Source organism: Ranitomeya variabilis, chromosome 6 (assembly GCF_051348905.1).
Source record: "Ranitomeya variabilis isolate aRanVar5 chromosome 6, aRanVar5.hap1, whole genome shotgun sequence".
NCBI lineage: Eukaryota > Metazoa > Chordata > Amphibia > Anura > Dendrobatidae > Ranitomeya > Ranitomeya variabilis.
This window is the reverse complement of record NC_135237.1, coordinates 570,865,664-570,926,611: the sequence shown is the minus strand read 5'-3', so window position 1 is coordinate 570,926,611 and position 60,948 is coordinate 570,865,664. Positions and strand designations below refer to the sequence as shown.

Genomic DNA, 60,948 nt, shown 5'->3' with positions numbered 1-60,948 from the left:
CTGATTCTCCTGGATCTATCTGCCGCATTTGATACTGTGGATCACCAGCTCCTTCTCACTATGCTCCGCTCCATAGGCCTCAAGGACACAGCCCTCTCCTGGTCCTCCTACCTCTCTGACCGTTCCTTCACTGTATCTTTCGCCGGCTCCTCTTCCTCTCCTCGTCCCCTTACTATCGGGGTACCGCAGGGCTCAGTCCTAGACCCCCTCCTCTTCTCTCTATACACGGCCCCTATTGGGCAAACAATCAGCAGATTTGGGTTCCAGTATCATCTCTATGCTGACGACACCCAATTATACACTTCTTCCCCCGACATCACCCCTACCCTAATTCAAAATACCAAGGATTGTCTGTCTGCTGTCTCTAACATCAGGTCCTCCCTCTATCTGAAACTAAATCTCTCCAAAACGGAACTTCTTGTGTTTCTCCCTTCTACTAACCTCACTCTACCCAACATCGACATTACCCTGGAGGGTTCAACCATAACTCCCAAGCAGCATGCCGGCTGTCTTGGGTCATATTTGACTCCGAACTTTCCTTTACTCCCTATATCCGATCACCCACTCCTCTTGTCACCTGAATCTTAAAAACATCTCCAGAATCCGACCTTTTCTCACTGTTGAAACTGCTAAGACTCTTACTGTCGCTCTTATTCATTCCCGTCTGGACTACTGCAACTCTCTTCTGATCGGTCTCCCTCTTACCAAACTTTCTCCTCTCCAATCCATCTTGAATGCGGCAGCCAGGGTCATATTTCTGTCCAACCGCTTCACCGATGCCTCCATCTTGTGCCAGTCATTACGCTGGCTACCCATTCTCTACAGTGTCCAGTATAAACTCATCTCTCAACCACAAAGCTCTCCACAGTTCTGCACCGCCTTATATCCCCTCTCTCATCTCTGTCTATCGCCCTACACGTGCCCTCCGTTCTACAAATGACCTAAGGCTAACATCCCCCGTAATCCGAACCTCGCACCTCCGTCTCCAAGACTTCTCTCGTGCTGCGCCAGCTCTCTGGAATGCACTTCCCCAGACGATCAGGCTGATACCTAGCCCCGACCTATTCATCATCTCTTCAAACAAGCCTACCACACAGACTACTCAGTAAACTAATTTTGCCCTGTTCCCTCCCTCCAAATATTACTCTGAATCTGCCCCCTACTATTCATCTGTCTCCACACCCTCCATGCACACGATAACTGCACTGGATACTGGACTATTGCACTTAAACACACGGGCTGATGACCGGATCATGCAGCTTTGTATGAAAATCCCTATGTATTATAATTGCCAGACCTGAAATAACAAGCACTGTTCACCTATTGTGTCCCCCCATTGTAGATTGTAAGCTTGCGAGCAGGGACCTCACCCCTAATGTCACTGTTTAAATTGTCTTAACTCGCACTGAATTTATTGTTTGTACATGTCCCCGCTTAATTGTAAAGTGCTGAGGTATATGTTGGCGCTATATAAATAAAGATTATTATTATTATAAAAACAAGTACAATAATCCTAAACACTATAGGTCAGGACTGGTACAGGAGGAGAGAGGACCCTGCCCGCGAGGGCTCACAGTCTACAAATATCACTATTCCGACTCCGGTCAGTCCTCACCACACAAAGAGGATAGAACAGCGGAGCGATCACTGAAGGAGGGCACCAGGGGGATGAGTGGGGGACAATAAGCGAAAACTACAAGTGTCAGCATGTTCAGGCCGTGACATCAGAGGAAATAATGGGCAAAAAACACGAGAACTATAACTCCCAGCATGCCCTCAGTCTCCATGTCTGCGCTATCCATCCATCTGCACAGCACAAGAGCCCCGCCCCCTGGAGTCACATGACATAATCACAGGTCCTTCAGGCACCACTTATTCTTTCCTCAAGTAAACTCCGCCCTCCCATCCTAATCACATGACCGTGACATCATCACAGGTCCTTCACCACTGCACTCTGCCAGATACAGAGTGTGGACTGGACAGCTGCCCGGCGCCCCGGCTCTTCTACTTCACTGCTCTTCTGCTTCTCAGCTCTTCTGCTTCTCTGCTCTTCTGCTTCTCTGCTCTTCTGCACCCCGGCTCTTCTTCTCAGCTCTTCTGCTCTTCTGCTTCTCTGCTCTTCTTCTTCTCAGCTCTTCTGCTTCTCTGCTCTTCTGTGCCCCGGCTCTTCTACTTCACTGCTCTTCTGCTTCTCTGCTCTTCTGCTCTCTGCTCTTCTTCTCAGCTCTTCTGCTTCTCAGCTCTTCTGCTTCTCAGCTCTTCTGCTTCTCTGCTCTTCTGCTTCTCTGCTCTTCTGCTTCTCTGCTCTTCTGCACCCCGGCTCTTCTTCTCAGCTCTTCTGCTCTTCTGCTTCTCTGCTCTTCTTCTTCTCAGCTCTTCTGCTTCTCTGCTCTTCTGTGCCCCGGCTCTTCTACTTCACTGCTCTTCGGCTTCTCAGCTCTTCTGCTCCCTGCTCTTCTGCTTCTCTGCTCTTCTGCTTCTCTGCTCTTCTGCTTCTCTGCTCTTCTGCTTCTCTGCTCTTCTGCACCCCGGCTCTTCTTCTCAGCTCTTCTGCTCTCTGCTCTTCTGCTTCTCTGCTCTTCTGCTTCTCTGCTCTTCTGCGCCCCGGCTCTTCTTCTCAGCTCTTCTGCTTCTCAACTCTTCTGCTTCTCTGCTCTTCTGCTTCTCTGCTCTTCTGCGCCCTGGCTCTTCTTCTCAGCTCTTCTGCTCTCTGCTCTTCTGCTTCTCAGCTCTTCTGCTTCTCTGCTCTTCTGCTTCTCTGCTCTTCTGCTTCTCAGCTCTTCTTCTCAGCTCTTCTGCTCTCTGCTCTTCTGCTTCTCAGCTCTTCTGCTTCTCTGCTCTTCTGCTCCCTGCTCTTCTGCTATTCTGCTCCCCAGCTCTTCTGCTTCTCTGCTCCCCAGCTTTTCTGCTTCTCTGCTCCCCAGCTCTTCTGCTCCCTGCTCTTCTGCTTCTCTGCTCCCCAGCTCTTCTGCTTCTCAGCTCTTCTGCTCCCTGCTCTTCTGCTTCTTTGCGCTCCAGCTCTTCTGCTTCTCTGATCTTCTGCTCCCCGGCTCTTCTGCTTCTCTGATCTTCTGCTCCCCGGCTCTTGTGCTTCTCTGATCTTCTGCTCCCCCAGCTCTTCTGTTCTCCCAGCCCTTCTGCTTCTCTGATCTTCTGCTTCTCTGCTCTTCTGCTCTCCCGGTTCTTCTGCACCCCGGCTCTTCTGTTCCCCAGACCTTCTGCTTCTCTGATCTTCTGCTCGCCCGACTCTTCTGCCCTTCTGCTCCCCCAGCTCTTCTGCTCCCCCAACTCTGATTTGCTTTTGTTTCTTCTTCTGGGAAATTTGAGAAAAACAGTAGGAAAAAGTAACAAAACGCCTCGTGTGAATCCATCCATAAGGTAAGATTACACAAGGGTTTGTTTTCGGGAAATTTTGCTGCATTTTTGCCGCAGCTTCTGTAAATGACAAATTATTATTAAGATACAAGGACATTTATAATAAGTACCAAAAACCTGTGGAAGGGAACGGCTTTACTACCTATCAGGGAACAGACAGCTTAAAGGGTAATTTCCAAAATATGAAGTTACTCCCTCCCCGTAAAACTGTGCACTGATCATTAGGAGACTGATCACCAGGACCGCCATCGATCCCAAGAATGGGGCCTTGTATAACACGTCCACTCTAGTGATGAGTATACTCGTTGCTCGGGTTTTCCAGAGCACGCTCAGGTGGTCTCCGAGTATTAGTGTTCAGAGATTTAGTTTTCATATCCTTAGCTGAATGATTTACAGCTATTAGCCAGGCTGAGTACATATGGGGGGTTGCCTGGATGCTAGGGAATCCCCACATGTAATCAAGCAGTCTAGTAGCTGTAAATCATGCAGCTGAGGCAAAGAAAACTAAATCTCCAAGCACTAAAAAATACTCTGAGGACCCCTGAGCAATGAGTATACTCGCTCATCACTAGTCCACTCTATTCACCGTCCCTCAGGCTATGGACATAGATTAGTACAGCGAAACATACAAGCTCACTCCACACATCAGGATTACAAAAGCTGAAAATCATTACAGACAGAATAACACAGCATCCCCCATTCACAATAGGTGATGTCACAGCTCACCTCCTCCTCCTGTACAATGACTGATAACACCTCTATATACAGTAGATAACACGGGATCCACCATTCACAATAGGTGATATCACAGCTCACCTCCTCCTCCTGCACAATGACTGATAACACCTCTATATACAGTAGATAACACAGGATCCACTATTCACAATAGGTGATGTCACAGCTCACCTCCTCCTCCTGTACAATGACTGATAACACCTCTATATACACTAAATAACACAGGATCCACCATTCACAATAGGTGATGACACAGCTCACCTCCTCCTCCTGTACAATGACTGATAACACCTCTATATACACTAAATAACACAGGATCCACCATTCACAATAGGTGATGACACAGCTCACCTCCTCCTCCTGTACAATGACTGATAACACCTCTATATACAGTAGATAACACAGGATCCACCATTCACAATAGGTGATATCACAGCTCACCTCCTCTTCCTCCTGTACAATGACTGATAACACCTCTATATACAGTAGATAACACAGGATCCACCATTCACAATAGATGGTCACAGCTCACCTCTCCTCCTCCTGTACAATGACTGATAACACCTCTATATACAGTAGATAACACAGGATCCACCATTCACAATAGGTGATGTCACAGCTTACCTCCTCCTCCTCCTCCTCCTGTACAATGACTGATAACTCCTCTATATACAGTAGATAACACGGGATCCACCATTCACAATAGGTGATATCACAGCTCACCTCCTCCTCCTGCACAATGACTGATAGCACCTCTATGCACAGTAGATAACACGGGATCCACCATTCACAATAGATGATGTCACAGCTCACCTCCTCCTCCTGTACAATGACTGATAACACCTCTATATACAGTAGATAACACGGGATCCACCATTCACAATAGGTGATATCACAGCTCACCTCCTCCTCCTGTACAATGATCGATAACACCACTATATACAGTAGATAACACAGGATCCACCATTCACAATAGGTGATGTCACAGCTCACCTCCTCCTGTACAATGACTGATAACTCCTCTATATGCAGTAGATAACAGAGGATCCACCATTCACAATAGGTGATGTCACAGCTCACCCCCCCCTCCTGTACAATGACTGATAACTCCTCTATATACAGTAGATAACACGGGATCCACCATTCACAATAGGTGATGTCACAGCTCACCTCCTCCTCCTCCTGTACAATGACTGATAACTCTACTATATACAGTAGATAACACAGGATCCACCATTCACAATAGGTGATGTCACAGCTCACCTCCTCGTCCTCCTGTATAATGACTGATAACACCTCTATATGCAGTAGATAACACAGGATCCACCATTCACAATAGGTGATGTCACAGCTCACCTACTCCTCCTCCTGTACAATGACTGATAACTCCTCTATATACAGTAGATAACACTGGATCCACCATTCACAATAGGTGATGTCACAGCTCACCTCCTCCTCCTCCTGTACAATGACTGATAACACCTCTATATACAGTAGATAACACAGGATCCACCATTCACAATAGGTGATGTCACAGCTCACCTACTCCTCCTCCTGTACAATGACTGATAACTCCTCTATATACAGTAGATAACACTGGATCCACCATTCACAATAGGTGATGTCACAGCTCACCTCCTCCTCCTGTACAATGACTGATAACACCTCTATATACAGTAGATAACACAGGATCCACCATTCACAATAGGTGATGTCACAGCTCACCTCCTCCTCCTGTACAATGACTGATAACACCTCTATATACGGGTCATTCCATGTCAAGTGAACCAATGATTTTTACCACTATATTTTTAATTCTTTTGAGATTTTGTTATTTGGTAATAGTGTGTCAGAGAATGCAAAATGTGAAGAAAAAAAAAATTCTAGATTTTTTTTTAAATTTTTTATTGATTTTCAAAGTTCGGAAAAAGTGCGAATTTCTGTGTTGCCTGCCTTTACATTTCTCCCCATAACTCAGGCTAGAAAAGAGATAGAGAAACAAAATAAACACCATTCTACTCAGAACTGTACAGGCTTTCACCAGATATGTCACAAGAGTATCTTTGATAATATTTTACCTATGCGAACGCAAGCGCAAAATTTTAAAACGCATTTCCGAAAAAAACGTTTAATTTAAAAATTTTAAAAACTGCACATGTGCCTGCTATGCTCCTATTCACATCTGTACCAAAATACAAGCTGGGATCGTAATGGGATCATATTTTAAAAAATAAAACTATTACAGTGTCAGTTCAAAAATCTTGATCTCAGATCTGTTCAGCCTGTGGTCTAACAGTGTGGGGTCTATATTTACCAAATAATCCATGATTGTTAGATATTACTGTATTATTTTACTATGTTAGAGTTAGAAGCAGGAGAGGACAGAGGAGAAGCTTTGTTAGGGCCCAACCTGAGATTGAACAGGGGTAGACGGTGACTGCAGAGCAGATGACAGGCCAGCAGCTCGGGCCTCCAGAGGCCGTATTCACACCAAATCTTATCACCCAGGAAACTCCTCAAATGGAGGGAGAAAAATATTCTTAACATCCAGTTCATGTATTGTACAAACCAGGACTACGAAGAGGAGGAGAGTTTGTGAAAACATCGGTTACAGGAAGCAGAACCCATCACAGGGACTCAGCAATACCGGACTGTCATCACATGTAGTAGAAATAGACAGAGAGGTCCATGACGTGGTAGAAGGCGGCACAAGATCGGCAATGGATGACAGAACTGGTGATGTGACCTGTGAATATGATCGGCGCTGGCGGCTACTGGACTCTCTAAACATTGTGAAAATGAAGACGTAGAAGTGACTTTTCTGCACCTTCTGGTCCAGCATCGTCCTTTGTGTATCCAAGAAAACCAGACATTGTAAAAGTGAACAAAAATCAGATCTAACTCAGGTGGAGCCGAGCACCATGACAGCCGCACATACTCTAAAGTTGGAGACACACTGGTGCGAGATACGGCCGAGTCTCGCTGGTTAAAAGCAAGCTGTGGCACCGGCACTCCGGAGCGGAGCGTGCAGCTGCATAGCAATACATGGAGCCGCACGCTCCGCTCCGGAGTGCCGGTGCCACAGCTTGCTTTTAACCAGCGAGACTCGGCCGTATCTCGCACCAGTGTGTCTCTGGCCTGACACAGAAGGAAACGGTCATTGCTAGTGAGCGCTTATGGGCAAGATGACATTTCACCCTCTAGAAGGGACACATTGATGATAACAGGCCAGTGTAAAAACCTACTATTGTTTGATTAGTTCATATTTTATAGTACGAGGATTTAACTACTGGACTATTCTTCTTAAACACTTCAGAAATGACATGTTTAGTGATATAGTAGAAAAAAAATTGTTCCATGTATAAATAGGTGGTAGAAATATTGGTTCTTTTAATCTTGTTTTTAACATATAAAATAGGCCGAGACTGTATTTAGAGAATCACACTTGAGGATATGATCACGTTTTATCTTTTGGCTTGTTCAATGCATTCAGGTTGAAAATGCTGAGCAAGTTGTGTTATGATGATTAAGATGCATTTATTCTGGCACTTTGGTATTTGTTTTTTGTGTTTCTTTATTGTTACATATAAATGTTGAATGCAGTAAGTTGTAATTTGAAAAGAAAAAAGGAAGAAACTCACACAAACATAAAATCAGATGATTCAAGGCTTAAAAAAAAAAATACAAATGTGATAGATCCCAAGTTGAATCCCTGTACAAATATAAACAAGGACACAAGTAACACACATGCATGTTTTCACAATTTTAAAACATACGTTTTTTTCAGAATTGCGCATCAAAATTTTTAATTTGATTTCTCCAAAACAAAATATAAAGAAACATAGTCTTGTGACATATCAAATGAAAGCCGGTACCGTTCTGAGAAAAATGATGCCTCTCCCACCTCTATATCTTAATTCTAGCCCGAGATATGATAAAAAATGTAAAGCCATACCAGGCCAAAATCCATGCTTTTTCAAAACTTTAAAAATCTGTAAAAAATTAACTGATGAAGAAAAAAATTCTAAACTTTTAATTTGTAATTAACTAAAGTTGTACTTCATAAAAACAAAAAATAAAAAAAATCTAAAGACGTCAGGTAAAAAAAAATATTCATATTTGGATCACTTGATATGGAATGACCCATACAGTAGATAACACAGGATCCACTATTCACAATAGGTGATATCACAGCTCACCTCCTCTTCCTCCTGTACAATAAATGATAACACCTATATATACAGTAGATAACACGGGATCCACCATTCACAATAGGTGATGTCACAGCTCACCTCCTCCTCCTGTACAATGACTGATAACACCTCTATATACAGTAGATAACACAGGATCCACCATTCACAATAGGTGATGTCACAGCTCACCTCCTCCTCCTCCTGTACAATGACTGATAACTCCTCTATATGCAGTAGATAACACAGGATCCACCATTCACAATAGGTGATGTCACAGCTCACCCCCCCCCCCTGTACAATGACTGATAACACCTCTATATACAGTAGATAACACGGGATCCACCATTCACAATAGGTGATGTCACAGCTCACCTCCTCCTGTACAATGACTGATAACACCTCTATATCCAGTAGATAACACAGGATCCACCATTCACAATAGGTGATGTCACAGCTCACCTCCTCCTGTACAATGACTGATAACACCTCTATATCCAGTAGATAACACGGGATCCACCATTCACAATAGGTGATGTCACAGCTCACCTCCTCCTGTACAATGACTGATAGCACCTCTATACACAGTAGATAACACAGGATCCACCATTCACAATAGGTGATGTCACATCTCACCTCCCCCTAGCCTAGAGGTCAGTTGGAAAATTTAAGTTTTTTTTTATTTCAGAAGTATTCAAAATATCTTTAACATAAAAATCTGATTTAAATAATAGATAATTTTCTGATGACACATTCCCTTAGATTAATGAAGACTGTCACTCTCGTGAATCCACCGCAGGCCGCTCTTTGGTCTCTCCAGAGGTGGTGACGTCACCGCTCACCTGTCGCCGGCCTGTGGTTACTGCAGGAGACTGGACAGAGAAGCCATCAGTGTGGTATTCCCAGCACAAACACTGGCGCATGAATAGGAAACGTGTCAAGGACACCAAAAGTTTGGGCCACGCACGACCAACGATCTGCTAGTTGTACTCCTGGATGTGGTGGGGTCAGGGGTCCCGTTTCTCCACATTAAGGTTGTTCCCCAGAGCAGATCTGTTATGAATGTCGTTTCTGCGAACGCCCCCATAACTCTTGTGGTGAACCTGTCTCTCCACCAATGTTGTCCCCGTTCTCTAAAGGTGCGAGCGCTGCCTGAACCTCCCAGCTCTGGTTCTTCTAAATGACCGACCAAGGATGGAGAAGGATAATGAGATGACTAAAGCATTATTAAACCTCACCATGGAGATCATCTACCTGCTGACCGGAGAGGTGAACTTCTCTTTTTTTTCCCACATTTCTTTATTATTTAACAAGCCAGAAATATAAAATTGAAAATGTATGGAAGGAACTAATCCGAGCAATCCAGGGTCCAATGTAATGACCTTCCCAATAAAGGAAAAAGTGAAGATCGGTCAGTGCCCGACATGGCTGACGGCCAGACTGAGCGTCACAGGAGAACGTCTATTACTGATCGTTCTCTGCACATTTTCTCCTGTCTGCCGGCTGATGGTCAGATATGTAGCCCATTGGCGGTCGTCTAACGCCGCAGATCGTACAGGGTAAAACCACTTTTACAACCGCCAGAAAGTCGTCAGGTTCCAGGCTCTACTGTTCTTCACGGAAGCGGGACAAGTTGTTTAGTCACTGATGACAGGATAGTAAAGGCTGCTTATAAATAAGGAGATTGGGTCTGTAGGGGATCAGTGAGAGTGAAGCCTCCATGCACATTAATGTCGGATTCATGATGGTCCCGCTGACCCCTCTCTCCCGACTACTCGGGAACGCTCGGCCACGTGCTCCTGTGTTGTCCATGAGAGAGCCAATATCAGACCAGACCTCTCTCGCCTTATCTCTTGGAGAACCAGAAGATCCTTCTGTCTGCCAACATCATCTGTCAGGGGAGAGTCGGAGGCTCCAGTACATGTCAGCCGATCCCACCATGTTCAGCAGGTTTGGGGGGCTTTAAGGTTATCGGTGTTATTTTCCTTTACCCATGATCACCCAAGAGAATGAGGCTGTGCCCTCAAGGATGGAAACCCTACATATATAAAAAGATGGAGATGCTGTCCTTGGAAGAGAGACTTGCAGGCATAAATATCAGTAATTAGCACTTTCCAGACCTAGGTTGTAGATTAATGAGTGGAGTTTGGGTGGAAGGAGGTAGAATATTATCCTCTGGAAAGGACAATGTGACATTTCTCTCCTCACACAGGATTATACAATGGTGAAGAAGTCCACAGGTGACTGTGTGACTCCCGTCAGCCTTGAGTCAGGAGGGCGGAGCCTCATCACAGATCCTCCCCCTCACTCGCGGATACATGAGAGGAGGAATAAGAAGATCCTAGAACTGACCAACAAGATGATTGAGCTGCTGACCGGAGAGGTGACTGCTGGGAAATTATACAAGGCCGGCACTGGAGGATTCTGGGTAATGACTGTATCATTGTCTGTCAGGTTCCTGTAAGGTGTCAGGACGTCGCCGTCTATTTCTCCATGGAGGAGTGGGAGTATCTAGAAGGACACAAGGATCTGTATGAGGACGTCAAGATGGACGACGACCAGCCCCGCACATCACCAGGTAAGGAGAGACGTATATATGAGCCTTCTATGGGCGCAGGCTGGCACAGACATCACATGCACTAGAAGCTACCCAATCACGTTGGGGGGTTATATATACACTGCTCGAAAAAATAAAGGGAACACTAAAACACCACATCCTAGATATCTCTGAATGAAATATTCCAGTTGCAAATTTATTCATTGCATAGTGGAATGTGTTCAGAACAATAAAACATAACAATGATCAATGTAAATCAAAATGAATATCCAATGGAGGCCTGGATTTAGAATGATTCTCAAAATCAAAGTGGATAATTAAGTTACAGGCTGATCTAACTTCAGTGGAAATGTGTTGTGAATTTGGATTCTGGGCTCCCCCGGTGGCCGCTTGTGGAATTGGACTTGTCATCCTCTTTCCTGTTTCACCTGGTTCCATCAGTAGTGGGTGTCGCTATTTAAGTTCATTTCTCTGGTGGTTTCTTGCCGGTCAACAATGTTATCTGATGCCTCTCAGTGCTTGTTCCTGCTTCTAGACTACTACTAGATAAGTTGGACTTTTGTCCATGTTTTGTTTTGCCTATTTGTTCCAGTTCACAGCTGAAGTTTTGTTACTGTGTCTGGAAAGCTCTCGTTGATCAGGGATTGCTACTCTGGCGTTATGAGTTAATGCCAGAGTTTAAGGTAATCTCTGGATGGTGTTTTGTTAGTGTTTTTCTGCTGACCATGAAAGTATACTATCTGTCTTCTGCTATCTAGTAAGCGGACCTCAAATTTGCTAAGACTATTTTCCTGCTGCGTTTGTTGTTTCATCTGAACTCACCGTCATTATATGTGGGGGGCTACTGTCTTCTTTGGAATATTTCTCTAGAGGTGAGCCAGGTCTTATATTTCCCTCTGCTAGCTATTTAGGTCTTAGGCCAGAGCTGGGCATCTAGCGATAAATAGGAAATGCTACCTGGCTATTTCTAGTTGCGCGGCAGGCTTAGTTCATGGTCAGTATAGTTCCATCTTCCGAGAGCTTGTCTCTCTATAGGCTTGCTATGATCTCTGCCTGCAGAGATCATGACAGAAATGCCTCAAGACAAGGAAATGATGCTCAGTAGTGTGTGTGGCCTCCACGTGCCTGTATGACCTCCCTACAATGCCTGGGCATGCTCTTGATGAGGCGGCAGATGGTCTCCTGAGGAATCTCCTCCCAGACCTGGACTAAAGCACCAGCCAACTCCTGGACAATCTGTGGTGCAACGTGACGTTGGTGGATGGTGCGAGACATGATGTCCCAGACGTGTTCTATCGGATTCAGGTCTGAGGAACGGGCGGGCCAGTCCATAGCTTAAATGCCTTCATCTTGCAGGAACTGCTGACACACTCCAGCCACATGAGGTCTGGCATTGTCCTGCATTAGGAGGAACCCAGGGCCAACCGCACCAGCATATGGTCTCACAAGGGGTCTGAGGATCTCATCTCGGTACCTAATGGCAGTCCGGCTACCTCTGGCGAGCACATCGGGGGCTGTGCGGTCCTCCAAAGAAATGCCACCCCACACCATTTCTGACCCACTGCCAAACCGGGCATGCTGAAGGATGTTGCAGGCAGCAGATCGTTCTCAGTGGCATCTCCAGACTCTGTCACATGTGCTCAGCGTGAACCTTTCATCTGTGAAGAGCACAGGGTGCCAGTGGCAAATTTTCCAATCCTAGTGTTCTGTGGCAAATGCCAAGCGTCCTGCACAGTGTTGGGCTGTGAGCACAACCCCCATCTGTGGACGTCGGGCCCTCAGACCATCCTCATGGAGTCGGTTTCTAACCGTTTGTGCAGACACATGCACATTTGAGGCCTACTGGAGGTCATTTTGCAGGGATCTGGCAGTGCTCCTCCTGTTCCTCCTTGCACAAAGGCAGAGGTAGCGGTCCTGCTGCTGGGTTGTTGCCCTCCAACGGCCCCCTCCACATCTCCTGGTGTACTGGCCTGTCTCCTGGTAGCGCCTCCAGCCTCTGGACACTACGCTGACAGACACAGCAAACCTTGCCACAGCTCGCATTGATGTGCCATCCTGGATGAGCTGCACTACCTGAGCCACTTGTGTGGGTTGTAGAGTCCGTCTCATGCTATCACGAGTGTGAAAACACAACCAACATTCAAAAGTGACCAAAACATCAGCCAGAAAGCATTGGTACTGAGATGTGGTCTGTGGTTCCCACCTGCAGAACCACTCCTTTATTGAGGGTGTCTTGATAATTGCCAATAATTTCCATCTGTTGTTTATTCCATTTGCACAACAGCATGTGATATTGATTGTCAATCAGTGTTGCTTCCTAAGTGGACAGTCTGATTTCACAGAAGTTTGAGTTACTTGGAGTTAGATTCTGTTGTTTAAGTGTTCCCTTTATTTTTTTGAGCAGTGTACATTTCTTGGTGTTGGGAGTAGTTTTTCCCTGTAATATCTCAACGTCTAGTCACCTCATTTGCCCAGTGAGCTGTTTGGCAGATAGAGACCAAGGCTAAGAACTAAGGGAATAAGATTATTTCTGAGACCCAGATCAGACCTGTACGATGTGAACTAGGTCTCATTGTCAGGTGTGTATCCTTCATCTTTCCTAAACTCGTGGAAGCGAGGCACCATGTATGAGCGAGTCTGGTGAACAACTGCAGCAGATCCAAGTCTATTTGATTCGAAGTGAATGATATCTTTCCCAACCCCGGAGCATAATAAATGTAGACAACCCCCTCCCCCCGCACCAAAATAACCCTATACTGATCTGTTCTGCCGTGCAGCCTCGCTCTGCTCCAGTCGTCCTCCCTTGTCCGGTCGCTGGTGTGGTCTCTTGTCCTGTATCTTCGGCACCAGCTAGGCCTTTTGACATGGTGACGTTGTGGGGCGTAGTCTGTGCCACAGGCAGAAGATGCCTATGAAAAGATCACAATGGTGACTGCAGCGAAGCGGAGCTGCACGGTAGGACAGGTTAGGACTGGGATCTTGAGTAGATCTTGTGTGATCCGGCAGTTTGTACTTTACTAGCTCGCAGAACGACGGTAACGTCACACATTTATACATTAGGTGTCAGCGTGTGTGCGGATGTCCCTACTCTTATCTCCATGCCAGCCAACCGGCGGTGATTAATAGCCTGTCTGGACTGACGGACGGTGACTTCCATGCGCACAGAATGATGGTTACATGATCGTCCTGTGCGGATATAATGTTATGTTCTCGCCAGCACTTCTCCTGTTTATATAGTTATCTCACTCTGCGATTGAGCGTTTTGCTTTGGTGATTGGCCTCTCCTAAGAATTCTGTGAGATCATCAGCCCCGAGGATGGGAAAGCCCAGGTCATCTTTATAATAAAACAAGTAAACCCAGAACAGGAGGTGATGAGAGAAGTGTCTGATACATACAGTAGACGGATCTCCATGGACTCCACCACTGAGTGTCTGTGTGTCCCCCAGATGGATCCCGGAGGAGAAGCCCCCCAGAGAGATGTCCCCGTCCTCAGTGTCCCCCGGACCGTGCAGAGGAGAGTCCTCAGGTAGATGGGGCTGAGCCCTCACTGAAATGCAGATGCGAAGAGATGGATGTACACTTCATTTACCAATCTTTTTTTTTTCCTCTGTTTAGAGTGAAAATCTGATGTCTATTAAGGTTGAAGTTATAGATGAAGAAGAGTCGGAGGACGGTCAGCCGCGTAAGACTCATTGTTTGTGAAGTAAAAGCCTGGTGTGAGCTTCATCTATGTACAACTCCCATCATCCTATCATCACATGCAAACGATGGACTTTATGTGTCTCCTACAGATGAAAGAAGCCCCCCAGAGAGATGTCCCCGTCCTCTGTATTCCCCGGACCGCCCAGAGGACAATCCAGAAAATCATCAGGTAGGTGAAGCTGAGCTCGGTACCAGCCCTACAAAGGAGTCGTAGGTTTGTGATGTTCTCTTATGCTGATGTTAGACTTTTCTATCACATGGCGTCTCAGGGAGAAGATTTGACGATTATTAAAGTGGAGTTAGAGGAAGATGATGAGATGATCAGGGGCGATCCACTGTGTATGAAACAGCCGGAAGACGAAGGTCACGGAAAAAGTAGCGCAGGTATGAGATGATGACATTAGAAAGTGACTTCAGGGTTTGTCCAATTTTAGCAGATCCAAAAGTAGATTCACAGGAAATAGCTGGGATCCATCAGCCACCTATGATGATGGGATGTTGGGGTGCCGAGTGACTCTCATGGCAGCTGGGGCCAAAAGAAAGTCACAAGCGAGGATATAAACAAACACTACAATGTCCATGTATTGTACAGCGATCAAGTGATTGCAGACTCCCAGGGAGACAAAGGAAAAACCTAGACTCACCATTGTAAATCGTACGTCTCTTCGCATTCTATAAATTACCAAAAAGTCCCCAATATAAACCTGTAAGTATTACAATGTTTGTAAAAGTCTGAACTTTTTAGATATCTTTTTGTGCTACATAGTAACCGACGTAAAAAAAAATGAAAAACTATAAGTAGTTTTCGGATACCCCAGCTCTCACGCTATTTCACGGGTACACCTCTGGGTATAGCTGTATCGTTCCCTCCATGCCACTGCTGCCTCTGAGCATTACAGGAGCACAATGGCCTTCATGTGCACGGCAGACCTAACCTGCTCCTCTTCTACCTCTGTATTAAATACTGCACTCGTTTCTAGCCTTAAAGTGCCAAACAAAGCTTTAAAGTGCCTCTGTCAGCTGGATTGTGCACAGTAACTACAGACAGTGTCAGGTCGGCGCCGTTATACTGATTACACTGATACCTGTGATCAGGATTGTGCTCAGTGACTACAGACAGTGTCAGGTCGGTGCCGTTATACTGATTACACTGATACCTGTGATCAGGATTGTGCTCAGTGACTACAGACAGTGTCAGGTCGGTGCCGTTATACTGATAACACTGATACCTGTGATCAGGATTGTGCTCAGTGACTACAGTGTCAGGTCGGTGCCGATATACTGATTACACTGATACCTGTGATCAGGATTGTGCTCAGTGACTACAGACAGTGTCAGGTCGGCGCCGTTATACTGATTACACTGATACCTGTGATCAGGATTGTGCTCAGTGACTACAGACAGTGTCAGGTCGGTGCCGTTATACTGATTACACTGATACCTGTGATCAGGATTGTGCTCAGTGACTACAGACAGTGTCAGGTCGGCGCCGTTATACTGATTACACTGATACCTGTGATCAGGATTGTGCTCAGTGACTACAGACAGTGTCAGGTCGGTGCTGTTATACTGATTACACTGATACCTGTGATCAGGATTGTGCTCAGTGACTACAGACAGTGTCAGGTCAGTGCCGTTATACTGATTACACTGATACCTGTGATCAGGATTGTGCTCAGTGACTACAGACAGTGTCAGGTCGGCGCCGTTATACTGATTACACTGATACCTGTGATCAGGATTGTGCTCAGTGACTACAGACAGTGTCAGGTCGGTGCCGTTATACTGATTACACTGATACCTGTGATCAGGATTGTGCTCAGTGACTACAGAGTGTCAGGTCGGTGCCGTTATGCTGATTACACTGATACCTGTGATCAGGATTGTGCTCAGTGACTACAGACAGTGTCAGGTCGGTGCCGTTATACTGATTACACTGATACCTGTGATCAGGATTGTGCTCAGTGACTACAGACAGTGTCAGGTCGGCGCCGTTATACTGATTACACTGATACCTGTGATCAGGATTGTGCTCAGTGACTACAGACAGTGTCAGGTCAGCGCCGTTATACTGATTACACTGATACCTGTGATCAGGATTGTGCTCAGTGACTACAGACAGTGTCAGGTCGGTGCCGATATACTGATTACACTGATACCTGTGATCAGGATTGTGCTCAGTGACTACAGACAGTGTCAGGTCGGTGCCGTTATACTGATTACACTGATACCTGTGATCAGGATTGTGCTCAGTGACTACAGACAGTGTCAGGTCGGTGCCGATATACTGATTACACTGATACCTGTGATCAGGATTGTGCTCAGTGACTACAGACAGTGTCAGGTCGGCGCTGTTATACTGATTACACTGATACCTGTGATCAGGATTGTGCTCAGTGACTACAGTGTCAGGTCGGTGCCGATATACTGATTACACTGATACCTGTGATCAGGATTGTGCTCAGTGACTACAGACAGTGTCAGGTCGGCGCCGTTATACTGATTACACTGATACCTGTGATCAGGATTGTGCCCAGTGACTACAGGCAGTGTCAGGTCAGTGCTGTTATACTGATTACACTGATACCTGTGATCAGGATTGTGCTCAGTGACTACAGACAGTGTCAGGTCGGCGCCGTTATACTGATTACACTGATACCTGTGATCAGGATTGTGCCCAGTGACTACAGACAGTGTCAGGTCAGTGCTGTTATACTGATTACACTGATACCTGTGATCAGGATTGTGCTCAGTGACTACAGACAGTGTCAGGTCGGTGCCGTTATACTGATTACACTGATACCTGTGATCAGGATTGTGCTCAGTGACTACAGTGGTCAGGTCGGTGCCGTTATACTGATTACACTGATACCGGTGATCAGGATTGTGCTCAATGACTACAGACAGTGTCAGGTCGGTGCCGTTATACTGATTACACTGATACCGGTGATCAGGATTGTGCTCAGTGACTACAGACAGTGTCAGGTCGGTGCCGTTATACTGATTACACTGATACCTGTGATCAGGATTGTGCTCAGTGACTACAGACAGTGTCAGGTCGGTGCCGTTATACTGATTACACTGATACCTGTGATCAGGATTGTGCCCAGTGACTACAGGCAGTGTCAGGTCAGTGCTGTTATACTGATTACGCTGATACCTGTGATCAGGATTGTGCTCAGTGACTACAGACAGTGTCAGGTCAGCGCTGTTATACTGATTACACTGATACCTGTGATCAGGATTGTGCTCAGTGACTACAGACAGTGTCAGGTCGGTGCCGTTATACTGATTACACTGATACCTGTGATCAGGATTGTGCTCAGTGACTACAGTGGTCAGGTCGGTGCCGTTATACTGATTACACTGATACCGGTGATCAGGATTGTGCTCAATGACTACAGACAGTGTCAGGTCGGTGCCGTTATACTGATTACACTGATACCGGTGATCAGGATTGTGCTCAGTGACTACAGACAGTGTCAGGTCGGTGCCGTTATACTGATTACACTGATACCTGTGATCAGGATTGTGCTCAGTGACTACAGACAGTGTCAGGTCGGTGCCGTTATACTGATTACACTGATACCTGTGATCAGGATTGTGCCCAGTGACTACAGGCAGTGTCAGGTCAGTGCTGTTATACTGATTACGCTGATACCTGTGATCAGGATTGTGCTCAGTGACTACAGACAGTGTCAGGTCAGCGCTGTTATACTGATTACACTGATACCTGGTGATGCAATCCGTCTTGTGGTTGTTGTTTAAGGTCAGTTTTAGCATTTAGTGAACATGGTTAGAAAAAAAACAACTGTCGGATTGCACTTTTTTTTGTAATTTCACCACACTTATACTGACAGAAAAATAAAAAAGTTATGGCTCTGGATAGAAGAGGAGCAAAAAATAAAAATGCAAAACCAAAAATACCTCAGGTCATTAAGGGGTTAAAATTGATGTATTTAATTTTCTTTCTGAATAACATCAAGCACATTTATTATTAGGACAGTAAACATGTGATTATGCTGCAGCGCAGGAGCCACGGCCGGAACATGCCTGTAGCAGGTTTTTTTTTCTTCAGTATGTACAGGTATTCATTATGTAAACTAGGGGGCAGTCAGTGACCTGTCAGCAGTCTGCATTAGGAATAGCTAATCAGAGCACCACATGAAGACCCGCCCACTGCTCCGCCCCAGAGCACGAGCATATCATAAACACAAAGCTGAAAATAAAGATTACACAACAACCACAAGACGGATTTCATCACCAGGTGTCTGTGTAATCAGTATAACAGCACCGACCTGACACTGTCTGTAGTCACTGAGCACAATCCTGATCACAGGTATCAGTGTAATCAGTATAACGGCATTGACCTGACACTGCCTGCAGTCACTGAGCACAATCCTGATCACAGGTATCAGTGTAATCAGTATAACAGCACTGACCTGACAGTGTCTGTAGTCACTGAGCACAATCCTGATCACAGGTATCAGTGTAATCAGTATAACGGCACCGACCTGACACTGTCTGTAGTCACTGAGTACAATCCTGATCACAAGTATCAGTGTAATCAGTATAACGGCACCGACCTGACACTGCCTGTAGTCACTGAGCACAATCCTGATCACAGGTATCGGTGTAATCAGTATAACGGCACCGACCTGACACTGTCTGTAGTCACTGAGCACAATCCTGATCACAGGTATCAGTGTAATCAGTATAACGGCACCGACCTGACACTGTAGTCACTGAGCACAATCCTGATCACAGGAATCAGTGTAATCAGTATAACGGCACCGTCCTGACACTGTCTGTAGTCACTGAGCACAATCCTGATCACAGGTATCAGTGTAATCAGTATAACAGCACCAACCTGACACTGCCTGTAGTCACTGAGCACAATCCTGATCACAGGTATCAGTGTAATCAGTATAACAGCACCGACCTGACACTGTCTGTAGTCACTGAGCACAATCCTGATCACAGGAATCAGTGTAATCAGTATAACGGCACCGTCCTGACACTGTAGTCACTGAGCACAATCCTGATCACAGGAATCAGTGTAATCAGTATAACGGCACCGTCCTGACACTGTCTGTAGTCACTGAGCACAATCCTGATCACAGGTATCAGTGTAATCAGTATAACGGCACCGACCTGACACTCTCTGTAGTCACTGGGCACAATCCTGATCACAGGTATCAGTGTAATCAGTATAACAGCGCCGACCTGACACTGTCTGTAGTTACTGGGCACAATCCTGATCACAGATATCAGTGTAATCAGTATAACAGCACCGACCTGACACTGTCTGTAGTCACTGAGCACAATCCTGATCACAGGTATTAGTGTAATCAGTATAACGGCACCGACCTGACACTGTCTGTAGTTACTGGGCACAATCCTGATCACAGATATCAGTGTAATCAGTATAACAGCACCGACCTGACACTGTCTGTAGTCACTGGGCACAATCCTGATCACAGGTATCAGTGTAATCAGTATAACGGCACCGACCTGACACTGCCTGTAGTCACTGAGCACAATCCTGATCACAGGTATCAGTGTAATCAGTATAACGGCACCGACCTGACACTGTCTGTAGTCACTGAGCACAATCCTGATCACAGGTATCAGTGTAATCAGTATAACGGCACCGACCTGACACTGTCTGTAGTCACTGAGCACAATCCTGATCACAGGTATCAGTGTAATCAGTATAACGGCACCGACCTGACACTGTCTGTAGTCACTGAGCACAATCCTGATCACAGGTATCAGTGTAATCAGTATAACTGCACTGACCTGACACTGTCTGTAGTCACTGAGCACAATCCTGATCACAGGTATCAGTGTAATCAGTATAACGGCACCGACCTGACACTGTCTGTAGTCACTGAGCACAATCCCGATCACAGGTATCAGTGTAATCAGTATAACGGCACCGACCTGACACTGTCTGTAGTTACTGTGCACAATCCTGATCACAGGTATCAGTGTAATCAGTATAACGGCACCGACCTGACACTGTCTGTAGTTATTGGGCACAATCCTGATCACAGATATCAGTGTAATCAGTATAACAGCGCTGACCTGACACTGTCTGTAGTCACTGAGCACAATCCTGATCACAGATATCAGTGTAATCAGTATAACAGCACCGACCTGACACTGTCTGTAGTTACTGGGCACAATCCTGATCACAGGTATCAGTGTAATCAGTATAACGGGACCGTCCTGACACTGTCTGTAGTCACTGAGCACAATCCTGATCACAGGTATAGGTGTAATCATTATAACGGCACCGACCTGACACTGTCTGTAGTCACTGAGCACAATCCTGATCACAGGTATCCATGTAATCAGTATAACGGCACCGACCTGGCACTGTCTGTAGTTACTGAGCACAATCCTGATCACAGGTATCAGTGTAATCAGTATAACGGCACCGACCTGACACTGTCTGTAGTCACTGAGCACAATCCTGATCACAGGTATCAGTGTAATCAGTATAACGGCGCTGACCTGACACCGTCTGTAGTTACTGGGCACAATCCTGATCACAGGTATCAGTGTAATCAGTATAACGGCACCAACCTGACTCTGTCTGTAGTCACTGAGCACAATCCTGATCACAGGTATCAGTGTAATCAGTATAACGGCACCAACCTGACACTGTCTGTAGTCACTGAGCACAATCCTGATCACAGGTATCAGTGTAATCAGTATAACGGCACCAACCTGACACTGTCTGTAGTCACTGAGCACAATCCTGATCACAGGTATCAGTGTAATCAGTATAACGGCACCGACCTGGCACTGTCTGTAGTTACTGAGCACAATCCTGATCACAGGTATCAGTGTAATCAGTATAACGGCACCGACCTGGCACTGTCTGTAGTTACTGAGCACAATCCTGATCACAGGTATCAGTGTAATCAGTATAACGGCACCGACCTGACACTGTCTGTAGTCACTGAGCACAATCCTGATCACAGGTATCAGTGTAATCAGTATAACGGCACCGACCTGACACTGTCTGTAGTCACTGAGCACAATCCTGATCACAGGTATCAGTGTAATCAGTATAACGGCACCGACCTGACACTGTCTGTAGTTACTGAGCACAATCCTGATCACAGGTATCAGTGTAATCAGTATAACGGCACCGACCTGGCACTGTCTGTAGTTACTGAGCACAATCCTGATCACAGGTATCAGTGTAATCAGTATAACGGCACCGACCTGACACTGTCTGTAGTTACTGAGCACAATCCTGCTGACAGGTTCCCTTTAAGGCGCTGCAGATTTTGGGGGGGTTTATTTGGAAGGACTTTTTTTTTTCTACTTTTGGATCCGCTTTGGTCTTTGGCACCAGAACTGCAGGTATATTTCCAGTCTATTAGAAAGTTACACATTTGTCAATTTTATGTTTTTGTTTTGTTTGTTTTTTAAATCACAATATGCATTTTTTTTAACCTTTACAGAATATCCAAGCAAAATAAATGAGGAAAACGTCATGTTATCGCTAAATTACAAAGTAGACAATGTTATACATCGGTCCTCAGGGGAAAAGCTCAATACCCTTACTCTACATCCAGAACTCCACAGTACATATCCATCATATAATCCTCCTAATTATGAAGCACCTTCTCCGGACCAATCACAGGTTGTTAACCTTACTGGACAAAAAGAGGGTAGACTGTTTCAATTTGGAAATCGGTTTACAAGGAGCTTCGATCATTGCACACAGAGAGCAATTTACAGAGGGGTGAAACCAAACTCTTATTCAGATCTTGGTAAATGTTTTAATTATGAATCTGACCCTAATCAACATGAGAGAATTCCCACAGGAGAGAAGCTGTACTCATGTGCAGAATGTCGGAAATGCTTTATAAACAAATCACATCTGGTTGCACATGAGAGAATTCACACAGGAGAGAAGCCGTATTCATGTTTAATGTGTGATAAACATTTCATTAATAAATCACATCTGATTAGACATGACAGAATTCATACAGGGGAGAGACCATATTCATGTTCCGAATGTGGAAAGTGCTTTACTGATCGATCAAGTCTTGTCCTTCATGAAAGAGTTCACACTGGAGAGAAGCCGTATTCTTGTTCAGAATGTGGTAGGTGTTTCTCAAAAAAATCAAACCTTGTAAAACATTATAGAATTCACACAGGAGAGAAGCCATATACATGTTCAGAATGTGGGAAATGTTTTACAAATAAATCAGATCTAATTAAACATCAGAGAATTCACACAGGAGAGAAACCGTATTCATGTTCAATATGTGGGAAATGTTTTACAGATAAATCTGGTCATGTTAAACATGAAAGAAGTCACACATTAGAGAAACCATTTTGATTGTCTATATGTGAAAAATGTCTTACCAATAAATTACATTTCAGAGAATTCCCTTGGTAAAGATACCATATTCTTGTCTGGAATCTGGGAATGTTATTGAAGAAAAAAAAAAGATTTTAAATCACATCAGATTATTGACAGAGTGTAATGAGTGTTTATTTTTCTTATGGAATTAGCCTTGATCTGCCAAGCACCCAAATTCAATTTACCTGAGGTCAGCTGTGACCAGGAAAATTACTGCAGATATATGGTACAAAAGAAGAGCCTGGGTTACTTTCAACGCAGCGAGGGTGAATTTACACCATGAGCCTTATTCTTTTTACAGAATTCATAAATCCATCCACACTGCAGAAGAATCCAGTGTGACATAGTGGAAACGTAAAGGCATCACATGTAAACTTATAATTTGTGAACGTATAGTACTGTTCAAATGTGGAAAATGCTGTAAAGGAAGAATACTTTTAGTAATACAGGTGTTAAAAATAAATGTATTAATTAACAAATGCGAAGTGACTGAATAAAAGTAAAATGTAAATCCAGTCAGTATCTGATGACCACCATCTCCTCTATCATGAGTATCTGGTGACTAATGACACTGATGATGGAGACAATGGGCTGTCACCAGAAACTGATGATGAAGTCAATAGGTGGTCACTAGGGTTGAGCGACCTTGACTTTTTTAGGGTCGAGTCATGTTTCGCGAAACCCGACTGTTGGAAAAGTCGAGTCGGGCGAAATCGGCCGATTACTGCGCAAAGTCGAGGATCGGCCAGAACACGAAACCCTATGCACCTCAATGGGGATTTTTTTTTTCTTTTTTTTCTCTCTCTCTCTCTCTCTCTCTCTCCGTCCCAGCACAGAAAATTTCGTATTGCACATTCCAAATCCCTACTGCGCACAAGCGATAACATGACGATAGGCGTTCACTCCCCTAAGACCTATGTCATCACTCTGCCCACGCTCATTGATTGGCTGAAAATATGGCGCTAAACGCGTCATACGAAACGCGACTTTTGCGCCAAGATCGCGTACCGCATGGCTGACCCCGCACAGGGATCGGGTCGGGTTTCATGAGACGCCGACTTTGCCAAAAGTCGGCGACTTATGAAAATGAACGACCCATTTCGCTCAACCCTAGTGGTCACCAGACACTGATGATGAAGTCAACAGGTGGTCAACAGATACTGATGATGGAGGCAAATGGCTGCCACCAGATACTGATGATGGAGCCAACGGGCACTCACTAGATACTGATGATGGAGGCGACATGCAGTCACCTGACACTGATGATGGAGGCGACGTGTGGTCACTAGATACTGATGATGGAGGCAACGTGTGGTCACCAGATAAGTAAGAGTCCGCCTGGCTCTAGTCCGGCTCTCGGGGTCCTGTATATCTGTTTTGTGAATATTTTGTCAAATCCCAGATGAACCATTTTCTTCTGTTTCACCTTTCTCGGGTACCTGGCAGCTAAGTCTAAAACGACATTCAGCTGGAATTTCTGATATGACTTCATTCACACTTGCATATTTGAGTCACTCCGTGGCATCAGGATTTGTGAACTATGACTCTAAGCAGTGTTCTCTCTAAGCTGAGCCATCTGGAAAGGAAAACCGCTCGATGATTAGATTGGCTCAATTCCTAATACATGTTGGCAGAGCCTGGTCTTCATTACCAGATCATTTGCAGGATACAAAACCTAGAGATCAGTGACTGGGAGAACGAAAACATGGAAGATTGGCAAATCTTGTTCCACTCTTGGCTTTGGGTTAAATGTCTGTTACGGTCCCATTCTTAATATGGTTTGTCAAATCCAAGCCGCAGAAACAACGCCATTCAGACGTACCGAACAAATTTTAGTTTCAGAAATGTCTTCTTAAAATTTCCTGTCTGTAAATATACAGTGCCTTGAAAAAATATTCATACCCCGTGACCTTTGATGTTTTGTCACGTTACTTAAATTGATTTTATTAGGGTTTTGTGATTTCCCAACACTAAGTAGCAAGTATTTGCAAAGTGTAAAGGAAATGATAATTTTTTTAAACATTTTACAAAATATAATCTGAAAATTGTGCAGTGCATTTGTATTCAGCTCCCTGTAGTCTGATCCCACTAAATAAAATCTGAGTGACCAATCGCCTCCAGAAGTCACATCATTACAGTGCCTTGCAGTATTCGGCCCCCTGGAACTTTTCAACCTTTTCCCACATATCGTGCTCCAAACATAAAGAAACCAAATGTAAATTTTTGGTGAATAATCAACAACAAGTGGAACACAATTGTGAAGTTGAACGAAATTTATTGGTTATTTTACATTTTTGTGGAAATTCAAAAACTGAAAAGTGGGGCGTACAATATTATTCGGCCCCTGTAACTTAATACTTTGTTGCGCCACCTTCTGCTGCGATTACAAGTCGCTGGGGGAATGTCTCTATCAGCCTGTGAGGCGGGTGGGCGTGTCCATGAAGGACATGTGACCTAGCAGAAGGACTGGGCGTGTCACTGAAGCTTGACAGAGATGGAGAGGAAACAACAAACCCGAGGAGCCTGCAGCAGCTGTCACAGAGTCCGGGTCGCCGCTGTAAAGTGTTGATGTGCAGCCAGTGTGCTGCTTACACCTGATATACACACACACACACACTTTGTGCGCACAGGACCTGTGATGAGGTCACAAGAGGGGAGGAGTCAGGGGTCACATGATCAGTGGCCTCAGTGTATGCAGGACTCTGCTGTGCTGGTTGTCATGGTGCTGAATGAGGGGAAGTTTATGTGTGGGGTCAGGAGGGGTTTACAGTGTGGATGTAGCAGAGCTGTGTGTGTACAAGGTGTACAGAGCGGAGCCGTGTATGTGTGTAGTGGAGCAATGTGTACGGAGCGGAGTCAGGTGTGTACGAGGTGTACGGAGCAGATCCGCGGGTGTACAGAGCGGAGCCGCGTGTGTATGGGGTGTACGGAACGGAGCCACGTGTGTACGGAGCGGAGTCAGGTGTGTACGAGGTGTACAGAGCAGATCCGCGGGTGTACGGAGCGGAGCAGCGTGTGTACAAGGTGTACGGAGCAGAGCCGTGTGTGTACTGGATTCACGGAGCGAAGCCGCGTGTGTACGGGCTGTAAATTTCCGGGTCGGGAAGAATGGTACACGGCTGTGGGCAGAGCCCAGCATGTGCACTGTGGGGGAGTATTGGGTGAACTCGCCAGCGTCAGAATGTGCAGTGCGCATGCTCCGGAGCCGACCAGTACACCCAATACACCCCCACACTGCACAGGTCCGGAAATGACGCACTGCAGCGTCATACCAGGAAGAAACAGCACACAGATTTCAATGCCGGGAGTGCGAATTAGAGCGAGGGAGGACATGAACGCCCAGAGTCTGCACGCCCAAGAAGACATCTACTCACTTTGTAGCTACGCCACTGCCCCCCAGTATAATGTCCCCACACATTGCATGATGGTCTGCCAGTATTATATGTAGTATGATGCCCCCCAATCAGTGTGGGGCCAGCACAGCCCTAGAATAAGTATCATGACCCCCATAGCCCCCATTAAATAAGACAGCCCCCACAACTGCTGCCATATTAAACAAATAAGCACTGCTCCCCTCGCCTGTCCCTGCAGCGCTGCTCCCCTCGCCTGTCCCTGCAGCGCTGCTCCCCTCACCTGTCCCTGCAGCGCTGCTCACCTGTCCCTGCAGCGCTGCTCCCCTCACCTGTCCCTGCAGCGCTGCTCCCCTCACCTGTCCCTGCAGCGCTGCTCCCCTCACCTGTCCCTGCAGCGCTGCTCCCCTCGCCTGTCCCTAATAAGACATTTTCCAGATTCAGATTTGTGACTCCAAATAGTCACTAAATCAGTATATATACCTCCACATAATGAGCTAATAAAAAAAACGGAGAAGAACTGGGAGTTTTTATATAAAAAGTACCAAAAGCTTTATTATAGACCAATAACAAACAATTAAAAACACAAACACAGTGATGAAAGTGTTAGTAAATAAAGACACCGGATAAAGGTGGCCCTCAGTACAATATCACATACCTAATTACCACAGGACCAGTGTAAGCTGAATCCAGTTAGGACAAAACCCTCCTAAAAGTGAACCACATGCTCACCACCCTCATTAGCATAAAACAGGGTCATCGTGGCAACAGCCATCAATTATAGTAACCCACGGTGTGCGCATTCCACATACCTCCAATAATTATACGCGGTACCGCCATAAGGGCTGTCCCACACGTCCAGATAATTCCGGTACCGGAAAAAATCGGTAACGGAGTTATCCGTGTCCGTGTGCCCGTGAGCTCACGTAGGCCATACGTGCGGCACACGTGTGCCGAGTGGGTACCACACGGAGCGTGTGGTACCCACGCGTGTAGTACACTGCATCGTGCTGAAGCCGCGATTCATATCTTCTGTGCAGCAGTGTTTGCTGCATAGAAGATATGAATAATAGTGTTTAAAAGAAAGATCTATCTGTCCCCCGCCCCCCCACCCCCTGTGCGCCCCCCCACCCCCTGTGCGCCCCCCCATTTACAGTCATGAATAGGCGGCTCCACCCCTATGGGAGGTGGAGCCACATATTCATGACTCTAATCGGCGGCCCCACGTGACCGCATACAGTAGAAGGGGCGGCAAGCACAGAACACTGCGAGGGAGGCGGGTGAGTATTTTCAGAACAGCGGGGGGCGCACAGGGGGTGGGAGGGCGGCGGACACATAGATCTTTCTTTTAAACACTATTATTCATATCTTCTATGCAGCAAACGCTGCTGCAGAGAAGATATGAATGGTGGCTTCATCACCATGTGGGGGGGACAGCGCTTACTGTAGCGCTGTCTCCTGCACGCACACGGACTGCACACGGAGAAGGTCCGTGTGCGGTCCGTGTTTTACACGGACCCATTGACTTTAATGGGTCCGTGTAATACGTGCGCTCCCACGAACACTGACATGTCTCCGTGTTTGGCACACGGAGACACGGTCCGCAAAAAATCAATGACATCTGCACAGATGCATTGATTTTTATGGGTCTACGTGTGTCAGTGTCTCCGGTACGTGAGGAAACTGTCACCTCACGTACCGGAGCCACTGACGTGTAAAACCGGCCTAACATGCACCCAGCCTGGTAGATCTGAAGATGCGTACAAATGTCTCACCTAGAACTGAGGAGCCTGCACGTGCGGTACCTTTTATAATTATTGGTGATATGTGGAATGCGCACACCCGTGGGTTACTATAATTGATGGCTGTTGCCACGATGACCCTGTTTTATGCTAATGAGGGTGGTGTGCATGTGGTTCACTTTTAGGAGGGTTTTGTCCTAACTGGATTCAGCTTATACTGGTACTGTTGTAATTAGGTATGTGATATCGTACTGAGGGCCACCTTTATCTATCCAATCTATATATTGGGCAGCACGGTGTCTCAATACATACTAGAGTGATAACTACTGAGCCTCCATGCTGCCCAATACATACTACAGTGTTAACTACTGAGCCACTGTGCTGCCCAATACATACTACAGTGCTAACCACTGAGCCACCATAATGTCCAACACATACTACAGTGCTAACCACTGAGACACCATGCTGCCCAATACATACTACCGTGCTAACCACTGAGCCACTGTGCTGTCCAATACATACTAGAGTGCTAACCACTGAGCCTCCATGCTGCCCAATACATACTACAGTGCTAACCACTGAGCCACCGTGCTGTCCAATACATACTAGAGTGCTAACCACTGAGCTTCCATGCTGCTCAATACATACTACAGTGCTAACCACTGAGTCACCGTGCTGCCCAAACACATACTACCGTGCTAACCACTGAATCACCATGCTGCCCAATACATACTACAGTGCTAACCACTGATCCACCGTGCTGCCCAATACATACTACCGTGCTAACCACTGAGCCACCGTGCTGTCCAATACATACTAGAGTGCTAACCACTGAGCTTGCATGCTGCTCAATACATACTACAGTGCTAACCACTGAGTCACCGTGCTGCCCAAACACATACTACAGTGCTAACCACTGAGACACCATGCTGCCCAATACATACTACTGTGCTAACCACTGAGTCACCGTGCTGCCCAAACACATACTACAGTGCTAACCACTGAGACACCGTGCTGCCCAATACATACTAAAGTGCTAACCACTGAGCCACCGTGCTGCCCAATACATACTACAGTGCTAACCACTGAGCCACCGTGCTGCCCAATACATACTACAGTGCTAACCACTGAGCCACCGTGCTGCCCAATACATACTACAGTGTTAACCACTGAGTCACCGTGCTGCCCAATACATACTCCAGTGCTAACCACTGATCCACCGTGCTGCCCAATACATACTCCAGTGCTAACCACTGATCCACCGTGCTGCCCAATACATACTACAGTGCTAACCACTGATCCACCGTGCTGCCCAATACATACTACAGTGTTAACCACTGAGCCATACATACATGCCCAATACATAGTCCAAACAGACTAATCCACCTGTCCCCCTGCTATTCCCCGGCCTCTCCCCTCTGTCAATCCCTTCACTGGCTCCCCATTGCCCAGAGACTCCAGTACAAAACCCTAACCATGACATACAAAGCCATCCACAACCTGTGTCCTCCACACATCTGTGACCTCGTCTCCCGGTACTTTCCTGCACGCAACCTCCGATCCTCACAAGATCTCCTTCTCTACTCCCCTCTTATCTCCTCTTCCCACAATCGTATACAAGATTTCTCTCGCGTATCACCCCTACTCTGGAACTCTTCTCTACCACAACACATCAGACTCTCGCCTACCATCGAAACCTTCAAAAAGAACCTGAAGACCCACCTCTTCCGACAAGCCTACAACCTGCAGTAACCACCGATCCACCAAACCGCTGCACGACCAGCTCTATCCTCACCTACTGTATTCTCACCCATCCCTTGTAGATTGTGAGCCCTCGCGGGCAGGGTCCTCTCTCCTCCTGTACCAGTTATGACTTGTATTGTTTAAGATTATTGTACTTGTGTTTATTATGTATACCGCTCCTCACATGTAAAGCGCCATGGAATAAATGGCGCTATAATAATAAATAATAATATAGCAAAGGTGGACCGCAGGTGAAGTAACCCCGGATTTTGTACACCGGTGAAGAGGTGGTAAGTATGCGGACCTTTCTGTGCGTTATTGCACTGTCTGCAGTACATGGAAATGTACCGGTTTTTAGGCATTGTAAAAATCGTTGTCTTTTGATAGATTTATTGGGTCCAATGTCGGCCCTAACTATGGTGTCTCTTAGGTTCGGGGCCTGCCTAAAACATGGTAAAAAAGGTTCAGTGAATTCCGGGATTTCAGGGTATGCTGAGTGGAGAAGTGGCCAGTACTTCCGGAGGGTTTTATGGATCAAATAGGCAAACGGACGGTAGGAATGAACAAAGGCAATGCTGTCAGTTTTTTTGCGTCCCGCGATGGGATGTGTTGGTTTGGACCTGTTGAGAATAGACTGGGGAGAGCCCCTCTCTCTACATTTAGGCTCCATTTCCTGGACTCTGACCTCCCGGGTATTGTCATCGGAAACAATGTGATTCACACGCTGAAATTGTGACTTGGGAATAGAAGATTTCATTGGGACTGGGTGAAAGCTGCTAAAGAGTAATAGACTATTGTGGTCCGTAATTTTAGTATACAAGTCTGTGGAGAGTGTTTCATCCAAGTTTTTGATGACCATGGTGTCCAAAAAATTAATTCTGGATTTATTGTGGGAGATAGTAAAACTCAATCCCGGCCATGATTGGTCTAACAGGTTCTAGACCAGAGGTGTCAAACTGCATTCCTCGAGGGCCGCCAACAGGTCATGTTTTCAGGATTTCCTTAGCATTCCACAAGGTGCTGGAATCATTCTGTGCAGGTGATTAAATTATCACCTGTGCAATACAAGGAAATCCTGAAAACATGACCTGTTGGCGGCCCTCGAGGAATGCAGTTTGACACCTCTGGTCTAGACAATCATTGGGGATTTAGACAGTAGTGTTGATGAGATGTAGACATTTCTTCTCTTCTCAATAACGTCATAATATGGAAACGTTATATAGATATAGACATATATAGATGACATATTTTGCATATGGGGGCTCGTTTCAGTCCTTATCTGCTTTCCACAACGTCTTAAACCAATCATGGCCGGGATTGAGGTCATTGATGACCTATTGAAGCGCAATGTAAGCGTGAAACGATCGTCGTCTGTATTTGCTCCACTGTTTTATCTGCCTGCTGTTGGTATGATGATGCCACAATAAAGGATTTTGTTGCACGGGACGGTATGTGCCAATTATTTTCTATGGACATACAGATTCTCTTTCTTTGGAAGTGGCACCCGTAGTCCCTGGTGTGTGTGCAGCTTCACCAACCCGAGGTCGTACAGCCGTGCCCTCATCCTGCTTCTATGGTATGTGATTTGTATCAGTGTACAGGACAGTCACCATGCCGGTATCCGTGCGCCCTTCACCACCACTATCCAGGACTTACGCATACGTCGGGACCCTTAATCATTTGCCTCCATTTACAGGCCCCATCATCTCCACTGCTTACTCCATGCCGGGAAGTCACTTGCTATGTGCTGATATTGACTATATGTTATACCGCGTTTCCACATGCTCCACCTTCAACTATGTGGTCTCTCATTATAGAGCTAGTGATCTACTACCGAACCTATTGGTCCACTGGATCCAATAGAACCACTGTAATCGGGTATGTGTGAGCACACATTGTTACCACCATTCGCTCTCTGGCCTCAGCACTTTGGCCCGGGCCTTGCTCTCATCTTCTCTGCAGCTGAGATTATGTCTTTGGTCCAAGCGCCTGTGGTATTGGCCTCTGTCACCGGTTCTGACTGCTCCTCTACCTGACCATGGCTTTCTCCACCTATTGTATATACATTGTTATTTATTTTATTATTTGTTTCTCGATTTTGTCATCTTTTTGTAGTAACGGAGGAAGGTCTGATGTAAGACTCCAATGGACAACATTAAATTACCGCTTGATCACTTAAGTTGAGCTCTGAGTTTCTTACTATATACTAACGGTGTGGGAGCCTACTCTTAAGGCCATGTGCACACGTTGCAGATTTGCCTGTGGAATTTTCTGTGCAGATTCACAGTCGTGCGCGGCTTGCTGTTCAAGTCTCTCAGGTGACAGACGGACGTTCTCCACTGCTGAGCTCCGCCCCCTCATGTGACTGATCAGGTGACGGTGACATCATCACAGGTCCTGCAGCTCCTCAGATGCTGGCAGAGCAGGTCCTGGTCCAGGTACTGTGTGCGGCGGTCACTGTGCTGTTCTCTCTGTTATCAGCCATTACACAGAGGACACATATTAGAGAGGAGCGACTCTCCTGAATTCGATCGCACCCTACTTGATCAATTCAGGTGGAGAATTCGATTTGCATCGAATAAATATGACGTGAATTGAATCAGTTGAGAATGGGTTAAAAGAAAACAACCTTCCGCCCCTCTCCCCGGCCCTCCGCGTTTCTGCCGCCCCACTCCCCGGCCCTCCGTGTTCCTGCCGCCCCACTCCCCGGCCCTCCGTGTTCCTGCCGCCCCACTCCCCGGCCCTCTGTGTTCCTGCCACCCCACTCCCCGGCCCTCCGTGTTCCTGCCGCCCCTCTCCCCGGCCCTCCGTGTTCCTGCCGCCCCACTCCCCGGCCCTCCGTGTTCCTGCCGCCCCTCTCCCCGGCCCTCCGTGTTCCTGCCGCCCCACTCCCCGGCCCTCCGTGTTCCTGCCGCCCCTCTCCCTGGCCCTCCGTGTTCCTGCCGCCCCACTCCCCGGCCCTCCGTGTTCCTGCCGCCCCACTCCCCGGCCCTCTGTGTTCCTGCCACCCCACTCCCCGGCCCTCCGTGTTCCTGCCGCCCCTCTCCCCGGCCCTCCGTGTTCCTGCCGCCCCACTCCCCGGCCCTCCGTGTTCCTGCCGCCCCACTCCCCGGCCCTCCGCGTTTCTGCCGCCCCACTCCCCGGCCCTCCGTGTTCCTGCCGCCCCACTCCCCGGCCCTCCGTGTTCCTGCCGCCCCTCTCCCCAGCCCGACGCAGATCTTCACCGTGTGCTGCTGTAAGCAGGTGCGCGGGGATGTAGTGACGGACAGGAGGCAGGGCAAGGGTTAACAAGTTTAATAACGGGGGAATACTCCACACAAGGAGGCAAAGGGTTTAAACAGGGGATTAGACAGTTCAAATGGCAAAAGATACTGTGAGTTGAAGAACAACGGTTCAGATAACGGCAGTCCTGATGAAAGTCAGTGGTTCCTAAGTCCATGAAGTGAATAGCGCCAACAATGGCTGGCACGGGGTCTTTTCCAATGGGGTCCTGTGGGCAACAATGCCCCGTCTTCTGTTGGTCTCCGGTACCTTCCACTGAGCATAGTCCATATACTGCAGTGGCTGATGGGTTCGGGCCACAGTCCTGTATGAGCCCAATGTGGCTCTGCAAATATACACTGCTAACGTCAGGGCGCAAGTGTCTGTCCCGATCTAAGTCACTCATATGTAACACGTGTGCTGTACTCATGGACACGAGCCGTACAGCGCCTTGTTCTCTGTAGTCACTGGGCACTCACTGTACCTCTCTCTGTAGTCACTGGGCACTCACTGCACCTCTCTCTGTAGTCACCGGGCTCACACTGCACCTCTCTCTGTAGTCACCGGGCTCACACTGCACCTCTCTCTGTAGTCACCGGGCTCACACTGCACCTCTCTCTGTAGTCACCGGGCTCACACTGCACCTCTCTCTGTAGTCACCGGGCTCACACTGCACCTCTCTCTGTAGTCACCGGGCTCACACTGCACCTCTCTCTGTAGTCACCGGGCTCACACTGCACCTCTCTGTAGTCACCGGGCTCACACTGCACCTCTCTCTGTAGTCACCGGGCTCACACTGCACCTCTCTCTGTAGTCACCGGGCTCACACTGCACCTCTCTCTGTAGTCACCGGGCTTACAGTGCACCTCTCTCTGTAATCACCGGGCTCACACTGCACCTCTCTGTAGTCACCGGGCTCACACTGCACCTCTCTCTGTAGTCACCGGGCTCACACTGCACCTCTCTCTGTAGTCACCGGGCTCACACTGCACCTCTCTCTGTAGTCACCGGGCTCACACTGCACCTCTCTCTGTAGTCACCGGGCTCACACTGCACCTCTCTCTGTAGTCACCGGGCTCACACTGCACCTCTCTCTGTAGTCACCGGGCTTACAGTGCACCTCTCTCTGTAATCACCGGGCTCACACTGCACCTCTCTCTGTAATCACCGGGCTCACACTGCACCTCTCTCTGTAGTCACCGGGCTCACACTGCACCTCTCTCTGTAGTCACCGGGCTCACACTGCACCTCTCTCTGTAGTCACCGGGCTCACACTGCACCTCTCTCTGTAGTCACCGGGCTCACACTGCACCTCTCTCTGTAGTCACCGGGCTCACACTGCACCTCTCTCTGTAGTCACCGGGCTTACAGTGCACCTCTCTCTGTAATCACCGGGCTCACACTGCACCTCTCTGTAGTCACTGGGCACTCACTGTACGTTCCTTTTCTTTTTTGCCGCTGTTGGCGGCGGATGCTGGCTTGCACAATGCTGAGGCTCCCAGGACGGAGCACTTCTCTCCCTGGTTGCTGCTGATGCTCCCAGGTTCCCTCAGCACAGCAGTCTCTCTGCAGATGGCGGGGGAACCTCTCAGTGCGGCCTATTACTGGTGCTCTGTGGGGAGGACGGGGCACGCCGCTCACCTAACTGCCCCGGGTTGGCGCCAAGTTCCCTTCTGCCGCACGCGCTTTCTCCTTTATATCCCCCTGCCCCGCTTGGTCAGGAGGAAGGTCCGCCTCACTCAAGCTTCCCCCAGTGAACAGGGGATGCAGCCTTTTCAGTTCCAGACCTGGCACGTAGGTGCCCGCGGTCTGGTGGTCCCCCTTACATTGCACCCCTCGTGGTGGAAAATCGAAGAACGGAGGCGCCGGTGGGACAGGTATGTGGGGGGCCGAGGAGATGGGAGGAGATTTTCTTCTTTAACCCTTTCCTTGTCCTCTGTAATCCGGTCGCCATTTTGGAGACAGCTGGCGTCCGCGGCATGTGGCAGTGGCGGATACTGGTCCGTGTTGGGAATACGTCTCCAGTCCTCAGTCCGTACTTACCTTACGATGCCGCCTCCTGTGTGATTCTGAGCCGGATTCTTTTCCATACAGTTTTCTCCTCTTCTCATCCGATTGCTCCTCGGCCTGAATGACTGAGCAACGATGGACAAAGAACAAAGCGAAATTACCAAGAGAATCCTAAACTTCACCCTGGAGATCATCTACCTGCTGACCGGAGAGGTGACGTCTATTTCTATAGTATTAATTGTATTGTTTCCACATAGAGAATACGAAGTACGTCAATGTGAACTCGGCCATCACTAGAACATGAGGGCGTTTCTACACCACCATAGAACAGAACTCCTGACTGTAAGAGCATTGAGACTACAGAGTCTTCTACCAGAGGAGCTAGTGATGGAGAATTTATTTGAAGGATTCAGTTGCTAGATTACAGAAGTGTATAATAATAATTTTTATTTATATAGCGCCAACATATTCCGCAGCGCTTTACAACTTATAGAGGGTACAGACAATAGACATTACAGCATAACAGAAATCACAGTTCAACATAGATACCAGGAGGAATGAGGGCCCTGCTGCTCGCAAGCTTACAACCTATGAGGAAAAGGGGAGACACGAGAGGTGGATGGTAACAATTGCTTTAGTTATTTGGACCAGCCATAGTGTAAGGCTCGGGTGTTCATGTAAAGCTGCATGAACCAGTTATCAGCCTAAGTATGTAGCAGTACAGACACAGAGGGCTATTAACTGCATAAAGTTTATGAGAACATGATGTGAGGAACATGTTGTTTTTTTTTAATGGGCCACACAGGGATAGTTAGGTTAATGCATTGAGGCGGTAGGCCAGTCTGAACAAATGAGTTTTTAGGGCACGCTTAAAACTGTGGGGATTGGGGATTAATCGTATTAACCTAGGTAGTGCATTCCAAAGAATCGGCGCAGCACGTGTAAAGTCTTGGAGACGGGAATGGGAGGTTCTGATTATTGAGGATGCTAACCTGAGGTCATTAGCGGAGCGGAGGGCACGGGTAGGGTGGTAGACTGAGACCAGAGAGGAGATGTAGGGTGGTGCTGAGCCATGGAGTGCTTTGTGGATGAGGGTAGTAGTTTTGTACTGGATTCTGGAGCGGATGGGTAGCCAGTGTAATGACTGGCACAAGGTAGAGGCATCGGTGTAACGGTTGGTGAGGAATATGATCCTGGCAGCAGCATTCAGGACAGATTGGAGCGGGGAGAGTTTGGTAAGAGGGAGGCCAATTAGTAGAGAGTTCCAATAGTCCAGACGAGAATGAATAAGTGAGACAGTAAGAGTTTTTGCAGAGTCGAAAGTAAGAAAAGGGCGAATTCTAGAAATGTTTTTGAGATGCAGATAAGAAGAGCGAGCCAGTGATCGGATGTGGGGGGTGAATGAAAGCTCGGAATCAAGGATGACCCCAAGGCAGCGGGCATGTTGCTTTGGAGTAATGGTGGAACCGCACACGGAGATGGCAATGTCGGGCAAAGGTAGGTTAGTAGAGGGAGAGAACACGAGGAGTTCAGTTTCTGACAGGTCCAGTTTCAGATAAAGGGAGGACATGATGTTAGAGACAGCGGTAAGACAATCACTGGTGTTTTCTAAAAAGGCAGACGTGATATTGTGTATATAATAATATTATCAGTGTTTCTCCACACACAGGATTACACACTAGTGAAGAAGTCCTCAGGTGACTGTGTGACTCCCTGCAACCAAGAGTCAGGAGGGTGGAGCAGGAGGCGGAGCCCCATCACAGATCCTCCCCTGAACTCGCGGATACATGAGAGGAGCAAGAAACAGATCCTAGAATTCACCAACAAGATGATTGAGCTGCTGACCGGAGAGGTGACTGCTGGGACATTTTACGGGGCCGGCACTGGAGGATTCTGGGTAATGACACTGTCATTGCCTATCAGGTTCCTGTAAGGTGTCAGGACGTCACCCTCTATTTCTCCATGGAGGAGTGGGAGTATCTAGAAGGACACAAGGATCTGTATGACGACGTCATGATGGAAGATGACTTTTGTCCTTCGTCACAAGGTAAGAGGAGACAATACTTGATCTCGAGAACAAGCGTCTGCAGACCGGACTGGAGGAGCGGAATCTCTGTATGTAAAGGCAGCTGCAGTCCAGGTATCACAATGGGGTGACGTTAGTGAGAAGAAGTGACTGATAAATACATGCAGCGATCTCCAGCCGGTCATGGATTCCCTCACTCTGTGGTTGTTTCCCACAGATGGATGCAGAAGAAGAAATCCACCACAGAGATGTCCTCGTCCTCTGTATCCCCAAGACAGTCCAGACGGAAACCTCAACGTCCTGGAGAATCATCAGGTAGATGACTGAGCTCTCACCGAAATACGACCATAAAGAGATTCATTCACAGGTCATGTTACCTTACTGTCTTCTCTGTTTAGGGTGAAGATCTGATGGATATTAAGGTTGAGGTTATCGATGACGAAGGGGAGCGGGCGGCCGATCAGCCATGTAAGGAAGGGAGACCATCACTGGTTGTAAAAGAGCGTCCTCTAGATACAACTCCCATCATCCGGTCATCACATGCAAACTATCTGTTCTGTGTCTCCTACAGATGAAAGAGACCCCCCAGAGAGATGTCCCCGTCCTCTGTGTTCCCCGGACTGTCCAGAGGGAAGTCACAACGTCCCGGAGACGACTCAGGTAGATGACGCTGAGCTCTGTATCAGATCTATAGAGGGATGTGCGGACATTTTTGGTTGTGCTGTCACAGATGTCATGGATTTCTGGTGGTATCTTAATGTCACATACAGGTCTTCCCAGCAGGTTTTGTTGGTGACTTTAAGGGGTTAATGTATTTCTACTCGCCCAACTTGTGCTCATCGACCCCAACATGGTGCACACGCCCCAGAAAGTGAGCAACCAGAAATGAAAGTTAAGAAGTGTCACCCCAGGATCAAAGGTCACACTTTGTCTTCTAGAAGTGACCTCCCCTAAGTTATGGACCCGACATAACCAGTGGTCCAGTACAAAGACAACTTGTGATACAAATCCCCGGCCAATTCCGATCATTTATTGTTGCCAGTTCCGTACATTCGTAGACCACTTTTATTACACTTGAGTAGTTTTCCACCCGTGTCTGCCATCTTGTACCGACGTGTCACATATGGTTTATCAGATGGAAGATCTGACTATTGTTAAAGTGGAGGTTGAAGAAGGAGAGATGATGAGGAGCGATCCTCCTGGTATCAGTGAAGTCAAAGAGGAAGTCCCTGGAGATGTTACTGCAGGTATGTAATAATGAATTCAGCAAGTGGCCATTAGAGGCTTTACAGCTACAAGTGTGGAGCAGGCTCAGGCTTTAGCGCTGATCTCTGCAGTTTAACCATTTAGGGACTGCTGTCAATCACAAACAGTAGCATCTAAATGAGGCAATTGCCAATGTGCACAATTGATCGTGAGGTGTCAAGGCGTTACCATGGAAGCTGGGGGCCTGCTGAAGGCACCCATGGCTGCCATCTTGGTACTCCTGTTTAAACATGTAGACCATCATTTAAACTTTATCTTGCAACATATTAGAATTGCACAATATAGAACAGGTGATAGAAGGTTAAATTTCTTTAAGAGGACTGAAAATTAAAAGAAATATACATTTTTTAAAAATTAAAAATATATATAAAAGTTCGAATTATCACCTTTTTCCAGTTTAAAAATAAGGAAATGTAAAAAAAAGAGTAAAGCTATCTGATAGCATTGCTTTTGTATAGGTCCTTTCTTTCCTAGTAAATAAATGTAATTAACCCATATGACAAACACTTTAAAGAGAAAAATAATCGGAACAAAAATGATCAAAGTGCTTTATGGAGCCAATAGAAACGTCTGCTTACCATGTAAAAAACAAGCCTTCATCTAGCTCCACTGACGGATAGATAGAATAGTTAGAGGTTTTAGAAAATAGTGGTAAACCATTTTTTTTAACCACTAAAATATACAAAAACTATACAAGTTTACTAGCGTTGTGATCGTACTGTCTGGGGACTTTTTACTACACAATGAACACCATAAAAAAAAGCCAAAATGTAAATTCTTCTTCACCATTTCATTCCACTAGACACGCTACAACTTGTTCTGCAAAAATACGTCTTCCAACAGCGATGACGATAGAAAAATAAAAAATGTATAATTCTAGGAAGAAGAGGAGGGAAAAAAAGTGCAAAAATGAAAAATCACCCGGGAGGGAAGTGGTTAAGGAGAAGTTCACATGTTTAGTAGATGTGAGTCCCACTAGTGGGATTCACATCTGTCTCGAGGACGGAGAGCCAATGAGCACAGATGACAGTAGAACAGTGGTCTTAGTTTCTGTACAAATAAATGGAGAGAACCGCGCATGTGCAAGTGAATTCCGAACACCTCTCTACTGACAGCAGCAAATCCTCAGGGCTTGTTTAGAGAACCATAGAAAAAAATCTTTTTTTTTCTAAATGAGTAATAGTTGAATAAAATCTGCACATATGTGGGATTGTTATCTATTTTTCTACTTTGTGGTTTAAAAAAAAAAATCTAAATCTGTCTTTGATCGTTACAGAAAATCCAAGTAAGAACCCTGAGAAAAACGTAATTTTATCGCTAAATTGCAAAGTAGAAGACGAAGGAGAAAACCTCATTACCGTTAATGTACATCCAGAACTTGACAGCACAGATCCATTGTATAATCAATCTGATTATGAAGAATCTTCTCCTGAACACTCACAGATTACAAGTACAGATCAGAAAGAGAGTGAAATGTTTCAATGTGGTGTGTGTGGAAAAGAGTTTACAAAAAGCTTAGGTCTTTTTACACACAGAAGAATTCACACAGGGAAGAAGTTATATTCCTGTTCAGAATGTGGCAAATGTTTTACCCAGAAGTCAAAACTTGATCAATGTGAAAGAAGTCACACAGGAGAGAAGCTGTATTCATGTCTAGAATGTGGGAAAAGTTTTATTTATAAATCGCATCTTGATAGACATGAAAGTAGTCACATAGGGGAGAAGCCGTATTCATGCTCAGAATGTGGGAAATCCTTTACGAAAAAATCTAATCTTGTTAAACATCAGAAAATTCACACAGGAGAGAAGCCATTTTCATGCTCTGAATGCGGGAAGCGTTTTATAGATAAGACACATCTTGTTGCACATGAAAGAAGTCACACAGGAGAGAAGCCGTATTCTTGTTCAGAATGTGGGAAATGCTTCACAAAAAAATCGAATCTTCTTAACCATCAGAGAATGCACGCAGGAGAGAAACCGTATACGTGTTTACTCTGTGGGAAATTCTTTACAGATAAATCAAGTCTTGTTACCCACGAAAGAATTCACACAGGAGAGAAACTGTTTTCCTGTTTAGAATGTGGGAAATGTTTTACAGGTAAATCAAGTCTTGTTATACATGAGAGAATTCACTCTGGAGAAAAGCCATTTTCATGTTCAGTGTGTGGAAAAGGCTTTACAAACAAATCTGATCTTGGTAAACATGGAAGAATTCACACAGGAGAGAAGCCGTATTCATGTTCACACTGCGGAAAGAGCTTTACAAATAAATCAAGTCTTATTACACATGACAGGATTCATACAGGAGAGAAACCGTATCCATGTTCACTATGTGGGAAATGTTTTACAACAAAATCAAGTCAAGTTAAACATGAAAGAAGTCACACGGAAGAGAAGCCTCTTTGATGATCTTTTATATTGAGTTGATTTACTGGACAGTGAGGTGAACTCTCCGATGGTTCGGCCATCTTCAAAATCTAGACCCATGACTTCTCCTTTAATAAATTATTACAAAGTTAATTCGTTAGGGAAAAGCTCCATATGTGTTTGTTAAATTTGGACTCTGACAGACGTTTAAAAGTTGTATCCGTTAGCTGTAGACCTTAAAAGACGCATCCTGATTAATGGTTACATTTTTTTACTGGCTTCTGTGTGGGTGGAAAAGTGTCGTCCTCTACACTACTCTATTTTTTTTTTTTTTGCTAATGTATAACAGCCAGATGGAAGAGAAACACATGTTTTGTGATCTCCATCTGGCATGTGAAAGTGACCATTGGGAGTTTTACCTGCATACACGCTAATCGGAGGACAAAAATGCCATATGAATAGTCTTTGTGTGTTTGTTTTTTTTGTTAACTTCAGAACATTTTATACTTTTTCTATTGTTCAACTGAAGACTAAACATTGATATGTTCACATATCTTACTAAATAAAAAAAATGTCTTTTGGTATGATGTTTATACATGACTGTAGTCTTAGATGCTGCCGGCTCCATAAGACCATGGTCACACATAGTGGAAACACTACGGATTTTATAAGTGCAGAAAATCTGCCTTTAACAATTTAAAGTGGATGTGATTTCATGAAATTGTGCAGCTTCTTGATGCGTTTTTCCTTGTAGACTTCTATGGGGATACTGAAAAATGCATGTAAAACATGTCACTGCTTTCTTAACAGCAGAATCCCAGCGTTTACTCAAAATAACCCACTGAGTGATATCCACAACTGACCTCCGGGCCCAGCCACTGCCTTTATTGACCAATTCTCCACATGGCTTCTTCCCTTTCTCTCTATTGACATTCCCACCATCATCATGGGTGACTTCAACATCCCCACTGATACCCTAAAGCCAGCAGCCTCCAAACTCCAGTCACTTACTTCAACTTTTGAACTTATTCATTGGTCCTCCGCAGCCACCCCCACAGATGGACATACACTAGACCTTATTTCCACCTATCTATCTTATTTCCACCTGTTTCTGCTTCCTATCTAATCTCACAACCTTCCCTCCACCTATTTGACCACCTTCTTCTCACTTTCTCATCCCTGTCCTCCTCACCTGTCACCCATGTCCAGCAACTAACACTCCCCCACAGAAACCTCACACACCTAGACACACACACACTGTCTGACTCTATTCTACCACTGGCAGCCATACCTTCACTCCACGACACAGACACTGCCGCTGCTTTCTACAATGCCACTCTCACATCAGCTACTGACGCGGTTGCCCCTCTCGTGCATGGCAGAGGACGACAAATCAACAGACAACCCTGGCACAATAACATCACTAAAAAGCTTAAGCAAGTGTCCAGGGTTGCAGAGCGGTGTGAAAACACATTCACAAGATGACTTCAACACATTCAAACAAGTAACACTCACTTTGAAATCTGCCCTCACCTCTGCTAAACAGGCCTACTTCACATCCTTTGTGTATCTTCCTTATTCTACAACCCCAGTTATTGAACACTTTTAACTCCCTCCTCCGCCCTCCACTGCCCCCTCCGACCTTCCTTATCTCCGCTGAGGACTTTGCCACACACTTCAAAAATAAGAGACCAAACAAGGCAAGTCTTTATTGTTCAACCACCACAACCCCTTTGTATACCAGACCAATGCCCAAACCCCATAACGTCCCTCTGTAACATCACTGAAGGGGGGCTTACTTGTCTCCTCTCCAAATCACACCTCACCACTTGTGCACTTGACCCCATCCCACCTCCTCCCCAACCTCACCACCATACTTATCCCATCCCTAACCCATCGATTCAACCTGTCACTAACTTCTGGTACCTTCCCTTCTGCTTTCAAACATGCCACAACCCTGAAAAAGCCTCGACCCTACAGCTATGTCCAACTATCGCCCCATATCACTGCTCCCTTTCACTTCCAAACTCCTGGAGCAGCACGTCCACGCTGAGCTTTTCTCCCATCTCTCATCTAACTTACTCTTCTACAAAAAAAACAAAGACAGAAACATAATGATTAAATGCCCTGTGACCCGCCTTGCCTTTCAGACAGGCATTATATTAATGTGATCTCCCATGGCTGTGTGTCCACTGGTTGGGCCCAGTTCTTCTCAGCCCTTATCCACATGTATGCACTTGACTAACAGTAAGGTTTTTAATATTAGAGTTAGGACTGTCTCAATTACGGTCACCGTTGAGTGGTGGGATGGCTTTCACTTTTTTATAAAAAAGAAATGTAAGTTAATTTAGTACCACTGATTATTTTCATGCACTATTGCTATTGGTTTATTTACTGCAGGGTATTTAATCATTGTGTTTCTGACTTATTTTTTTCTGTTCAGTGGCCAGTGTGAATGTATACTTACGCGATGCATGCACACCAGTTTATATCCCAGGTCAGACCTTTTTTTTTTCCCTCTTCGACAGTCTAAAATCTGGATTCCACCCCCACCACTCCATTGAAACTACCATGGCCAAAACTACTGATTACTTACAGCCAAAGCTAACAGACACTTCTCTCTATGCCTCCTTTTTCTAGACCTGTCCTCTACCTTTGACACAGTTGACCTCTGCCTCCTACTACTACAAATGCTCTCTTCCTTCAGTGTCAAAGACCTCGCCCTATGCTGGATCACATATCTTTCCAACCACACTTTTGGCATCTCCCACTCCCACACAACTTCCTCATCTCGCCCTCTCTCTGTTGGTGTCCCTCAAGGCTCTGTCCTAGGACCACTACTCTTCTCAATCTATACACTTGGCCTGGGATAACTCAAAGTCCCATGGATTCCAGTACCATCTATACATTGATTACACTCAGATCTACCTCTCTGGCCCAGACATCGCCTCTCTACGATCCAGAATCCCGGAGTGTCCATCAGCCATATCCTCCTCCTTCTGTTGTTTCCTCAAGCTCAATGTGGACAAATCTGAACTCATCATCTTTCCTCCATCTCTTGCATCTTCCCTACCTGATCGATCACAATAAATGACATCACGCTTTCCCCTGTCCTGGAAATCCACTGCCTCAGAGTAACCCTTGACTCTGCCCTGTCCTTCAAACCTCACATCCACCTCCAGCTCAAAAATATTTCTAGAATCCGTCCTGCTACCCTCACTCTACTAACATGTTAGTGCATACCCCTAATCATCTCCCGCCTTGACTACTGCAACATCCTCCTCTGTGGCCTCCCTGCTAACACTCTCGCACCTCTCCAGTCTGTAGTTAACTCTGCTGCCTGACTAATCCACCTCTCTCCTCGCTACTCCACCACTTCTCCCCTCTGCAAATCTCTTCACTGGCTCCCAATTCCTCAGCGTATCCAGTTCAAACTACTAAAACTGACCTACAAAGCCATCCATAACTTGTGTCATCTGTATATCTCTGAACTAATCTCCCTTTATCTCCAGTCCTCCCAAGACCTCCTTCTCTCCTCCATGCTTATTTGTTCCACATTCAATCGCTTCCAAGACTTCTCCCGAATATCCCCCATCCTCTGGAATTCTGTGCCCCAACACGTCCGACTATCAACTACATTCGGATCCCTCAGACGGAACCTGAAAACCCTTCTCTTCAGGAAAGCCTACAGCCTGCACTGACCCCGCTGCCTCCTCACCACCACCGGAGCTACCGCCTCACCACCACCGGAGCTGCTGCAACCCTCAACCTATAGTCTCCTTCCCTATAATCCTGTATAATGTAAGCCCGCAAGGGCAGGGTCCTCGCCCCTCTGTATCAGTCTGTCATTGTTAGTTTACTGTAAGTGATATCTGTAATTGGTGTAACCCCTTCTCATGTACAGAACCATGGAATCAATGGTGCTATAGAAATAATAATGGGTGTGTATAAATACATGAGAATCCTACACCTTCAGAAACAGATCACAAGAATAAATAAAATATATAATTTTATTGATTCAAATTAAAACATAACAAGAGCATATATATATAAGAAGCGTACATTAGATTGTAATAGCGTCTAATAAGTGGATACAGACATAATTCGTATAAATATGTAGTATATAATATCTATATTATTATTTATTGTTATAGCGCCATTTATTCCATGGTGCGTCACATGTAAGGAGGGGTGTACATAATAAAATGAGTAAAGTATTCTTAAACAATACAAGTCACCACTGGTCCAGGAGGAGGAGGACCCTGCCCGCGGGGGCTCACAGTCTACAAGGGATGGGTGAGGATACAGGAGGAGAGAGGACCCTGCCCGCGAGGGCTCACAGTCTGCAGGGGATGGGTGAGGATACAGGAGGAGAGAGGACCCTGCCCGCGAGGGCTCACAGTCTACAAGGGATGGGTGAGGATACAGGAGGAGAGAGGACCCTGCCCGCGAGGGCTCACAGTCTACAAGGGATGGGTGAGGATACAGGAGGAGAGAGGACCCTGCCCGCGAGGGCTCACAGTCTACAAGGGATGGGTGAGGATACAGGAGGAGAGAGGACCCTGCCCGCGAGGGCTCACAGTCTGCAGGGGATGGGTGAGGATACAGGAGGAGAGAGGACCCTGCCCGCGAGGGCTCACAGTCTGCAGGGGATGGGTGAGGATACAGTAGGCGAGGGCAGAGCTGGTCGTACAGAGGTTCAGTAGGCTGAGGATCACTGCAGGCTGTAGGCTTGTCGGAAGAGGTGAGTTTTCAGGTTCTTTTTGAAGGATTCCATGGTAAGCGAGGGTCGATATATGTTGTGGTATCAAATGAATTGCAAAAGTTACATATACAGTCGAAACCAGAAGTTTCCATCCACTCTATAAAAAGACACATCTGCAGGTTTTTTTCAATATCTGATGTGAAATCAAAATAAACCTTTCCTGTTTTACGTCAATTAGGATTACCATAATTATTAATAGTTGCCAAATGCCAGAATAACGAGACAGAGAGAATGTTATAAGATATTGTTATTACTTACTGCAAAGTCAAAAGTTTATATCCACTGAGATTACTATGCCTTTAACCCCTTAATGACCGCCAATACGCCTGTTATCGGCGGCAGGTAAGGGTACTTTGCCTCAGAGCCGCTTTTTAACGACGCTGAGAAAAAAGTGTATAGCGCCCCTGCCCCCGAGTCGGATTGGAATTTCTCCGGGGTCTCGGCCGAGACCCCAGAGAACATGATTCTGGATGGTTTTTACCGACCCTAGTGTTGCAATCGCTGTTATTAATGGTATTTTTTAACTTTTTTTTGCGACTGCAAAGAAAAAAAAAAACGATTTTCCACTTAATTTCTCTCTCTGATGTGATCACATATTGGAGGAGAGAGAAGTAGGGTCCCCCGACCACCAACCCCCGGGGTCCCTGTATCCCCCCGTGAAGTCCCCCGGGCCATCGGCATCTTCTTCCAGGAGAAAATGGTGGGCGAATGCGCAGTGCGCCCTCCGAGATCTGCCGGCCGGCACCCGGCAACAATAGGAAATTTTTCTTATTGGTTCATTTTGATGACTGTGATAGACCCTAAAAAAATAGTAAATCAAACCCCCTTTTATCAACCCCTTAGGGAAAATTAAGAAAATAAAAAGTGTATTTATTTCCATGTTTCCATTAGGGTGAGGGTTGGGTTAGGGTTGTGATTACAGTTAGGCTTGGGATTAGAGTTGGAGTTAGAATTGGGGGGTGGGGGGAGTTGCAAGGTTTAGGTACATCAGGGGGTCTTGAAACGGGACATGGCATCACCATCGATTCCAGCCAATTATGAGTTCAAAAATTCAAACGGTGCTCCCTCCCTTCCGAGCGCTGCCATGCACCCAAACAGTGGCTTTCCCCCACATACAGGGTATCGGTGTACTCAGGAGAATTTGCACAACAAATTTTGTGGTCCATTTTCTCCCGATACCCTTGTGAAAATAAAAAAAATTGGTTCCAAAGTTAATTTTTTTGTGAAAATAGTAAAATGTAATTTTTTTTCTTCCACATTGCTTTCTAGTGAAGCACCTGAAGGGTTAATAAACTGCTTGAGGCCATGTGCACACGTTCAGGTTTTTTTCGCGATAAAAATGGTATAAAAACTAATTAAAAAGCATACATTATGCATTCTATCATTTAGAATGCATTCTGCATGTTTTGTGCACATGAATGCGTTTTTTTCCGCGAAAAAACACATCGCTGTAAAAAAATTAGCATGTTCATTAATTTTGTGGTTTTTCTGCATCTTTCCCGCATTTCTATGCATCTGGGAAAAAACGCACAAAAAACGCAAAAAAAACGTGAAAAAAACGCATGCGGATCTCTGGCAGAAATTTCCGGTTTTTTTGTCAGGAAAATTTCTGCAAGAAATCCTGACGTGTGCACATACCCTGAATGTGGTTTTGCGCACCTTGAGGGGTGCAGTTTTTAGAATGGTGTCACTTTTGTGACCTGTGATGACGTTGCGCTCTCGCGAGACCGCTGCGCCATCTGGGGTCATTGCCGCGAGGCATTACTGGGAACGGGAGCATCGCGAGGAGCGGGAAGGCTGCGAGGGACACCGGAGGGTGAGAATATCACGATTCATTTTTTATTTCTTATTGTTTTTAACATTCTATCTTTTTGCTATTGATGCATCATAGGCAGCATCAACAGTAAACACTATTGTCAAACACTACGCTTGTGTGACCAACCTGTCAATCATTTCCAAGTGATGCTACAGAGCACTTGACGCTAGTTGTTTAGAGGGAATACGCATGCCAATTCCACATTCGTTTTCCCGCGGCAGGGAGTTCCGGCCATGTGCACATAGCCTTTATGTTATGGCTCCTGGGATGCGGCAATACAATGAGGAAAAAAATGTATAAAGTCCAAACTGGTCTGTGCCACCAAGGGGTTAAAGTCCAGCGAGATCCACTGAGTGCGGCCACTGACTGAGGAGCCCTGAGCTTTATACTCCCCAGCCGAGCTCCGCCCCTCACTGACTGATCACATGATGATGACGTCACGGCAGGTCCTGTCAGGCCGCGCTGCTGATCTGTGGAGATTTCCTGTTGTGGTGTGACTGCGGCCACAAGGTGAGTTCACACCGGGCGCTTCATGTGCGGCTCCCGGAACTGTGGGAGGACGGTGAGAAGAAAGTCCGGCGGGGAGGCTGTCACCTGGCATGTACAGCACTGTGCAGAGCAGGAAGGGTCTGACATGGAAGGGTTAATGGTTTATTGTCATCAATTATCACCAAACTACAAAGAATGAATCAGTGTCTGGTGACCGCCCGTCCCCTCCATCATCAGTATCTGGTGACCGCCCGTCCCCTCCATCATCAGTGTCTGGTGACCGCCCGTCCCCTCCATCATCAGTATCTGGTGACCGCCCGTCCCCTCCATCATCAGTGTCTGGTGACCGCCCGTCCCCTCCATCATCAGTATCTGGTGACCGCCCGTCCCCTCCATCATCAGTATCTGGTGACTGCCCGTCCCCTCCATCATCAGTATCTGGTGACCGCCCGTCCCCTCCATCATCAGTATCTGGTGACCGCCCGTCCCCTCCATCATCAGTATCTGGTGACCGCCCGTCCCCTCCATCATCAGTGTCTGGTGACCGCCCGTCCCCTCCATCATCAGTATCTGGTGACCGCCCGTCCCCTCCATCATCAGTATCTGGTGACCGCCCGTCCCCTCCATCATCAGTGTCTGGTGACCGCCCGTCCCCTCCATCATCAGTATCTGGTGACCGCCCGTCCCCTCCATCATCAGTATCTGGTGACTGCCCGTCCCCTCCATCATCAGTATCTGGTGACCGCCCGTCCCCTCCATCATCAGTATCTGGTGACCGCCCGTCCCCTCCATCATCAGTAACTGGTGACCGCCCGTCACCTCCATCATCAGTAACTGGTGACCGCCCGTCCCCTCCATCATCAGTAACTGGTGACCACCCGTCCCCTCCATCATCAGTAACTGGTGACCACCCGTCTCCTCCATCATCAGTATCTGGTGACCGCCCATCTCCTCTATTATCAGTATCTGGTGACCGCCCGTCCCCTCCATCATCAGTAACTGGTGACCGCCCATCGCCTCCGTCATCAGTATCTGGTGACCTCCCGTCTCCTCCATCATCAGTATCTGGTGACCTCCCGTCTCCTCCATCATCAGTATCTGGTGACCGCCCATCCCCTCCATCATCAGTATCTGGTGACCGCCCGTCCCCTCCATCATCAGTATCTGGTGACCGCCCGTCCCCTCCATCATCAGTATCTGGTGACCGCCCGTCGCGTCCATCATCAGTATCTGGTGACCGCCCGTCCCCTCCATCATCAGTATCTGGTGACCGCCCGTCGCGTCCATCATCAGTATCTGGTGACCGCCTGTCTCCTCCATCATCAGTATCTGGTGACCGCCCGTCGCGTCCATCATCAGTACCTGGTGACCGCCCGTCCCCTCCATCATCAGTATCTGGTGACCGCCCGTCGCCTCCATCATCAGTATCTGGTGACCGCCCATCTCCTCCATCATCAGTATCTGGTGACCGCCCGTCCCCTCCATCATCAGTATCTGGTGACCGCCCGTCCCCTCCATCATCAGTATCTGGTGACCGCCCGTCCCCTCCATCATCAGTATCTGGTGACCGCCCGTCCCCTCCATCATCAGTATCTGGTGACCGCCCGTCGCGTCCATCATCAGTACCTGGTGACCGCCCGTCCCCTCCATCATCAGTATCTGGTGACCGCCCGTCGCCTCCATCATCAGTATCTGGTGACCGCCCATCTCCTCCATCATCAGTATCTGGTGACCGCCCGTCCCCTCCATCATCAGTATCTGGTGACCGCCCGTCCCCTCCATCATCAGTATCTGGTGACCGCCCGTCACTTCCATCATCAGTATCTGGTGACCGCCCGTCGCGTCCATCATCAGTACCTGGTGACCGCCCGTCCCCTCCATCATCAGTAACTGGTGACCACCCGTCTCCTCCATCATCAGTAACTGGTGACCGCCCGTCCCCTCCATCATCAGTAACTGGTGACCGCCCGTCCTCTCCATCATCAGTACCTGGTGACCTCCCGTCCCCTCCATCATCAGTATCTGGTGACCGCCCATCCCCTCCATCATCAGTATCTGGTGGCCGCCCGTCCCCTCCATCATCAGTATCTGGTGACCGCCCGTCCCCTCCATCATCAGTATCTGGTGACCGCCCGTCGCGTCCATCATCAGTATCTGGTGACCGCCCGTCCCCTCCATCATCAGTATCTGGTGACCGCCCGTCGCGTCCATCATCAGTACCTGGTGACCGCCCGTCCCCTCCATCATCAGTATCTGGTGACCGCCCGTCGCCTCCATCATCAGTATCTGGTGACCGCCCATCTCCTCCATCATCAGTATCTGGTGACCGCCCGTCCCCTCCATCATCAGTATCTGGTGACCGCCCGTCCCCTCCATCATCAGTATCTGGTGACCGCCCGTCACTTCCATCATCAGTATCTGGTGACCGCCCGTCGCATCCATCATCAGTACCTGGTGACCGCCCGTCCCCTCCATCATCAGTATCTGGTGACCGCCCATCGCCTCCATCATTAGTATCTGGTGACCGCCCATCTCCTCCATCATCAGTATCTGGTGACCGCCTGTCGCGTCCATCATCAGTACCTGGTGACCGCCCGTCCCCTCCATCATCAGTATCTGGTGACCGCCCGTCGCCTCCATCATCAGTATCTGGTGACCGCCCATCTCCTCCATCATCAGTATCTGGTGACCGCCCGTCCCCTCCATCATCAGTATCTGGTGACCGCCCGTCCCCTCCATCATCAGTATCTGGTGACCGCCCGTCCCCTCCATCATCAGTAACTGGTGACCGCCCGTCCCCTCCATCATCAGTAACTGGTGACCACCCGTCCTCTCCATCATCAGTATCTGGTGACCGCCCGTCCCCTCCATCATCAGTATCTGGTGACCGCCCGTCTCCTCCATCATCAGTATCTGGTGACCGCCCGTCCCCTCCATCATCAGTATCTGGTGACCGCCCGTCGCGTCCATCATCAGTATCTGGTGACCGCCCGTCCCCTCCATCATCAGTATCTGGTGACCGCCCGTCGCGTCCATCATCAGTACCTGGTGACCGCCCGTCCCCTCCATCATCAGTATCTGGTGACCGCCCGTCGCCTCCATCATCAGTATCTGGTGACCGCCCATCTCCTCCATCATCAGTATCTGGTGACCGCCCGTCCCCTCCATCATCAGTATCTGGTGACCGCCCGTCCCCTCCATCATCTGTATCTGGTGACCGCCCGTCACTTCCATCATCAGTATCTGGTGACCGCCCGTCGCGTCCATCATCAGTACCTGGTGACCGCCCGTCCCCTCCATCATCAGTATCTGGTGACCGCCCGTCGCCTCCATCATTAGTATCTGGTGACCGCCCATCTCCTCCATCATCAGTATCTGGTGACCGCCTGTCGCGTCCATCATCAGTACCTGGTGACCGCCCGTCCCCTCCATCATCAGTATCTGGTGACCGCCCGTCGCCTCCATCATCAGTATCTGGTGACCGCCCATCTCCTCCATCATCAGTATCTGGTGACCGCCCGTCCCCTCCATCATCAGTATCTGGTGACCGCCCGTCCCCTCCATCATCAGTATCTGGTGACCGCCCGTCGCCTCCATCATCAGTATCTGGTGACCGCCCATCTCCTCCATCATCAGTATCTGGTGACCGCCCGTCCCCTCCATCATCAGTATCTGGTGACCGCCCATCCCCTCCATCATCAGTAACTGGTGACCGCCCGTCCCCTCCATCATCAGTGTCTGGTGACCGCCCGTCCCCTCCATCATCAGTAACTGGTGACCGCCCGTCCCCTCCATCATCAGTGTCTGGTGACCACCCGTCCTTCCCTGCTCTCCATGAGGAGGTTACATACAAACACAAATATATGACTGACAGTGAATCGCAGTGACAGCCGGGTACAGAGGGTGAGGACCCGGCCTGGTGGGATTACAGGCTGTCGGATGGTGAGGAATGAGATAGAAGCTTGGTGGGGCGGCCGCAGTGACAGCCGGGTAGAGGGTGAGGACCCGGCCTGGTGGGATTACAGGCTGTCGGATAGTGGGAATGAGATAGAAGCTTGGTGGGGGGCGGCTGCAGTGACAGCCGGGCACAGAGGGTGAGGACCCGGCCTGGTGGGATTACAGGCTGTCGGATGGTGAGGAATGAGATAGAAGCTTGGTGGGGGGCGGCCGCAGTGACAGCCGGGTAGAGGGTGAGGACCCGGCCTGGTGGGATTACAGGCTGTCAGATAGTGGGAATGAGATAGAAGCTTGGTAGGGGGCGGCCGCAGTGACAGCTGTGTACAGAGGGTGAGGACCCGGCCTGGTGGGATTACAGGCTGTCGGATAGTGGGAATGAGATAGAAGCTTGGTGGGGTGGCTGCAGTGACAGCCGGGCACAGAGGGTGAGGACCCGGCCTGGTGGGATTACAGGCTGTCGGATGGTGGGGAATGAGATAGAAGCTTGGTAGGGGGCGGCCGCAGTGACAGCTGGGCACAGAGGGTGAGGACCCGGCCTGGTGGGATTACAGGCTGTCGGATAGTGGGAATGAGATAGAAGCTTGGTGGGGTGGCTGCAGTGACAGCCGGGCACAGAGGGTGAGGACCCGGCCTGGTGGGATTACAGGCTGTCGGATGGTGGGGAATGAGATAGAAGCTTGGTAGGGGGCGGCCGCAGTGACAGCCGGGCACAGAGGGTGAGGACCCGGCCTGGTGGGATTACAGGCTGTCGGATAGTGGGAATGAGATAGAAGCTTGGTGGGGTGGCCGCAGTTACAGCCGGTTACAGAGGGGTGAGGACCCGGCCTGGTGGGATTACAGGCTGTCGGATAGTGGGAATGAGATAGAAGCTTGGTGGGGCGGCTGCAGTGACAGCCGGTTACAGAGGGGTGAGGACCCGGCCTGGTGGGATTACAGGCTGTCGGATAGTGGGAATGAGATAGAAGCTTGGTGGGGCGGCCGCAGTGACAGCCGGTTACAGAGGGTGAGGACCCGGCCTGGTGGGCTTACAGGCTGTCGGGATAGTGGGAATGAGATAGCAGCTTGGTGGGGGGCGGCCGCAGTGACAGCAGGGTACAGAGGGTGAGGACCCGTCCTGGTGGAATTACAGGCTGTCGGATAGTGGGGAAAGATAGAAGCTTGGTGGGGCGGCCGCAGTGACAGCAGGGTACAGAGGGTGAGGACCCGGCCTGGTGGGATTACAGGCTGTCAGATAGTGGGAATGAGATAGAAGCTTGGTGGGGCGGCTGCAGTGACAGCCGGTTACAGAGGGTGAGGACCCGGCCTGGTGGGATTACAGGCTGTCAGATAGTGGGAATGAGATAGAAGCTTGGTGGGGGCGGCCGCAGTGACAGCCGGTTACAGAGGGTGAGGACCCGGCCTGGTGGGATTACAGGCTGTCGGGATAGTGGGAATGAGATAGCAGCTTGGTGGGGGGCGGCCGCAGTGACAGCAGGGTACAGAGGGCGAGGACCCGTCCTGGTGGAATTACAGGCTGTCGGATAGTGGGGAATGAGATCGAAGCTTAGTGCGGCGGCTGCAGCTCCGGTTCTGTTACGGTGCCATTGGGGTTATTGCAGGTTGTGAGCTTGCTTGAAGAGATGGGTTTTCAAGTTCTGTCTGAGAGTTCTGAATGTGGTGGGTAATCTGACGTGTTGGGGCCCAGAATTCCAGAGGATGTGGGATGCTCAAGAGAAGTCTTGGAGGCGATTGGGTGAGGAAGGTATAAGTGTGGAGGAGGAGAGGTCTTGAGACGGCCGGAGATTACGTGTTGTAAGGTAATGGGAGATTAGTTTGGAGATGTATGGAGGGCACTGTCACGGTTCACGAGGAGGATACCTTTATCATCCCCACCACTCACACCAATTTGTCATGAACCGGAGTTGTTTGCTTGCCCCTGGTTCTTTCTGAAGGGGATTTATCTATATCCCACTTCCCAGTTCCGGTTTGGAACTTGCAGCTCTCTGGCGCCAGCCTTACCCTCAGGTCAGTCAGGGTACTGCACCTAGGATAATTAGTTGCCAGAAAGGCTGCCTGCTATGTACTGGCTAATTGGCACGCTGCAGCGAGGGCGATATAACTACTCCCACTCAGGCGGGAACAAAAATTATCAACGCCGCCGGTCGCTACAAAGTCTCCCAATCGCACAGGACAAATTCTGCTGCCACCAGCTCCTATTTCTTATTTATTAACGAGTCCGGAGCCAACTCAGATTAGTAGCGTAATTCACTTCAGAGGACGTGACCGTACGTTATAGAGCAAGGAGAGACAAGCTAGTAATTTTATATTTTATTCCAAAAAATGGTAGGCAGTGTTTACAGAGGTATAAAAAAGATATTATAAAGAAGACAAATATCATATGTACAGTACAATTACAAATAAAATAGGATTACAGTTGAAAAACACTTACATTTCGTTATGTCATATCATCTGATGGCTGATGGTGTGCTGTGGGGGAAGGACGAGCATATATTCAGATGCATCACCCCTGTCTCTCAGCAGGACCCCAGACAAAGACACATGAAGACTGCTGCTTCACTCACTTATTTCCTAGCCTAAAACCCAGGCACTCCCCCTGTGGTGACCTCACTTAAAGGCTGAAACCTCCCCTTTACTTAGAGTAATGGCCACCATTTTTGTGCCTAGCTCGCTGTATGAATCTCGTATACGAAAGACACACTGATCAGGATGTGCCCCACATCAGGGCGATTCTTTTAAGTGTAAACACGGTGTAATTACATGACCCGCTTATGGAGAAACCCGCTCTTTGCATGCGTTGGGTTTAGCTTCTAGCGATTTTAGGGAGTTATAGATCCCTCGATGGACATCCGGAATACATAATTCTTATATCTCTAGCCCTGATCGGTGCCAATATATATAACCTTCAAAGAACAATAGAAGCTCATGCTTTGTATACCAGTTTAAGGCTAGTTTCACATTTGCGGTTAAGTCCGCAGCGTATCATCCGCAACTGTAAACGCATGCAAACGTCTGATAACGCAGCGTTTTTATCCGCATCAGCTTACACATGATGGTAAAAAAAAGCAGCGTTTGCATGCGTTTTTACATGTTTGCGCTTTTTATGCACATGCGTTTGATATTTCCAGGAGGGTGTGTCTTTAATGGGCATGTATAAATCAGTTCCTGGACATGCGCAGTCCGAAGTACGCAGGCGCATCAAACGCTTGCGTACGCAAAGACATGTGTACGCATGCGTTCCCATAGTCAGTAATGCGGGGTTTTTTGCCGCATTCCTTGCGCTAACAACCGCATACGTTTCTAGGCGGCAAATTGACGCCTCTAAAATTACTACATGTTGCGTTTACCGCGCCAAACCGCAGACGACGGAACGACCCATGCGTCGTCAAACACGGCAAAACGCAACCCATCGCAGACACATGCTTCCCTAATGTTAAATATAGGAAAACAATGCATGCGGATAATTGCGGAAGAAACGCTACGGACACAACCGCAAATGTGAAACCGGCCTTAACCAGTACCAGGTGGGAGGGGGGAATGAGTGATTTTCACAGAGTCTGACTGTGCAGCGTAAATCCATATAAATTCTTGAGGGAGGTGGGGGGAAGAAGTATAGGATTTCACACAGAGGCAGAGGGAAGAAGGGGGGGGGGGGTCGAATCTGCAGCGGGTGTCTGTCCTCCGCTCTTGGATGTAGCAGAGCTCAGTGGCCTGATAATAGACAATCAAATACCTCATGTTCCTGACAGGCACGGATTCTGGATGGCTGTGGAGGTCAGTTTTATTAGTTTGAACTGGATAAATTGGGGAATTGGAGCCGATGAAGGGGTTTGCAGAGGTGAGAAGCGGAGAGATAGCGAGGAGAGAGATGGATTACTTGTGCAGGAGCGTTAAGGACGGACTGGAGAGGTTAGCAGGAGGGCCACAGAGGAGGATATGGCAGGAGTCGAGGTGGGAGTTGTTGAGGGCATGGGGTAACATTTTAGTAGATTGAAGTTTGAGAATAGGAAGGATTCTGGAAATATTTTCGAGTTGGACACTTCATGAGCTTGGATGTGCGGTTTGAATGACAGGGTAGAGTCAAGGGTTACGCCGAGGCAGCGGACTTGCGGTGCAGGGTAGAGTGTGATATTATTTATTGTCATAGTTAGATCAGTTAGGGGAGTTATGCGAGATGGAAGAAAGATGATGATTTCCGATTTGTCCACATTGAGCTTGAATAATCATGATGAGAAGACGGAGGATATGGCTGATAGACACTTAGGGATTTTGGACAGCAGAGAGGTGACATCTGGGCCAGAGAGGTAGATCGGAGTATGATCAGCTTACACAGTGACATGTAAAAATCTGAGCACCCCTGGTCAAAGTTACTGTTTTGTGAGCAGTTATGCAAGTTAAAGATGAAATGATCTCTAAAAGTTCTAAAATTAAAGTGGACACACATCCTTTGTATTTTAGGCAAAAAAATATATATTGTTATTCTTTACATTTTAAAAATTACAAAAAAGAAAATGTCCCAATGCTAAAGTTTGGGCACCCTTGGAGATTTGTGTGCTCTGATAACTTTGACCAAGGTTTCAGACCTTAATCATCCTGTTAAGGTTATGGCTTGTTCACTATCATCATTAGGAAAGTCCGGGTGATGCACATTTCCCACCCTTACAAAAACCCAGCCTCCTCCAACCTTGTTCCAAATAACAGCAGCCATGGATTCTTCTAAGCAGCTGCCTAGCAGTCTGAAAATGAAGATGGTGGAGGCCCACAAAGCAGGAGAAGGCTATAAGAAGATAACAAATCGTTTTAAAGGGAACCTATCACCCCGTTTTTTTCGGTATGAGATAAAAATACTGTTAAATAGGGCCTGAGCTGTGCATTACAATAGTGTAGTTTGTGGACCCCGATTCCCCACCTATGCTGCCGAAATACGTTACCAAAGTAGTCGTTTTCACCTGTCAATCAGGCTGGTCAGGTCGGATGGGCGTGGTTTCTTCCCCCAGATATTGCGTAGTTTTCCGTTGGTGGCGTAGTGGTGTGCGCATGTCCAAGGTCCCGAATCCTGCACAGGGGTGTGAAAATAGCAGCGATGTCCGTTATTCCATTGGTGATCGGTGGGCGCGGCCATCTTGCTTTGGCCGCGCGTGCGCAGAAGCGGCGCTCTGCTGGCCGCGGCTTCAGGAAAATGGCCGCGGGATTCCGCGCGTGCGCAGATGGATATCGCGGCGGCCATTTTCCTGAAGCCGCGGCCAGCAGAGCGCCGCTTCTGCGCACGCGCGGCCAAAGCAAGATGGCCGCGCCCACCGATCACCAATGGAATAACGGACATCGCTGCTATTTTCACACCCCTGTGCAGGATTCGGGACCTTGGACATGCGCACACCACTACGCCACCAAGGGAAAACTACGCAATATCTGGGGGAAGAAGCCACGCCCATCCGACCTGACCAGCCTGATTGACAGGCGAAAACGGCGACTTTGGTAACGTATTTCGGCAGCATAGGTGGGGAATCGGGGTCCACAAACTGCACTATTGTAATGCACAGCTCAGGCCCTATTTAACAGTATTTTTATCTCATACCGAAAAAAACGGGGTGATAGGTTCCCTTTAAAGTTGCCCTTTCCTCAGTTCAAAATGTAATTAAGAAATGTCAGTTACTTGAAACAGTGGAGGTCAAGATAAGGTCTGGAAGACCAACAGAATTTCAGTGACAGTTGCTTGTAGGATTGCTAGAGGGGCAAATCAGAACCCCTACTTGACTGCAAAAGACCTTCAGAAAGATTTAACAGACTCTGGAGTTGTGGGACCTAGTTCTACTGTTTAGATACACTGGAACAAATATGGCCTAAATGGAACAGTCATCAGAAAAAAAACCTCTCCTGCATCCTCACCATCAAATTCAGGGTCAGTAGTATGCAAAAGAACATCTAAACAAGCCTGATGCATTTTTGATACAAGTCCTGTGAACCGATGAGGTTATCATAGAACTCTTTGGCCACAATGATCAAAGGTTTGTGTGGAGAAGAAAGGGCACAGAATTTCAGGAAAAGAACATCTCACTAACCATTAAGCATGGGGGTGGATCAATCATGCTTTGGGGTTGGGTTGCAGCAACATTTCACAGGTGGTCGAAAGAATGGAATCATTGAAATGTCAACAAATTCTTGATACAAACATAACACCTTCTGTAACAAGCTGAAGTAGAATAAGGAAGAGGATGGCTTCTACAGATGGATAACTATCCTAAACACATCACAGTCCACAACAGATGACCTCAAAAGGTGCAAGCTGAAGGTTTTACAATGGCACTCACAGTCCCCTGATCTGAACATCATTGAAAATCTGTGGCGAGACCTAAAAATAGGATGGAAGGCGCCCCAGGAATCTCAGAGAACGAGAGGAATTCTCCAAGGAAGAATCGATGAAAAATGCCTCAAACAAAGACTGAAAGACTCTTGTTTGGCTACAAAAAGTGTTTACAAGCTGTAATACTTGCAAAAAGGGGGCGCTACAAGCAGGGCCGCCATCAGGGCATTGCAGGCATTACTACAGTATGGGGCCCGGTGGTCAGAGGCAAAAAGGGGGGCCCGAACACGCTGGCAGCTCACTCCGCTCGGGCCCCACTCTCTTTGTTTCTGCTCATTCGCCCCTAGACATTTTGTTCTGTTCTGCTGAACGCCCGATGCATAACAACACTGTGGTGATTTAAAGATACACCTACAGTGTTGTTAATGCATCGGGCGGACGTAAATGGGCACTGTCCCTTTAAGTTGACACCGGCCCGGGGCATCATGGTCCTGTCGTCACGCTGCTCGTGCTCGCACTTCCTCATTCCGAGCAGAGCAGCCGGCGTGTGGTGTGCCAGGCGTCGGCAGGCTGACGAAGTAGGCTGAGGAGGATGGGGAGGCGGCGGGCTGTCAGGCAGGCAGAGTAAAGTTAGGAGACTGCGGCCAGTCTCTGAGTCTCGTGAGCAGATGAGGCTTCATGTGGCTGCGCCTGGCAGCGTGTGGGTGATGAGGGAAGGCGAGTGGTGACTGGGGGCTGCATCCAACAGGGTTCAGGGGGAGGATAGTGGGGACTGCCAGTCCCCACTATCCTCCCCCCTGGGCCCTGCAGCCCCCGGTCCCCACTAGCCTCCCCCCCTGGGCCCTGCAGCCCCCACTAGCCTCCCCCCTGGGCCCTGCAGCCCCCAGTCCCCACTAGCCTCACCCCTGGGCCCTGCAGTCCCCACTAGCCTCCCCTCTGAGCCCTGCAGCCCCCAGTCCCCACTAGCCTCCCCCCTGGGCTCTGCAGCCCCCAGTCCCCACTAGCCTCCCCTCTGGGCCCTGAAGCCCCCACTAGCCTCCCCATGGGTGCTGCAGTCCCCACTAGCCTCCCCCCCGGGCCCTGCAGCCCCCAATCCCCACTAGCCTACCCCTGGGCCCTGCAGTCCCCACTAGCCTCCCCCCCGGGCCCTGCAGCCCCCAATCCCCACTAGCCTAACCCTGGGCCCTGCAGTCCCCACTAGCCTCCCCCCTGGGCCCTGCAGCCCCCACTAGCTTCCTGCCTGGGCCCTGCAGTCCCCACTAGCCTCCCCCCTGGGCCCTGCAGTCCCCACTAGCCTCCCCCTGGGCCCTGCAGCCCCCAGTCCCCACTAGCCTCCCCCTGGGTGCTGCAGTCCCCACTAGCCTCCCCCCTGGGCCCTGCAGCCCCCAGTCCCCACTAACCTCCCCCCTGGGCACTGCAGTCCCCACTAGCCTCCCCCTGGGCCCTGCAGCCCCCAGTCCCCACTAACCTCCCCCCTGGGCACTGCAGTCCCCACTAGCCTCCCCCCTGGGCCCTGAAGCCCCCGGTACCCACTAGCCTCCCCCCCTGGGCCCTGAAGCCCCCGGTACCCACTAGCCTCCCCTCTGGGCCCTGCAGCCCCAACTAGCCTCCCCCTGGGCCCTACAGTCCCCAGTCCCCACTAGCCTCCCCCTGGGCCCTGCAGCCCCCAGTCCCCACTAGCCTCCCCCTGGGCCCTGCAACCCCCACTAGTTTCTCCCTGGGCCCTGTTGGATGTGGCAGCCAGTCATGGACTGGGGCCGCCTCCAACAGGGCCCAGGGGACGCTAGTAGGGACTGGGGGCAGTGTCCAACAGGGTGAGGGGAGGCTGCTCAGTGGAGTTAAGGGAGGCTAGTAGGGGAAGGGTGCTAAGGGGAGTGTGCATCAAGCAGGTGGAGATTGCTAGGGTGAGTCTGCGTCCTGCAGGGGGAATCTGTTGTGGGGAGTCTGCGTCCCATTGGTGGAGGCTGCTAGGGTGAATCTGCATTCCGCAGGAGGAATCTGCTGCGGGGAGGCTGTGGAGACGGCGAGGACAACCAGGGCTAGTTGACGATCGCATTTCAAGAGGGTGCCAACATCTGCGAACATTTAGCAAACAAGAATAGTTGACAATTGTAAATAGTTGTGGAATTAATGGTGCTATAAAAGCAAGTAAAATAAATAATAATAATTTTTATTTCTATAGCGCCAACATACTCCACAGCACTTTACATTATAGAGGGGACTTGTACAGACAATAGACATTACAATATAACAATAAACACAGATCAACACAGATACCAGGAGGAATGAGGGCCCTGCTGCTCGCAAGCTACAAACTATGAGGAAAAGGGGAGACACGAGAGGTGGATGGTAACAATTGCTTTAGTTATTTGGACCAGCCATAGTGTAAGGCTCGGGTGTTCATGTAAAGCTGCATGACCCAGTTATCAGCCTAAGTATGTAGCAGTACAGACACCGAGGGCTATTAACTGTATAAAGTGTATGAGAACATGATGAGAGGAACCTGATTATGGTTTTTTTTATTAGGCCACACAGGGATAGTTAGGTTAATGCGTTGAGGCGGTAGGCCAGTCTGAACAAATGCGTTTTTAGGGCACGCTTAAAACTGTGGGGATTAATCGTATCTGTAATCTGTAACTTGTATGTAACCCCTTCTCATGTACAGCACCATGGAATCAATGGTGCTGTATAAATAAATAAATAATACCGTATTTTCCGGCATATAAGACGACTGGGCGTATAAGACGACCCCCCAACTTTTCCAGTTAAAATATAAAATCTTCTTAAAAGTCGGGGGTCTTCTTATACGCCGTATGTCATCTTATAGGGCCGGTGACTAATGTGCCTTTTGGCGTGGGGAGTGGTCCCGATGACGAAGAGAGGGGGCGTCTCACAGTAAAGTG

At 48.0% G+C, this 60,948-nt stretch overlaps 1 protein-coding gene across 1 annotated transcript; it reads left to right on the top strand.

The window, feature by feature from the left end:
- Window positions 1–2,504: 2,504 nt before the first annotated feature.
- On the top strand, window positions 2,505–41,269 carry LOC143783339 (uncharacterized). Its single transcript, XM_077271742.1, has 17 exons — window positions 2,505–3,378; window positions 9,440–9,569; window positions 10,513–10,683; window positions 10,755–10,878; window positions 14,305–14,384; window positions 14,474–14,540; window positions 14,650–14,729; window positions 14,830–14,944; window positions 22,045–22,929; window positions 35,192–35,274; window positions 36,731–36,913; window positions 36,985–37,214; window positions 37,246–37,402; window positions 37,486–37,555; window positions 37,659–37,747; window positions 38,223–38,334; window positions 39,630–41,269. The coding sequence occupies exons 2-17, from the start codon at window positions 9,495–9,497 to the stop codon at window positions 40,757–40,759; spliced, it is 3,651 nt and encodes a 1,216-aa protein (XP_077127857.1). The 5' UTR covers window positions 2,505–3,378; window positions 9,440–9,494; the 3' UTR covers window positions 40,760–41,269.
- Window positions 41,270–60,948: the final 19,679 nt, after the last annotated feature.

Bases quoted from the DNA above. Each gene is read 5' to 3' on its own strand.
- LOC143783339 (XM_077271742.1), top strand. From the start codon at position 9,495: ATGGAGAAGGATAATGAGATGACTAAAGCATTATTAAACCTCACCATG. The intron at 9,570-10,512 runs GTGAACTTCTCT...CTCCTCACACAG, and splicing joins TCTACCTGCTGACCGGAGAG to GATTATACAATGGTGAAGAA. The intron at 10,684-10,754 runs GTGACTGCTGGG...ATTGTCTGTCAG, and splicing joins TTGAGCTGCTGACCGGAGAG to GTTCCTGTAAGGTGTCAGGA.